The sequence below is a fragment of the Amblyomma mixtum genome, chromosome 8, assembly GCF_055824585.1.
Source record: "Amblyomma mixtum isolate Tamu chromosome 8, ASM5582458v1, whole genome shotgun sequence".
Taxonomy (NCBI): domain Eukaryota; kingdom Metazoa; phylum Arthropoda; class Arachnida; order Ixodida; family Ixodidae; genus Amblyomma; species Amblyomma mixtum.
In genome coordinates, this window is record NC_143019.1 from 21,090,224 (window position 1) to 21,160,124 (window position 69,901).

General features: G+C 50.0%; 6 protein-coding genes, 2 non-coding genes and 1 pseudogene across 8 annotated transcripts; 7 read left to right on the forward strand and 2 right to left on the reverse strand.

The window, feature by feature from the left end:
- Positions 1 to 810: 810 nt before the first annotated feature.
- On the forward strand, positions 811 to 3,295 carry LOC149331627 (uncharacterized). The gene is made up of 2 exons (XM_089555530.1): positions 811 to 1,095; positions 2,127 to 3,295. The coding sequence occupies exons 1-2, from the start codon at positions 811 to 813 to the stop codon at positions 3,285 to 3,287; spliced, it is 1,446 nt and encodes a 481-aa protein (XP_089411656.1). The 3' UTR covers positions 3,288 to 3,295.
- Positions 3,296 to 12,464: 9,169 nt separating this feature from the next.
- On the reverse strand, positions 12,465 to 18,118 carry LOC149331628 (uncharacterized). The gene is made up of 2 exons (XM_089557382.1): positions 17,185 to 18,118; positions 12,465 to 12,565 (listed from the first exon to the last, which is right to left on the reverse strand). The coding sequence occupies exons 1-2, from the start codon at positions 18,053 to 18,055 to the stop codon at positions 12,465 to 12,467; spliced, it is 972 nt and encodes a 323-aa protein (XP_089413508.1). The 5' UTR covers positions 18,056 to 18,118.
- Positions 18,119 to 21,944: 3,826 nt separating this feature from the next.
- Positions 21,945 to 23,254, forward strand: LOC149331629 (uncharacterized). Its single transcript, XM_089557384.1, has 2 exons — positions 21,945 to 21,948; positions 22,017 to 23,254. Exons 1-2 carry the CDS (start codon positions 21,945 to 21,947, stop codon positions 23,252 to 23,254), a joined length of 1,242 nt encoding a protein of 413 aa, XP_089413510.1.
- Positions 23,255 to 28,457: 5,203 nt separating this feature from the next.
- Positions 28,458 to 47,840, forward strand: LOC149331630 (uncharacterized). The gene is made up of 10 exons (XM_089557385.1): positions 28,458 to 28,533; positions 34,350 to 34,615; positions 36,620 to 36,839; positions 39,211 to 39,430; positions 39,971 to 40,124; positions 40,626 to 40,747; positions 42,454 to 42,571; positions 43,393 to 43,566; positions 44,669 to 44,779; positions 47,697 to 47,840. The coding sequence occupies exons 1-10, from the start codon at positions 28,458 to 28,460 to the stop codon at positions 47,838 to 47,840; spliced, it is 1,605 nt and encodes a 534-aa protein (XP_089413511.1).
- Positions 31,863 to 31,936, reverse strand: TRNAN-GUU (transfer RNA asparagine (anticodon GUU)). The gene has a single exon. It is a non-coding gene; the product is annotated as a tRNA-Asn (tRNA).
- Positions 32,239 to 32,452, forward strand: LOC149331632 (small nucleolar RNA U3). Its single transcript, XR_016285372.1, has one exon. It is a non-coding gene; the product is annotated as a small nucleolar RNA U3 (small nucleolar RNA).
- Positions 47,841 to 50,212: 2,372 nt separating the features above from the next.
- On the forward strand, positions 50,213 to 52,763 carry LOC149331633 (uncharacterized). The gene is made up of 2 exons (XM_089555531.1): positions 50,213 to 50,497; positions 51,600 to 52,763. Exons 1-2 carry the CDS (start codon positions 50,213 to 50,215, stop codon positions 52,758 to 52,760), a joined length of 1,446 nt encoding a protein of 481 aa, XP_089411657.1. The 3' UTR covers positions 52,761 to 52,763.
- An 8,823-nt stretch (positions 52,764 to 61,586) lies between these two features.
- LOC149331634 (uncharacterized) lies at positions 61,587 to 63,115 on the forward strand. The gene has a single exon (XM_089557386.1). It carries the CDS (start codon positions 61,598 to 61,600, stop codon positions 63,113 to 63,115), a length of 1,518 nt encoding a protein of 505 aa, XP_089413512.1. The 5' UTR covers positions 61,587 to 61,597.
- Positions 63,116 to 69,768: 6,653 nt separating this feature from the next.
- LOC149331635 (uncharacterized) overlaps positions 69,769 to 69,901 on the forward strand; it is a 2,006-nt pseudogene continuing 1,873 nt past the window's right edge.

A 69,901-nucleotide genomic window follows, 5' to 3' on the forward strand; every position in this document is an offset into this window, starting at 1 on the left:
GGCCAATTTGATTCCCCCTCCTCCGTTCTCTAGCGATTTCTCATGCTCCCGTGCCCTGTCAATGATGCAACGTCCCGTCTGGCCTATGTAGACCCTTCCACATGTCAGTGGGATTTCATTCACCACGCTGACAGCGCAGGAAACAACAGACTTGTCATGCCTCTTATCGCAGTCGGGTTTCTTCTTTTGCCCGATCTGTGACTACAACCAACACAGCTTTATGGGTGCGGAGAACACGACAGGTACAGTGTTTGTCAAAAGTATACAGCCCCAGGGGTTTGCTTCTGAGCTCCGAAGTGCGGCACCTCTTGCATACTCAGGGACTCTTTCACGAAGGCGGGAAGAACTTAAGTGCACATGCTTCCCAAGCTTAGGACTATCAAATGTGCTCAAAAGCTCCGCTGCACGATTTGAAAGCAAAGCCCTTGGGCTGTATATTGTTGACAAATTCTGTACGTCGTAGCGGCTTGCCACGTTTTTAAAGCTGTGAACCACTCGGTGTATGTGGGGGAGCAGTTGTGGTCGCCTTGTTTGCAGCTTGCTATCAGGGTTCTTCTTCCCTTTCATTTTTTGAAGGAGGGCATTACGAAGGCTGCATTACTGATAACTTTCGCCGCATGAACAGCGTCCGCGAGGCGACGAACAAGAGGCAGCTGGTATTGGGGGCGTTGTCGGCTTGACGACCGGCAAGAAAAAAAAAGGGGGGGGGGGGGGGGGAGAGCAAGCAAAAAGCGATAAGAGCGCGCATTCCGAGGGGCGGAAAAAGTCAGATCGTGCACACCACCGAGCTAAGACTGGACGCCTGGAGTGATGCCTCCTGAAATCTGGCAGTACACTGTGGTAGGCTTCTCCGTGGAGCTCGACTGGAAGCCCCTACGCTTCGTAAAACCCATTCCGCTCCACAGAGTATGCGGCGTCTGTGGACTGCTGCGGAAGAGGACCGCGTTTCTTCCGTGCGCACACACTCTGTGCGAGGCTTGCTACGAGCAGTGCGCCCAGGACGACGCCATTGTGTGTCCGCTGGACGGACATCGCTGTGACGAGGATGACGTCGAACTGAACGAGTTCCCCGTCGAGGAGCTGCTGAAAAGAAAGGCAAGTGCGAAAAAAGGAATGACTCTGTCTTTTGTGCAACTGTTCTGCGAATGTAGACCCTTGTTATAGAGGGCCTTTAATGAGCCCTGTGAGACGCTGGTGTCATTTTCTAGAGGCTTAGGGATATCATGCATGAAGTTTGAGTTTGAAGAAGGAAGCGACAAATTCCCGAAAGCTAGAGGTGCGCGTTCATGGAGAGCTTTAAACCTGATTAAAAGTGAGGCTACATGCAAAGCAGATGCGCTCGAACGTAAAAGGCGTAACTAACGCGGTAGGGTACCACAACGCTAAATGCAGAGGTCGTGGGTTCGGAATGCACTGGCGGCATTTGGTTGTCGATTCATTTCCGTTCTGTTGAATTATGTGATCTTTTATTGACCAACAGTGATCGACACCATTACTGAAAAAAATTCCCCTGATATTATGCGTTCTCAGTAATGCTTTGAACTGACGCAGCTGATGTTGGGAGAAATATCGAGCGTGAACGCCTCGCACAATGCGTCCTTAACCTCTCCGCCGGCATGTACGGTCGAAAAATTTAGCAAGTAACCATCGTTAAAATGTCTTTGTGGTAACTTAACTCTGAGCAATTTGAGGCCAGCCCTTGGCTTCAACGGAAGCTCGTACAGAACGGTCTTGCCTTCGTAGGTGGCGCGCTTGCGGCTAGGGGGCGCATCTTGCGGTGACATCTTGGCGCGCAGGTCGCGTGAGCTGCGCTGGTCACGTGATGGGCTTCAACTCCGACGCCAATCGCGCTAGAAGTGAACCGCTAAGAGTCGAGCTGTAAAATGTACCCCCTTCTGCTCATGCTGATTTCAAAGATTGTTTTGCATCTTTCGCATCAATTGTAATGCCGGTTCTTTTTCGACTGTCTAAATTGAAAATCACGAACGTTCTGATAATCCCTCGGCATTCGCCAAAGCGCTTGGTTTCCAAAAGCCTGAACGTAAGTTACAAAAATAGTGCAGCAGAATTTTGTGTTTGTCTCGATCTTAGCGTTGTAAAAGCGCTGTGCGCTTTGTCACTTGCAGGTCCAATGCTGGAATAAGGAAAGTAACTGCGGGGAAGTACTGCCTGCATCCAAGATCGTCCAGCACTTCCATCGAGAATGCGGATACCATTCCATCTGCTGCCCCAAATGCTCGGCCGTTGTTCTTTGCAGCGACGTCTGCAGGCATTTTAGATCGGACTGCTGCACCACTGCTACGCCTGCTGCACCCGAGTGCGGAGGGGAGGCCAGCTGCAGAAACGGTGCGGCGCTTCTGGCATCGTTCAATCAAAGCTTAGAAGGACGGGCAGACGAAATGAAAGCACTTCTTGAGCGTCTTCTCGTCGGAAGCGGCGCCAATAGTGATCGGCTCAGTGAAGTTGTTCACGGCGTGAACAACTGCCAAGAAGCACTGAGTGAACTGCGGAGCGGTATTAACGCTCTGAATGACACCATGGGACGAGAAGTGGTCCAAGGAAGGACAGAACAAAGGGAGACTCAGAAAAAATGCTTCGATGAAATAACAGGGTTTAGGAAGGATACGAGGGAACGTTGGGTTGCCAACAGCGAGGGTATGGTAATTCTTTTCAACCGCCTGGATAGACTGGAAAAAGCAGTGATAGGCGAGTCGAAAGAAGCGGCCGGGGAGATCCTTGAAAAGGCTTCCCAGATTTTAGGTGGAATAAAGGAGGTTAAGGAAGGCATGACCGAAAGAAAGAATGCAGGAGACTGCAGCGACGGAGTGTTGGGACACAGTGAAAGGCAGGTGAGGCGCTGCGAGTTTTTCGTGAAAAACTTCCAATCCCTCCGAGAAAAAGCTTTTAAGGATGGGTGGTCCCAGTACAAAGGAGATAAAGTATATCTATGCGGCTATTATATGTCACCTGGATTGCTACTCATTCAAAATGCAACGGGAAAAATGTCACTCCATGCTTGGTTCTGTTTGTACAGTGGTGCCATGGACGACGCTCTTCAGTGGCCGTTAAAGCCAACAATAAAACTGTCCGTTGTGCACCCAAATGGAGGGGCGGAACGTGAGCTCATATACTACTTTTCTGGTAATGATCCTGTTTGTCAAAAGCCGGTAGCATCAGACGATTCTGCGGGACTTCATACCACAATTGCGATTGACCTCGATGATATCATCAGTGACGGCTACGTGAAAGATGACCAGATCAGGGTGAGATTCGAGGTGCTGCCCTGATTATCCCCGGGCCGAGAACAGGGGGGGGGGGGGGGGGAAGACAGCTTAGACGCATTTATGCGCGTGCACCTGGCAGCAGTTTTTGTTAAGCTCCAGATTTCACACCGTGACCAATAAAGAACGCTGCTCGTTCATTGCTGCCTCTGACATGCCCCTGCTTGTGTTTATTGCCTAGAACTGAAATATTGTAATGAGACAACTCGCACAATTAGTGTGAACGGCCGGTCTTTGTTCAAGCGGTGCTGCTCAGCAGGCCAGCGTTCGCAAGCGCGCTCCCGATAATGATGATGTCCTCGGGCTGAATGGCACATACCCACGGCGGGGGATTGGCCGAGCTTCGTCAGCTTCGTCTTCTATCTTCTTCGTATCCTTCGTCGGCGCTAGCCGCTGGGGCAGAAAACCCCAACTCTCTTTATTACATATATATAAAAGATCACTGTTCTAGGCTCTCAGACGCGGAATTTTGAAATCTAAAAATTATGTTGTAGCAGGATTTCCGGGGAAAGGAACTTAGCGACAGATAGCCAAAATGCCGGTCCGAGCTTCGGTCATCCAGCCAGCGATCTCGCGCCGCGCGCTAGCGGAGCGGCGGCCGCCGCTGCTCATCTTCCTCTTGTGGGAATCTGGCTTTCCGCCGTCGCCTTTGCGCGGCTGTGCCGGCCGCCCGCGTTGTTTCTCCTCTTTCCCTTGCTCCCGCCTCAGGCGGTGGAGAGGCGGCTGGGTGACTAATCACTGTCATTTAGCCACAGCTCCGCCCCGGCTCCCCAAGGGCCTTTGCCATTGGCGCCTTTTGGCGGGAATCCGGGACCCGTTTTGGCGGCCGCGGATCCCGCGACCGTCCGAGCGGGGCCCCGAGAGAGAGATCCCTCCGAGACAGCGTAAGGTGCGTACGTTACTGTGTTTGTCCGTGCCGGCCTCTGCCGTTCGGACCAGTGCATACTCGAGCTCGCCCGCACGTGTCCTCTGACCTGCAGCGGCTCGAGCCTGTCCAGCGGGGTCCAGCGACCTCAGACAGGCGTACCTTGCGTTGAATGCCCACTCTCTCTCGCAACCGGCCCAACGGTCGACACGAGAGAGAGATCACAGCACTGCCGCGGGGACATTCTCCTGCAGCGGCGTGCTAGCGGTGCGCATTACTCAAGTCGCTTCGTGCGCGCAGCGGAGCCTTGCTCCTCGCGCGCCCCCGGGACGGGGTGACTATTGAGTGTGTGTGTATCAGCTGGAGGACGATGTGAATAAACATCTCCTTTGTGAACTTGGAGGCCTATTTCTTTGCGGCGAATCGCTCTCCTCCCAGCGGAGGTTGAGTGCGCTGCAGCGGTGTCCCAGTGTGTGTGTGGTGACGGCTGATCGGGGCCCTTGGCTCGCGCGAAGCTCGAACCCGCGGTGGGTGGTGGCCTGTGTCCACTTAGAAACCCACAACTGGCGCCCAACGTGCTAAGTCATTGGCGCTTACGCCTTTGATGGCACATCAGCCGAGCAGGTCGCCTTGCCGATCACGCTTGCGCACCATGTCTACCCCCAGCGGGGCACTCGGCAGCTACATGTCGGCTCCCTACGGAGTTGTAGCGTCGTTTGATCCGCTGGCTGCTGTTCCTTCGAATAGCTAGACACCGTGGTTGGCCGCGGCCCCCATTGGGGTTTACGGCGGCACAACCCAAAATGTCGACCACGCGGCTCCCATTGGAGCTGTATCGGGAGCACCCTGCGGTGCATCCGCTGGTCACATGCCTCAGCTGTGCATGCTTTCCGTCCAGTGCGAAAGCAGTTCGTGTCACGCTGCCGCAACCGGCAGTTTCGAACAGCAGCAGCCGTGCCCCGCGAGCAGTCAAGTCTGCTCTGGGAACGGCGAGGCGCTGGCCCGGTTCCCTGCGGAAACCGCGCCGCTCAACGAACTAGGAGCCTTGCCTCCCTCGTTCGTGCAGCCCGCCCAAGCCTCCACTGAGGCAGGGGTGCAGTGCGCTCAGTTGGCTGATGCGGCTCCGCGAGCCTGCGGGTCGGCTGGCGCGCTGGGCTCTCCTGATACAGCATTACGACTTTTCCGTGCAGTGTCGAAAGGGGAGCACAAACGTGGTAGCTGACGCGCTATCCCGTGCCCACTCGCCAGCGGCGCCTTGACGCCTGTAGGCGGAGGGGGCGAAACAGCGGACGAGCCGCCGGGCGGCAAGGAGGGGGAACCCGCAAACGGGTTAACCCATTCCGCTAACCAGGCGAGCAGCGCTTCGCAAAGCGGACGAGAGGCAAAGCTCTTCGTGAGCGCCTCGGAGGTGCCGACGCGAACGGAAATTTTGGCTGCAAACCTGAGTGGGGACGAGACCATGCTCCCCTCTGGGATGACTGGAATCGTTTTCAGCCGTAAGAGCTACTGAAAGCCCAGCAAAATGACCCCTTTTGTCGCGAGGTGAGCGACGGTCTCAGGGAGACGGAGCGCCGTGACGCTACTTGTATTGTAGCGGGCGCAGGGGGGCAGAAGCCAGCGTGTGTCGCGGCGAACCCCGGGGAGTCATATTTGCTGGACCATGACGGGCTCGTGCTGAAGTACATAGCCACCGATGACGAGTCCATCGACCCGTTCTAGGTGGTTATCCCCAAAAGTCTGAGAGGCGCACTTTTGCGATTCTCTCATGACGAACCACTGGCCGGTCATCTGAGTGGCTCCAAAGTTTTCGCGAAACTGAGTCATTCGGTGACGTAGCCCGGCATGAAGCGTGACATTTTCCGCTATTGCCGTTCCTGCCATGTCTGCCAAGCGGTGAAGTCACGAGGCGGCAAGCCGCCTGGAATGATGAAACCGATTGACAGTGTGCGTCCGTGGCAGATGGCCACCTGCGATTTGATGGGGCCTTTCCCCAGGAGCAAGGAGGGGTTCATAGACCTGAAGGCCTACGCGTCACGGTCTGACGAGCTTGCGCCGGTACCCATTGGTATCAAAGGCAAGCGCAAAGGCACAACTGGTGCTGCGGAACGCAAGCGTACGGAGCACCGGTACAATCTGAGGCAACGGTCACCGGTGTGATTTATGCCGGACGGCGGACTTTTCCGCAACCGAAGGCACGCAGCCTCAGCTAGCTGGCGAGCTTTCTCGTCAGGCCCTACCCAGGTGAAGCACGGTGTGTTATTTTTTGTTGTTTTGGCAGCATGCTCAGTTCCAGCCTTGTGTGTTTATCTATTTATTTATTTGTTTTGTTTTAGTCAGTTTCTAGCCACTTTCGTTTCCCCGCTTGTTCGTCTGTTTTCGTTCTAACGTACCAGACTTGTACATAGGCAAACTTCAGCCAGCTCGTGCTTGCTCTTATCTTCAAGAAGAAAACGATGGGTGTCGTTTGTACAGCGCGCCTTTTCTCATTTCCGGCCCGACTGTGGGTGGTTGGCTCGTTAAGGAGCCGTGTGTCGCGGTGCGAGTTTTGTGCGGCCCGTATGGACGGGAAGTTGGCGGGGCGTTTGGGGCGATGGGTTGCGATGGGGGGGCGGAAAGTGCACCCTTTGACCCTCGCCGCGGCGCCTCTGGGCGCTTCTGATGGGGGGGGTCGTTGTCGCCGACCAGCGTCCGCGCACTTGCCGGTGTATGCGTGGTTGCGGCTGTGACTGTGTGCGCGCGTAACCATGAGCCAAGGCGACGCCTGTGAGTTGTGCCGTTGTGTCCTTCTGCGTGAGCGCGAGGATGAGAAGGACCCCTCGCTGTGGCCAAGGTTACACATCTGGACGCCGCCGAACGTCCTCGCCGGTTTCAGCCGGCGTGAAAGGGGTGCACTAACTTTCTTGTGCCCGAACGTAATGTCGTGTCCAAGGGCGCGAGGTCAGTGCTCTGCCGCGGCCCCGTCGTCATCAACGCACCCTACATCAACGGAAAGAAGACCGCCATCAGTCGTCGGGCCTCCCAACCCGTTCAACTTGAAGTCTGCGAGCGGTGAGTCGCCGACAGGCCCACTGGGCCGCGCCACCGAACTTTGAGGCTGGCATCCACCTGTAACATAGTTGTACAGTTGTATTCACATCTTCTTGGGTACCGTGTATATTATCTGCAAGCTGTTTTGATTTACTGAAGCGTATGGCAGTGTTTGTTTGTTTGCCTTGTTTTTCCTTTGTTTTTTTACATTGTTCTGGCTGGAACTGAAGTGTAGCTGGTTTTTTTTTTGTGTATTCATTTCTTTATTTTGGAACTGAAGTGTAGTTTTTTTGTGTATTGATTTCTTTATTTTGGCCGCGTGCTTTGCCGATGGGTAGGAGGGCATTTAAGGAGAGGGGGATGTGGGAATCTGGCTTTCCGCCGTCGCCTTTGCGCGGCTGTGCCGGCCGCCCGCGTTGTTTCTCCTCTTTCCCTTGCTCCCGCCTCAGGCGGTGGAGAGGCGGCTGGGTGACTAATCACTGTCATTTAGCCACAGCTCCGCCCCGGCTCCCCAAGGGCCTTTGCCATTGGCGCCTTTTGGCGGGAATCCGGGACCCGTTTTGGCGGCCGCGGATCCCGCGACCGTCCGAGCGGGGCCCCGAGAGAGAGATCCCTCCGAGACAGCGTAAGGTGCGTACGTTACTGTGTTTGTCCGTGCCGGCCTCTGCCGTTCGGACCAGTGCATACTCGAGCTCGCCCGCACGTGTCCTCTGACCTGCAGCGGCTCGAGCCTGTCCAGCGGGGTCCAGCGACCTCAGACAGGCGTACCTTGCGTTGAATGCCCACTCTCTCTCGCAACCGGCCCAACGGTCGACACGAGAGAGAGATCACAGCACTGCCGCGGGGACATTCTCCTGCAGCGGCGTGCTAGCGGTGCGCATTACTCAAGTCGCTTCGTGCGCGCAGCGGAGCCTTGCTCCTCGCGCGCCCCCGGGACGGGGTGACTATTGAGTGTGTGTGTATCAGCTGGAGGACGATGTGAATAAACATCTCCTTTGTGAACTTGGAGGCCTATTTCTTTGCGGCGAATCGCTCTCCTCCCAGCGGAGGTTGAGTGCGCTGCAGCGGTGTCCCAGTGTGTGTGTGGTGACGGCTGATCGGGGCCCTTGGCTCGCGCGAAGCTCGAACCCGCGGTGGGTGGTGGCCTGTGTCCACTTAGAAACCCACACTCTTTACAATCACCCCCGGGCTGAAGGCGAAGCCATCCTGGCGAGTCAGGGAGACAACACACACGGGTCATAGTACGGCTTCAGGCGTGACACATGAACAGTCTCGCGGCTGCGTCGGCGTTGATCTGTGGAGGGTGTCACCGGGTCGACAATGTAGTTGACCGGGGAAGTGCGCTCTACGATGCGGTAAGGTCCGTGGTACTTGGGGAGAAGTTTGGACGAAAGGCCAGGTGAGGTAGACGGCACGTGAAGCCAGACGAGAGAGCCGGGTAGAAAACTGTCATCAGTGTGGCTTGTGTCGAAACGGAATTTTTGACGCCCCTGCTCGCCGGATGTTAACGACCGAGCGAGCTGACGGCACTCCTCGGCATGCTTGGACGCCTCCGAAAGAGTGGTGCACTCGGACACGTCGGGCCGGTAAGGAAGTACTGTGTCGAGTGGTGAGGAAGGTTCGCGCCCGCAGAGGAGAAAAAATGGCGAGAAGCCGGTGGTGGTCTGCGTGGCGGTGTTGTAGGCGTAGGTGATGAACGGCAGGATCCTGTCCCAGTCGGAGTGGTCGGAAGACACGTACATCGACAGCATATCGCCCAAGGTGCGGTTAAACCGTTCCGTCAAACCGTTAGTCTGAGGATGGTAGGCCGTGGCGGTATGGTGAGTGATCTTACACTGTTTGAGAAGAGATTCCACGACCTCGGACAGAAAAACGCGCCCACGGTCGCTCAGCAGTTCTCGAGGCGCTCCATGGCGAAGAATGAAGTGATGCAAGATGAAAGAGGCAACGTGTGGTGCCGTAGCAGCAGGAAGAGCCGCGGTTTCGGCGTAACGCGTGAGGTGGTCGACGGCTACAATAACCCAGCGGTTGCCAGCAGCAGTGTAAGGAAGGGGGCCGTAGAGGTCAATTCCAACTCTGTCAAAAGGACGGAAAAGGCAAGGGAGAGGCTGCATCTGGCCGACTGAGTGGTGAGGGGCCGGCTTGCGACGTTGACAGTCAGGGCACGAGCGGACGTATTTGCGGACGTAGGTGGACATACCGCGCCAATAATAGCGGAGACGGAGTCGCGTGTATGTTTTAAAGGCGCCGGAATGAGCAGACTGCGGGTCGTTGTGAAACAGGGCGCAGAATGTCGACCGCAGATGGGCAGGGACGACAAGCAACCACTTCCTGCCGGTAGGGACGTAGTTGCGGCGGTACAATAGACCATCACGAATGGCGAAGTGAGCAGCCTGGCGGCGGAGGGCACGAGGCACGGGTGCCGCCGAGGAATTTGAGAGAAAACGTACAAGCGAAGATATCCAGGGGTCCTTATTTTGCTCGCTGCCCATGGTATCTGTTGAAAACGACAGCGAAGCGCAACCGGTTGGCGAGTGGCAGACAACGTCTGGCGGCAGTGTAGAGCGGGACAATGCGTCGGCGTCGTTATGTTTTCGGCCGGAGCGATAGATGACACGGATATCATACTCCTGTAGGCGTAGGGCCCAGCGAGCGAGGCGGCCTGTAGGGTCTTTCAAGGAGGCCAGCCAGCACAGGGAATGATGGTCCGTGACGATATCGAAAGGGCGGCCATAAACGTAAGGGCGAAACTTTCCGATCGCCCAAACAATCGCCAAGCATTCCTTCTCGGTTACTGAGTAGTTGGATTCCGCTTTTGTTCGTGCACGGCTCGCGTAGGCAACGACATACTCGGGAAATCCGGGTTTACGTTGCGTAAGGACAGCGCCGAGGCCAACGCCACTGGCATCGGTGTGAATTTCAGTGGGAGCAGTGGGGTCGAAGTGGCGTAAAATGGGAGGCGCTGTGAGCAGCCGGCGTAAGGTGATGAAGGCGTCGTCGCAGTCAGGTGACCAATCGGACAGGTTGTTGGCGCCCCGAAGAAGTTTCGTAAGTGGTGCGATGATAGAGGCAAAATTTCGGACGAAACGTCGGAAATAAGAACACAGGCCGAGAAAGCTGCGAAGTTCCTTCTGAGTCGACGGCTTGGGGAACTCAGCGACGGCACGAAGTTTGGCTGGGTCAGGAAGCACGCCGTCCTTAGAGACGACGTGACCTAAAATTGTCAGTTGGCGGGCGCCAAAGCGACACTTTTTGAGATTAAGTTGGAGCCCCGCGGCAGTTAAACATGTCAACACGTGCTCGAAGCGGTAAAGGTGCGTCTCAAAATCAGGCGCGAAGACGACAATGTCATCTAAGTAGCACAGGCACGTGGTCCACTTCAGGCCGCGTAAAATGGAGTCAATCATTCGCTCGAAAGTCGCTGGGGCATTACAAAGGCCGAAAGGCATGACGGTAAATTCGTACAGGCCATCTGGTGTAACAAAAGCCGTCTTGGCACGGTCCTCTTCCTCCTCTTCCTCTTTACAATGTAAATAAATGACTGTTTTATGGACGTGGCGATTGTTTAGGTGTGTAAACCTAGGGATAAGACAAAGTTTTATCTCGGACTGCACAGGGGCACTCCCTCCCAGGTAAACAGTGCCCACGTCGCTTTCGGATTCGCACGTTGTCGTAACTAAACGCATACTTTGTACCTTGTGGGCGCAGCTTGGTTGGCATTGTCCGAATGGATGTAAGCTATAAGCAAGTAGTCTCGGTATTGCCACTTTCGATTTGTCTGCCACCGACAGTATGCTAATTTATGCGGGTGGAAAGAGAGGATCGGTTTAGTTTTAGGGAGTATAGCGTCCCAAAGCGATTCAGGCTATGAGGGGCACCGCAGTGAAGGGCTCCGGAAATTTCGACCACCTGGGGTTCTTTAACGTGCGCTGACATCGCACAGAACACGAGCCTCTAGAACTTCGCCTCCGTCGAAAGTCGCCTGCCGCGGTCGGGATCGAACCCGCGTCTTTCGAGTTAGCAGCCGAACCCTATAACCACTCAGCCACCGCGGCGGCTTGGAGAGGATTATTTTGTTGTATGCTGTTGCTGTCTTGTGATGACCTCGGCTGAAGGTGTGAATTCTAACAGTTTTGGAAAAGCATACGGGGTGTTTTTTTTTTTTTTTTACCGTTTACAGATTAAAAAATAGAAAGGCGCTGATAGTGCCATGAATGCCGCCTTCACAGAATGCATATTCGGCTCGGCGGACACAAGATAAGACAAAGCGGTCAAATATATTTAATTAGCCAAATTTCGCTAATTATCTTTATAACCCTTCACTTTACGTTGCATATTGCAATCTCAATATTGAAGGCTACAAAGATTCAAAGTGGAACAGATATTGATAATCGCGATTGAATTTTCAGCCTTTTCGTGTTCGATTCGGAAACTGAACGCTCAGAGTGCGTCGCAAATCCCGCCCATGATATCCCGCCCACGACAACCGGCAGCACAAAGGCTATAGATGCGACTGCGGCAGACAGGCGCTCGAGAAGAGCGAATAGTCACTGCCTCCGCGAGCAGCACGCGCTCTTTTTTCGTCATTGGCATTGAAGTGCCAATTGAAGTGCATTGAAGTGCCACGCTACCTATTCTCAGCGGCTTCGAAAAAGCAGCCTGATGATAATGTGCTAGATTTTCCTTTCCGCTCTGGCTCGCTGGCTTATCGGCTTGCGATTGATAATTTTTCACCGAAATCTTCACCGGTCCGCTGCCGGCTGTAGATTCTGTTAACAGAACGATCAAGGCAGCTGCAATAGCTGGGACACACTGTATATATGAACTCAATGCGCGTTGGAATGGCAGGGAGGTTGCAACCGTGATTCTCGTTGACCGAGAATGAGCAGATGGTTGTCGCCTGCGTAAAAACGAATGCCAACGCTCGCCTCGCCTCAAGACTCCACGCCTTCGAGAATCCTGGGCTCCCGGTTTCGTCCCATGCGATGTTCGCTAAAATGCACGAACTCTTCCGGACCACAGGATTTGTACTTCATTCACGGAAGGCAAAGGGAGTTATCCTGACTGAAGAATCCGGGAATAATGTTCTCACCTAGGATCGTGCATACCCCGAAGCCAGCATCCGTCAAATCGTCGAGGCCGTTGCTTCCAACCGCTGTTCAGTCAGTACAGCGCTCAAGAAGCATGGTTTTTATCCTTACCACGTTTGCTAACATAATGACGGACGCTCAAAACAGAAGCCGTAAACAGCGTACGGCCCTCCTGTGAAAGGTGGACAAGGTGAAGAAGCTTCAGCTTCGCAAGGACATCGCCTGGATGCTCTTCGACACGCACCTCTCTGACGTCACCTGCAACTGCACGGCGCCCGGCGAGCCAGAGAAGCGGCTCAGAACTGCACATGCGTTGGCAGCGAATAGCGTAGCAATCAGCACGCTCGGCTGTGGAACTGAAGGATCGTGGTTCGAATCCCATCGTGCACAAATATTTCTTCTGTGGTCTCACTAGAAAAATTTTGACACCTTCTGCTGGCAACCTTCTGTCCACAACGATGAGGCATTAAAGGCTTTCCCCTTAAAAGTTGGCTCCACTGCTTCCCGAACAGTTCGGAAAGCATACCTTTAATCATTGCGGTTCGGGCTCAAATCCCAGATTGAACAGTTGTGGGTTCGGATCGGATGCGCCCCTTCGACACGCACGTCTTTGACGTCACCTGGAACTACACGGCGCCCGAAGAGCGAGAGAAGCGGCCCAGGGAGTACGTGGCCACCTTCGTATGACGTCCTTCTTAGCCCTCCGCAGAAAAAGGGCGAATACTAATATATATTGTCACGGGTGGTACAGTACGTCCGGCTCGGTTGGACACTTCAAAGTAGGCGACTGCAGCGGACGTCAGTAGCGGTCCCAAAAGCGGAGCATTCGCAGCCAGACACTTCGGCTTCTTCCTAAGGCCAGCTCGCGCGCGCATTCCGCGCTCTCGTGGGTCTAGTAGAACGACGACGATGAATGGACGGTGTCATTACTCCCCGGCAAAAAGAAGCATCGTCCCGATGCTGGGAGTGAGTGGAGAGGTCGGAAGGAATGAACGGGACTAGTGGGCGAGGCTACCGCTCGTGATAAGGCTTCAGGCGGACCACGTGAACCACTTCAGGGCACGGAGACCGTCGGGACTTCCGAAATCCATCGGGAATGACCTCGTAGTTGAGGTCGCCCAATGACCTGACCACGCGGTATGGTCCGAAGTAGCGATGGAGGAGTTTTTCGCTCAGTCCTCGTCGCCGAATGGGGAACCACACCCACACACGGTCGCCGGGCGCATAATGGACGTCATGACGGCGCCGATTGTAGCGATCTGCATCTCGAAGTTGTTGGTCCTGAATTCGAACTTTGGCCAGTTGGCGAGCAGCTTCGGCGCGTTCCAGGAACGTGTAGGTATCAGTGTGAAGGCTAGAGTCGTCCAGATGTGGTAACATTGCGTCGAGCATCGTCGTCACTGCACGACCGTAGACGAGGTGGAATGGGGACATCTCCGTTGTTTCTTGCATGGCCGTATTGTAGGCGAAGGTGACATAAGGAAGCACTTCGTCCCACGTTTTGTGTTCAATATCGACGTACATGGAAATCATGTCAGAAAGGGTTCGGTTCAGTCTTTCAGTCAACCCGTTCGTTTGAGGGTGGTACGACGTTGTTCGGCGGTGGTCGGTATGACTGTAAACCAAGATCTCCTGCAGCAGCTCAGCCATGAACGCATGGCCTCTGTCAGTGATCAGCACTTCAGGTGCCCCATGGCGGAGTACGATCTGATGCACGAAGAACTTGGCGACTTCTAACGCGGTGCCGCTGGGTAGAGCTGACGTTTCTGCATAGCGGGTAAGGTAGTCCGTCGCGACAATTATCCATTTGTTGCCGGAGTTCGAACGTGGGAACGGACCCAGCATGTCCATTCCTATTTGTTGGAAGGGCCTTGTAGGTGGTCTAATGGGCATCAAGAACCCAGCTTGTTTGGTTGACGGTACCTTGCGACGCTGACAGGCTCGGCACGTTCTGACGTAGTGAGTGACATCAGCACGGAGGCGAGGCCAGTAGTAATTCTCTTGGATTCGGGCTAGCGTACGGGCTATGCCCAAATGTCCAGAAGTGGGTTCGTCATGGGAGGCCTGGAGGATTTCATTGCGCAGGCTAGCCGGTACGACGATTAGGTATTGCGTATTGTTTGGAGCGAAATTTTTCTTGACCAGAAGACCATTGCGGATGCATAAAGATGGCAACACGCGCCTGAAAGCGCGTGGTGCGGTCGTGTTGCTGCCGTTGAGAAATTCCATTACATCTCGAAGTTCGAGGTCGGCGCATTGTTGGTCAGCGAGGCAGGAGGCGCTGAGAGCACTCAGTAAGATTTCGTCATCATTACAGGCGTCGGTAGAAGGATCTACTGGGGCGCGGGACAGACAATCGGCGTCAGAGTGCTTGCGCCCGGATTTGTACACGACAGTCATGTCGTATTCCTGGAGCCGCAGACTCCATCGGACGAGGCGAGCGGACGGGTCTTTAAGGCTTGCGAGCCAGCATAAGGCATGATGATCGGTCACCACCTTAAAATTTTTGCCGTAAAGGTACGGTCGGAATTTCGAAGTGGCCCATACAATGGCAAGGCATTCTTTCTCGGTAGCGGAATAGTTTGATTCGGCTGGTGACAAACATCGACTTGCGTAAGCGATGACCCGTTCTTGACCCGCTTGGATCTGGACCAGGACAGCACCTAAGCCGATGTTGCTGGCATCAGTATGGAGCTCCGTGTCGGCGTTGACGTCGAAGTGAGCCAGAACGGGAGGCGCCTGCAGGAGGCTTTGAAGGCTGCGGAATGCATTTTCTTGCGCTGCTTCCCATCTGAAAGGTGTGTCCGACCTTGTTAGGCGCGTCAGCGGCTCGGCAATGCGAGCAAAATCTTTCACGAAGCGACGGTAATACGCGCACAATCCAAGAAAACGGCGGACAGCTTTCAGGTCTTGCGGCGGCGGAAAATGGGCAATAGCTGTTGTTTTTTCAGGATCAGGCTGAACACCGGCTTGATTCACAACGTGCCCTAAGAACTTCAGCTCTGTATACGCAAAGTGGCATTTCTCATTTTTGAGCGTGAGTCCAGAAGACCTTATTGCTTGTAGGACCAATTCGAGGCGGTGAAGATGCTCCTGGAAAGTCGGGGCGAAGACGACAACATCGTCAAGATAGACGAGACACGTCTGCCATTTTAAATCGGCAAGGACGGTATCCATAAGGCGTTGGAAAGTTGCCGGTGCAGAGCACAGTCCAAAGGGCATGGCCGTAAATTCGTACAGGCCATCTGGAGTAATAAAAGCTGTTTTTTCACGGTCCCGCTCATCGACCTCAATTTGCCAGTAACCTGACTTGAGGTCCATCGAAGAAAAGTATTTCGCGCTACAAAGGCGATCCAGAGCGTCGTCGATCCGGGGGAGAGGATAGACATCCTTTTTGGTGATTTTGTTTAAGCGACGGTAGTCTACACAGAACCGCAATGTTCCGTCTTTCTTCTTCACAAGGACGACTGGCGCTGCCCAGGGACTCCGGGAAGGACGAATTACGTCGTCGCGGAGCATTTCTTTCACTTGGCGGCCAATAGCGTCGCGTTCAGCGGGAGACACTCGGTAGGGGGACTGTCGGAGAGGGTGCACGTTATCGTCCGTAATAATGCGATGCTTCGTTAGGTGAGTTCGTCCAACACGCGATGATACCGAGAAGGTGTCGCCGTAGCGCAGAAGAAGATCTTTAACTTGTTGTTGCTGCGTCGGGGAGAGTGCTGGATTGACGTCGAACGTGAAACCAGTGACTGGGCTCTGCTGTTGCGACAACGACATTGTGGAAATACTGGGTGTGCTGCTGACATGGGCGATGGCATCAACGTGAGCCACAACGGTTCCCACGTTCAGATGTTGGTGTGCACCACCGAAATTGGTTATCAGCACTTCTGTTTCTCCGTCGACGAGATTAACGACTCCTCTGGCGACAGCAAGGCTCCTGGCAAAAAGCAAGGTCTGGTTGCCTTCCGCGACGCCTTCGAAATTCCGCACAGTCTTGGCGCCGACAGAAACCATAATACTCGAACGAGGTGGGATGGTGACGTGGTCATCCAGGATGCAAAGTGCGGTCGGATGGTCTGGATCTCTGTGTATTGCATTCTCTGTGGAGAAACACACGGCCTTTGACTGGAGGTCGATGACCGCTCCATTCTCGGTCAAGAAATCCATCCCGAGAATGACGTCACGTGAACAATGTTCAAGTATAACGAACGTTGCCGGGTAGGTTGCGCCTTGAACTGCTACTCTTGATGTGCAAGTCCCGGTCGGTGTAACTAAGTGACCCCCGGCTGTACGAATCTGTGGGCCCATCCACGGAGTGGTGACCTTTTTCAGAGTGGCGGCGAAAGTTCCACTGAGGATAGAGTAATCCGCCCCTGTGTCGACGAGTGCAGTGACGTCTGTTCCGTCGAGGGAAATGCTCAGGTTTGCTGTTGTAGACGTCGTGTGGGAGGTACGGCGCGGTGTTCGGTCACGGCTGCGGTGCGGTGCGGGTTCATTTCGATACGTCAGGTGGCATTCACGTAGAGTCGGCGATTCACGGTGTTGGACGGCATTCGGTCGTGGCATCGGGTGGCCACCTAGTTGCGGCGTAGGAGGGTCTGTTACATTTCGTCGGTGAGCAACCTCCCCCTCAAAGGTTGCTGCTTTTAGTTTTCCTGGCGGGGGCTTGGCGACCTTCCCCGAGGAAAGTCACCGTAAGACCGACGACGTGGAGATGGCGACCTGCGTCTCCCACCGGCAGAATCGGCCAGATAATCGTTGATCTCTCTGGGTCGCTGCCCAGGCTGCGGACGTGGTGCATCTGCAGGGAACCCCGGCAGGCCCATCTGACGATACCGGCAGTTGCGGTACAGGTGACCCGGCTCACCGCAGTGATAGCAGAGAGGACGGTAGTTGGGAGTGCGCCAGATGTCACTTTTACGGGGATACGATGGAGCAGGACGAGCAGGTGGTGGCGGCCGAAAAGAGGCCGGGGTTTCCTGAAGACGACTCGGCGGCAGTTGTGCGCGACGAGCAACAGCGGCGTATGTCATTCGCGGTGGGGCTGTGGACGGCTGGAAGGGAGCTGGTGTTGTAAGCGCCTGCTGCACCTCTTCCCGAATAACCTCGGATAGAGCAGAAACCGTTGGCGCAGGCGGCGTAGCCGGGAACAGCTTCTGGAGCTCCTCGCGAACGATAGCTCGTACGGTTTCGCGAAGCATGTGGGTGTTACTGATGTCCGTGGCTACCGCAGTCATGGCCAAAGGCTGACGCTCGTATTGCCGCAACCGCATATCGAGTGTCTTTTCCATGGTGGTTGCCTCCGACAGAAACTCTGCGACCGTGCTCGGTGGATTGCGAACCAGTCCGGCAAAGATTTGCTCCTTGACACCTCGCATAAGGTACCGGAGTTTCTTCTGCTCTGTCATGTCCGGGTCAGCTCGACGAAATAACTTTGCCATCTCTTCGAAGTATACCAGTATGCTTTCATTTGGTAACTGGGTTCGGGACTGAAGGAGCAGATCGGCCCGTTCTCTTCGAATCACCGTAGTGAAATCCTTCAGGAACTGGTTTTTAAATGCGTTCCATGTCGTTATGGACGACTCCCGGTTCTCGAACCACGTACGAGCTGCGCCCTCCAGCGAAAAGAACACGTGTTGAAGCTTCGAGTCTTCCGCCCATCTGTTGTACCGGGCTACGCGTTCAAATTTCTCCAGCCAGTCTTCCGGGTCTTCGCCTGGAGAACCTTGGAAGATCGGTGGCTCCCGAGGCTGCTGCAGCACAACAGAAGGTGAACTAATCGTCGTCTGCATGCCTATTTCGGGCTGGACGGTCGTCGACGATGGCGCTGAACGAACCGCTTGTGTTGAGCGAGACTCCAGAAGCCCAAACTCGGGTTGAAGGCCTTGGAGACGGCGGCTACCGTGGTGTACAGGCGTCACCTCGATGGCAGATGACCCTCGAGGACTTGAATCCCTGCTTGCTGGGGGAGTCCGAGGCATGGAATGCGTTACCCAGCACCTCCACCAGATGTCACGGGTGGTACAGTACGTCCGGCTCGGTTGGACACTTCAAAGTAGGCGACTGCAGCGGACGTCAGTAGCGGTCCCAAAAGCGGAGCATTCGCAGCCAGACACTTCGGCTTCTTCCTAAGGCCAGCTCGCGCGCGCATTCCGCGCTCTCGTGGGTCTAGTAGAACGACGACGATGAATGGACGGTGTCAATATAAATAAATAACTCTCGTACACTACGCGCGTATTTTTGGGCGCGCGGTGCAATCCCGTCGTGCAGCGCGCGCTAGCAGGCGACGCTGTTCACGCTCGTTGGTTGACGCAGCATCGACGAAGAGGAAAAACGGACGAAGCATTACAAGTAGGTACATTTTTAAAAAATGTTCAATATTACAGAAGCTGCAATGCATTTATTCGCGCTGCAGTCACGCAGCCACCGGCCGGCAAGCCATGTGCCTTCCGTTATGAGGAAATTAAAGGTTTGTCAATATTTTTAGTCTTGCAAGTTCTGCCTTGGCTCTTGCAGCTAACGGCATATGCTGCTCATCCGGCATGCCTGCACTTTATAACATCGAACTTTTTGCCAACGTATGCGCAGGTTAAAGGGGTGGAGACACCAAATTTGTGGTTCGCGCGTTCTTAGTTTCAAACGTTTCTTATGGCTCCAGGAAGCATGATACACACTCAAAGATTCATATATTCACAGTGAATAATTTATTATAGCATTTTTAGGTGAACGATTTTCGGTTTCGGTTTCGGAACGCCGAGTTGTACAGTGACGTCACAGAGGGGGAAGATCAACTGCTTCGCTTGGTCACGTAGGCCCACAAAAGTTGTGACGCACCTACTGCTGCATCGTCTGCTTTCCCACACACGTGCTGACCAGCGCATATGAAAACAAACTGCACGTCTAGTCCCAGCAGCTCGGATTCTGACAGATCTGATTCCAACGAGTGAGGACATCGGCTTTTTTTTTTGTTCGCACGCTAATATCGCCTTCGCGGGTTCGCGTGAGGATGCGAAACACTTTGCAAAATGCCAGTAAGCATCGCTGCGCCGCTCTACCCAAGCTGCGCCCACAACCGGTGTCACACTTCGCTGCCGTGCAGCAGTACCTGAGCGCTGCTTGGGATGGTGTACAAATATCACAAGAAAAAACAAGATCGCCTTGTTATCAGAACTGCCAGCTATACTCGAGCAGCGACAAAGCATGTCTGCTTATGTTGGGAGCTTTCGGCAACGGCACCGCTCGCGGGCGCTCCGTGCGACGAGCTCTGCTGCTGCCTGGCTGCCGTGGTCGTCGCTAGGCCTATAGCCTGTTTAGCAAGCGGCCGGCGCTTCGGAAGTCGCCTGCGCTATAATAAAAGGCCTACTTTTCACAAATAGCTGTAGTGTTAACAGAATCATCTCACAATCAAATAATAGTATGGTCAATCTCCTCGACGCGTTCGGCAGCGGAGCTAGCGGGCGCCAGGCGAGCCGGACCCCGACGTCGCGCCAGCGGCAGCTGCTAGGCGCGGTTGTGAGAAATTTGCTCATATCACAGTTGTTACCTCTACTAGCAGCTCAGTATTGGTCAGCGATCCTCAAAAATGACACTTTTTTCACATTTCTTGTCCCATGGTTTATTATTTACGTCAAGAACACTCTTTAGCTCGCTTTTATGACGTCGGCAGACGGTATCCAGGCTGACCTATACCGGCCGGCAGACTCGGCGTACTTCACGTCCGCACAAGAAAATACAAAACAGCCATGCTACCAGAAAGGATGCTTTCTAGATTCGAGATACGACAGCATGACTGTGCTAAAAGTGGATCTTTCGGCAGCGACACTGCCTGCGGCAACGCCGGCCGACGACCTGCGCGCTGGTCCCAGACTGCCCTAGTCGTCGCGAGGCCTAGCTGCTTTCGCATATCGACTCCGCAGCTGAGGGCGCTTCGGGACTGGCCAGCGCTCAGAAACGTGCTCCGCTCGGCACCCCTTTACTGTGAACTCGTCCCATAATAAAAGAAATGCTCGATTTCCACGACGTCTTCAGCAACATAGCTAGCAGACGGCAGGCGAACCGCACCAGGTAGCAGCAGCACAAAACCGGCTATGGGATGAAATTTGCTTGCATCGCAGTCATCACTTCTACCAGGAACTCGGTATTTGCCAACGATCGTCAGAAACGATGCATTTTTGATATTCATATATCCCAGGGTTTGCTATGAACGTGAACAAACAATACTATCGCGTTCTTCAGATGCCGGCGTTCGGCACGAAGACTGGCGCAGGCCGCCCGGCTCCAAGGAGTGCGCCCTATGTCATTATGACGCTGCCGCTCTCCGCGCTAGCATTGGCTGCCGCTTCCCGTCGTTGTTGCCGCGAGCGGCCCGCCGTTGACATCTAGCAGGGCGGACGCAGGCAACGAGCTGCAATCGGACGTTGCGACGCTGTTCGCAACGGCGCGCCGCAAACCGAGCGAGTGGCGGTTAGCAGCAAACGCGGCTCGCTGGTGCGTCGACTGCGCTCACGCGGCTGTGCCCCGCTCATCGTACGTCACTGTATTTTGGTATGACGTCACTAAAACTTTATTTTTCTACACCCCTTGTGACGTCATGGTTGGTGGCGCTAGCGATGGGTCTAGATCGTGAGAGTGAGCATTTAGGTAATCTTTGGAACCGAATTAAAATATTTTTTAAACGTTTGTTGCGTCCAACACCTGGCTGTGACTGCCCTTGCATACATAGGAATCCCATAGCAGGCTTTTTATAGCTTCAAAATTTGGTGTCTCCACCCCTTTAAAGGAAATCAATAAAGCGACAATGTGGGGCGCTTAGCGGATTGAGAATCACCTGCTGATATTTTTCGAAGCTATAAAGGCGTATGCATCGAAACCGGCAAGCATAACGCCTTCGGGTGGTGTCTTACAAAGCTGCGCCACCATAATTAATCGCAGTATCTCACGAGCAGGCTCCTCGTGGGTCCCGCGTTTCCCGCCGATTCTATCAACGCCTGTTTCAAGCCCGGTACTGCACTGTTCTGAAGAGGCTGTTGCTATTTGTACAAACTGTTGACTGCTCACGTTGGCGTCGGCCGCTCGTAGGAATAGCCTCTGAGATTATCGAGGGTCTCGGAGGCCTCAATTAACAGACGGCAGGAAGAGCAACGGTACTCTGCGAGTGTTTCGCACGTTCAGCTGATGTGCAAGGAGACGTGCCACTCGTGTAGTATTTGACATCACTTCCCGGGCACCGGCACGGAGGCAGTGCGTGTCAGCCGAAGACACCATAAGATTCGCAAACAATTGTGTACTTAATTATCATCTTAACCACACATCAGTGACACAAGCAGACAAACCGCGCCAAACGCTTTCGCCTCATCGCACTTTAGGTGAACAAAGTGCCCCCCTGAATTTTTGGCGAAACAAACCCGACATGTTTTTTCTTTGGGGGGGGGGGGGGGGGGGGGGGATGAGGGGGGGCAGGATTATAAGCAGTGTAATGCGTTCTCGAACCTGCAAACTAACACAAATTCGAACAGTGCGTTGTGATTAGGCACAGCGCATGTTCCCAGAGTGGGCACTAAGCAGCCCATTAACATATTTAGCGTGTAGGGGTATTTTAAGCGCAAACGGCAGTGAGAGACGAGGCCCTAGTTGGTTCATTAAGAAGCGAGGTACTTGAAGAAAGAGCATGTCGGCGACAGTATGGGTGAATAAATCTCTCGGTGTGGTCGTCGCTCTGCGGGTGATTGGCTGGGCTGGTCTGAATAATCAAAGGGCACGGCAGCTGGGCTTGCGCACAGATGGATAACCCGCTTGTCTTCCTCGTGCAGATCATTGCCAGCCTGCTGGTGATACCGTCGGGATGCCAACAACCACGTCAGCACTTCCAGTACGAACTTGTTCATGTGCTATGGAACGACAACGTTTCAACGCCCCTGATCCTACGATCTGCGGATGGATTTCGTCACCTACCATCGCCAACGACTAGCGGCAGCGACAGTGTGGTCTTCAAGCCATACTTAGCGGCGCTGCAAGCTTCCTGGGTTATAAAAGCCGTCAACGAAGGATTTCAGACCAAAGGGCACGGCAGCTGGGCTTGCGCACAGATGGATAACCCGCTTGTCTTCCTCGTGCAGGTAAGAAAGCCTTTTGGGAAATGTTTTAGATCCAGCGAGCGTTGCCTTGTTGTGCTGTCGTGCCCTGCGGTACTTCTTGATACAGTGTGCGATGTGGTGCATATATTGAAATTGTTACTACTTGCGGGTGACGTTGAGGCAAATCCTGGGCCTGATATGAAAGAACTTTCTCAACAGCTACGACAGATAGCCGATGACATAAAAACAATAAAAGAAGAAAGGTTAACATCTATAGACAACAAACTAGAACGCCTTACCCTACTTGAAGACAAGCTTTCGTCATGTACTGAGCATGTTGCAAATCTTCAGCAGCTCGTATTGTCTCTGGAATTAAAAGTAGACGATCTCGAAAACCGCTCCAGAAGATCGAATATTATAATTTATGGCATGCCTGAAGAGGAAGAAGAAAATAGCGACTCGCTGGAGCGAGCTGTGAATCAAAAAGTTGTTAAAGAATCCTTAAAACTGGAAGAAGTTGCAATAGAACGCATTCACAGACTAGGTAGACCAGCAGAAGACAAAACAAGGCCTATAATACTGAAGCTTCTAGATTTCAGGGACAAAACGAACATTTTACGTAACTGCCACAAATTAAAGGGCACCGAGTTTACCATAAGTGAAGATTTTTCGCCTCGTGTCCGCGAAATCAGAAAAAAGCTATGGAAATACGGGAAACCAAAAAAAGATTGCGGTGAAAAAGTGTCGCTGGTTTTCGACAAACTAAAGATAAACGGTGAATTGTACTTTTGGGACAACGAAAAATGTGAAGTGTCACCAATTGCAGCTCATCGGGTTACACCTTTACTAACCGAGGCAAAAAACCAAGACACAAGTACACGGGCTCTACGCACGCGCCGTCCACAACGTCCCAAATAACTTTCGTGAACATTAATGCGCGTAGTATTATCAATAAGCTCGGTCCCTTGGAATCTTCATTATTAGGTTTAAAGCCAGAATTCATGGCTATAACAGAAACTTGGCTGACAAGAGAAATCAAAGACTTTGAAGTAATTCCCCCCAACTACTCCATAGCACGCAAGGACAGGCTGACGCGAGGCGGAGGCGTGGCATTAGTGATAACAAAAGATATACATTTCGTTACGTTACCTGAAGTTGAGGGGGTTGAAGCAATTTTTTGCAAACTCTGCTTTTCTGATTCTTCAATTGTTGTGGGTTGCGTCTATCTTAGTCCTTGTTCTGATCCTATCATACTTCATTCATTGTATACTTATATGCAGCATCATGTTAAGGGGGCGAGACTAATACTTTTAGGGGATTTCAATCTTCCTGATATTAACTGGAATACACTGCACCATACCTCACCTTGCGCTGATGTTGTTTTTGATATAATGCTTTCTTTTAACCTCTCGCAAATTGTAACAGAACCCACACGTGTGCAAGGAACCAGCTCCAATGTTTTAGATTTAGTTTTCCTGAGTAGTCACTTCTCCTGTCCAGAAACAAAGGTTGAAATTTTAGATGGCCTGTCTGATCACAAACTTGTAATGTGTTCTGTCCCGCATCATCATAGTGCCCCTTGTTTTCCATCTACAATAACGTACCCAGACTACAACCGAGCTGACGACACTACCATACTTGATACTTTATCACATGAACTAACACCGTTTCAGCAACTCTCAGATGACATTAATACTGACATAGAAACATTGTGGCAGGGATTCAAAAACGTTGTGTCATATTGCGTTACTAATTATGTGCCTACCAAGACTAAGAGAATACGCAAACGTAATCCATGGATAACTCGAACCGTAATTCATGCCAAGCGAAAAGTTCGACGGCTGAAAAAAGTGCAGAAACGCCATCCATCACCAAAAAGAATTGAAAAAATAAACTCGGCCATCACTGATTTAAAAACCAAAATAAAAACAGCTAAAACATTTTACTTTACTAATACGCTGACTCGTTTCTTAAAAGATGCTCCCCAAAAGTTCTGGCGTCACCTGAACCCTAAATCACGAAAAGATAACCAAGCTTCTCCAGAGGAAAACAGAAATATTGCAACCACGCTAAATAACTACTTTACTTCTATTTTCACTACAGACAACGGAATTAAGCCTCGTATTAGTTTTTGCTCAGGAAATAATTTAGAACCCCTTACTGTAACAGAAGCAGGAGTGTTAAACCTCTTATTAAACTTGGACACAAAGAAAGGATCAGGACCTGATGGAATCTCTAATATTTTCTTGCGTAGATATGCCGAATGGGTAGCAAAATATTTAGTAATACTTTTTAACAAGTCATTGTCATCGCACACAATTCCTAAAGAATGGAAACTAGCTAAAGTGACACCTATACACAAAACAGGAAGCATATCAGATCCCTCAAATTTCAGACCAATTTCACTAACAAGCACTGTATGCAAGTTACTAGAGCACATTATCTTAAAGCACATAACAACCTACTTAGAGGAAAATCAAATTTTAACACCTTTTCAGCACGGCTTTCGGAAAGGAGTTTCTACAGTCACACAACTAATCGAACTTACACATGACATATCCTTCGCTATTGATCAGCAGAAACAAATCGATCTCATTTTCTTAGACTTTTCGAAAGCTTTCGACCGCGTTTCACATTCCAAACTTATTATGAAACTTAATGCAACCCTTGGAGCTGGCCCTATAGTAGATTGGATCGTTGATTACTTGACTGACCGTACTCAATTCGTCGAAATTAACAATGTTAAGTCCGAAACAACTAATGTTACATCCGGCGTGCCACAAGGTAGTGTTCTTGGCCCAGTATTATTTTTAATTTTTATAAACGACTTACCTACTAGTATTTCTCACAATATTAAACTTTTTGCTGATGACTGTGTACTTTACCAGGAAATTAACTGCGTCAATGACCATATAGCTTTAAATAACGCTTTAACAGCAGTGACCAAGTGGTGTGAAGAATGGCAGATGACTATTAATGTTAAAAAATCAGTTTCTTTATCCGTAACCAGAAAGATACACAAATCAAATTTTCAGTACACATTAAACAATATTCCTCTTGATTCGGTGTCCGAATATAAATATTTGGGCATAACACTAACCTCTGACCTCAGATGGGATTCTCATGTTAACAATGTCACATCAACCGCCTTAAAACAGTTATTTTTCATTAATAGACGCCTCAAACTAGTACCATCAGAAACAAAGCTTCTTGCATATAACACATATGTCAGACCAATTCTAGAGTATGCTAATGTTGTTTGGTTTCCTTTCACTAACAAGCTCACTAAACAAATAGAAGCAGTGCAGAGGAAGGCGGTCAGATGTATATTTAATAGACACAGGTTGACAGACTCACCAACAGAACTAATCAAACACGCAGGACTACTAACCCTTCAAAACAGAGCAAAACTAGCGCGCCTTAAAACCATGTACCAACTCGTACACAATCAATTAAAAGTCGCCACTTCAAGATACATATCACAATCACAAACGCGACAAACACGTAATAAACACATACACACTCTAAACGAGTTTTCATTCCGTACTGACACTTTCAAATATTCCTACTTCCCTCGTGCTATACGCGAATGGAACACCTTGAACACATCCATTGTTAGTAGTCCATCATTGAATTCCTTTAGCACACGTGTGGAAAATCAACTACTTATATCTTAGTATTTATTGAGTTCATATATGTCATTACCAAGTTATTCCTTCCGTTTGTGTTTTCACTTGTGGTATTATTGTCCGCCAAAATCATGTCACATGCTCCTCACTCTGGTTTGTTTGTTATTCGTATCTTCTAATGTATAATCTCGTGTTATATTTTTTATGTACTTTGATTAATTACCATTGCTATTTTTTTTGTGTGCCTCTGTACTTTGAATGCCCTCCCTGTTACGATCCCTGATGGGATTGACAGTATCGAATAAATAAATAAATAAAAAAATCTCTGCCTCTCCCGTAACCGAGAGTAGAGTAAGCATGAAATGTTTACGGGCCTAATGTCATCTCGGTGGACACCCGAACCGCACCGTACAGGAAGGGAGGAACGCCACCACCCGTTCAGCGCGATGCCTTGCCATTTGGTTTTTTGAGGAAAGGAAATGGCGCAGTAATTCTCTGCCATCTCGGTGGACACCCGAACCGCACCGTAAAGCAAGGGAGGAACGCCACCACCCGTTCGGCGCGATGCCTTGCCCTTTGAACGCAGCGCTTCTCCCCCGGGCCCCTGTGCACCTGCGCAGCTTTGCTTCGATGCGCGAAGCCCCTAAGAGATCACGTACGACAACGAAGTGTACGTGGCATTTATGTGCTTTTTGCAGGCGTTATTAGAAATCGGAAATTATAATTCCGTGCATTATCAAACGCACAGCGCGACTGATATCTTGATAAACATTGAGAAGGCACTGGCAGCAGTTATTTTTTGTGACTCGTTTGGAGACCAACCGTTGCTTGCATGCCGGTCGCGTAGGAGGGCTTAGAGAGTCTCGTTAAATCTCGTTAAGTCTCGTACGGTGCCCGGATGTTCTCGTTTCAGAGCCCGGATGACTCGATTTCAGTGCCCGGATGACTCGATTTCAGTGCCCGATTGACTCGATTTCAGTGCCCGGATGAGTGGATTTCAGTGCCCGGATGAGTGGATTTCAGTGCCCGGATGATGGCTCTCGGTCTCGGCGTGACGTCACCACACTGCCGACAACGGGGGCTAAAAGCATTTCATGCTTAATATGGCTTTGGAACATAACATGTGTGCATCACCAGACTGCGAGGGATGTGTCCATACTATGTCCATTTGCTGTACGTGAGTGCTGCAGACTAACACAGTCTCTTTCCCAGAGCCGCTCGAAGCTGCAAATCAAGCTCCGTCACATATCTTCCCTACTTAGACGAGGGAGAAAGCAATGCTGCTAGTGAACTATGCACGTTTGGTGTAGCGTTTGCAACACAACGAGTTTCTATCAATATTCCTGGCGGTAAATAATCAGTGGTCTGCTGAATATAATCCCGCACAAAACCCGGGCATTTGATACCAAGGAAGGATGCCCCCACAAAAAAATAGATCATTGTAAGTGTTAAATGTTCGTCGGGTTCGGGGAACCGCCTACGATGAGTATGGGGTAGCGGTAGTTCGGCAAGGAGCATTCGTCGTACCTACCTCATGCTGTGAAATGCTGCGTCACCCAGTCACATTAAATACTCGATTTTAAAATGGAATGGTTCCGTAAGGACACGCAAGTATACAGACGCAAGCACGTGTGCATATACATTCATGCACCTACATAAACCAATACGCTTCATTATACACGAACGTACCATCTTTGCAAAAGGTAACCCATAAAAAAAGTGTGCTTCTCGGTCAGGTAGTTCTCGCGGCACACCTAAAGATCAAAAGACCTCGAAAGGTGAAAAGAAGGATGTTCCTTACTTTAAAATGATTTAAAGCCTAAGGGCTGCCAAAAGTACATCACTATACTGCTGCGAACGCACCCGCTTGCTTAGTTACTTCTGGCAATGATGGCGAATACTACCGATACATTCGAAGTTGGTTTAAATTTTGTCCTTTGTGCTCTTTTCCAGAGCCGTTTGCAACAGAGTAAGTAGACTGAAGACTTCCTATGCCACTTTCACATCAGGCGTACTTGTTTAAAGATGGTCACATCCAATCAGGAGGGATTGGGAGCAGCCTTAATTTTGTATTCTATGTCGTCTGCTTTCATCATTCTGCTGTCGATGAGAGATGGCGATGCCAGTACAGCTACTGTGAAACTGTGTTTCCTAGCCTGCAATCGTCGCTTACTATGCGGAATTCCAGCCAATTTTGACCAAATCAGACGTGCAATTCTTTCAAGCGTAGTATAAAATGAGCCTGAATTCCCACGGCCACCTGAATTCCCAGGGCCACCTCTTGCGAAATTTCATCTTGAACAGGGCATTCACTTAGTCAAGTCAAGCGTTATACGGTTCTATCTGAGCGACGCAGTAGTCTGTACACGTCAGACAAGAATGTGAGTGGCCTCATTACGTAACTCTTTCCTTCCTAAGTCTTTGTGAAGCACCGAAGGGCTCAACCCGTCCTGGTTCGTATTTGCAGGGCGCCTGAGAAGCACACCAACCCCATGTGGCCGCTGACCGCAGTGCTCGTCATCACGATGCTCGTGGGGATAATCATTGTGCTGCTCTTCAGCCGTGGAGGTAAGTGCAGGCTGCGCTGAGTACAGCTGTGGCCAACATGCCAGAGACGCTAACAAGAGTTACGCTTTTCAGAAGAGAGAAAAAAAAGAACTGTCCCAGTTGCCCTGATAGATGCCTACCTGTTCATTCTTGAATCAGAATCCAATTACGTGAAAAATTCCTAATAACGAAATGCTTGGAAAGCGCAAAAAGATCACTCAGAGGCACTGGCCTTTGTGCTGTTGTGTAGATTGGTTTGATTTTATTTGGTTTATTGGGGTTCAACGTCCCCAAGCGAATCAGGCTATGAGGGGCGCCGTAGTGAAGGGCCCCGGAAATTTCGATGATATCGGGTTCTTTAACGTGCCGATGATTTCTGGCTGCGTCGCCCTCATTACAAGTGCTTTTTCCTCCATCAAATTCACATTGAACAATGCAAAGCAGAGGGTTCCAGGTATGCGTTTGAAGACAGAAGGCTTCAGGAGGTTAAATTCCTGGCGCAGAGGATTGCATGTCGGCGTCTTCTGAGTATAAAACGTGTAACAGTAAATGCAAGGTCTTTTATTTCGCTATTTGCACAGCGCTAGCTGTTTCAGGAAGGTCCTAGTGCATTCGCGTAGAGCGTCGATCTTGGTCGCCCGCACCCTCGCCCATCCGGACAGCGGCACCGGTGGTGGGGCACAGCGCGTTTGCGCCGCAGGAAGAAGCAGAAGAGTATTTCTTTTGAGGCGAAAAGGGCTGGGACAAAAGCAAAAAAAAAAAAATAATAGCTAAGGAAAGGAGGCACAGTATGTGCAAGGGGCATGGAGTGCGTATGCGGCGACAATTTCCGCCGGAACAGTGAGCGACGCAGCAGCGCAGATAGGAGGCGTCGATTGGCGCCACAGCGGTCGGAAGCGACGGAGCGGCACTTATACGGGGCAGCTCCGAGCTTAAATAAAACCTATGCGCTGACCTGACGGCCAGACCTGGAGTGCAGACGCTGTAGGTGAGTCGCGCTAAGAGCACTGCCACGCCTGAAGCTGAACGACAAAGTGAGAAGCTGGTGCTCGTGCGGCGGCGTGTAAGCGAGAGGCAAAACCACGGAAACATGAAGGCTGGTGTAGTAGTGGGCGCTCTCACAACGTATGACGCTTTCCCAAAGCAAGTAAGAAAAGAACTCAAAAGCAAATGGATGACCACGACACACAACCATCTAATGCTGGTCACTGGTATTAGCCCGAGTGTTATAACTCCTTAGGCTGGCTTTCGTTATTTGCAGTCAGGGCCCGATCCGCAGGAGCATAGAAATTTTCTAACCATCCTTCCTCTCTCATACGTGCCGCATGGTAAGAGTGCTGTTATGCATTCTGAACAGCACGAACTTGTAAACTTGGTCACTCAATCTGTACTGATATACTTTTGGACTGGGAAATTGCTTTTGTGCCCACCTTTCTTCTTGTCCGCCGTCTTTTGGCGCTGTTTTAGCAACGTTTAGTTTGGGAAACAGTTTGCTGCCATGTTTAATTGAATGCACCGTTAACTTCTCTGCATTCGGCTTGCGGAGTTGGTGCAATGCGTTCGCATTCCCTTGGCATAGGGCAGTGAACGATAACTGTTGCGCTCGCATCTGCGACTGCCGGCGTTCTCGTATACGCACAGTACGCGCTGCAGTGGTTTAATGACGACACGTTGCAGTTTCTGCACTTTGCGTATGGGGTGAAACGGTAATCGCTAGGGTTATAACCTTCAAATCGCGTTGAGCAACACGAAGCGACAAAGGCCCTAATGACAGCCTTTATAGAGTCGTAGTAACTTGCTGTCTATTTCATGTGTACGCGCGAAACTGTTTCTTGCAAATACAACGTCGTGTTATTTTAACTGTTACCACCTTAGTACTCTGTGTAAGGAAAAAAAAATCTGAAGATGTTGCTGGTCCCGACTACCTGAGATGCACGTTTGCTGCCCATGATTTCTCGTCGTCGCTTCATCAGACAGTACATAGCCATACGCCCATTTTTATGCGAAGCATACTACTTTAGCTACCACTTCAGCCCTTCACCGTGGTTATGCGCCTCCAAATCACGTGACACGATCATGCCACACCACGTGACACGATGACGTCACGGCAGTGGAGAAACGGGGGCTGAGTCTGCTCGGTTGACGTATCCTCGAGCTAACTCGTCTGCTGCCACGTTGCCCCTCATCCCCTCATGTCCCGGAACCCACACTATACTATGTTTAGTGTTTTTGTGTCTTCTCGTCGTGTTTAGAACATGATTGGCGATGCTGTCGATCCTGCCTCTTGTGTAGTTTCTACATGCTTGTTTGGAGTCCGTCACTATAGTGAGGTTGTGTCCTGTTGCGTTGCCGTGCGATATTGCCAGAGCAATGGCGGCTTCTTCAGCTGCTTCTATGTTTGGGTTGGTTATCGTTGCGCTGGTTATTTCTTGCCCTCCTTCGTCTGTTACAACGGCGATTGTTTTGCGTTGGTATCGGTACTTTGCTGCGTCCGTGTAGACTACGTTGGGATTGTCGCTGAGTTCCCTGGTGAGTGCTCGGACTCTGGCTTGTCGTCTTTCATGATGTAAATTCGGATCCATGTGTCGTGGTATTGGTCTTACCCAGATGTTGTTTCTGTCTTCATTATTAATCTGTTCCTTGTCTCTTTGTGTACCTAGAGGTAGCCGTAATTTCTCCAGACTCAGCACTTTGCACCACAGGCACCTTTGACCCAGTTACCCCCACGTACTCAGATATAGTCGATCATTACAGGGGTCAGCGGAAACGCTACCCAGCCCCACACAAAAGGCTCACCAAAGAGGAGGCGGTAGACTGGCGCAGACTACAAACCGGTACCTACCCACACCTTCACAAACTACACAAGATTTTCCCTACACAATATGCAGACGAATGTCCGTGGTGTCAGGGTAAACCTACACTAGAACATATCACATGGACCTGCCCTAAGGCAGACTTAGAGCCAAGAATAAACCCGAGTGTGATGCAGTGGGAGCACTTGCTGGCCAGCGAGGACGAGGAAGCGCAACGATTCCTTGTGCGCCGAGCCACGATGGCAGCAGTCAAGTGCGGCATCCTGGACCAAGGATCGAACACGGCGCCCAGTGACCCGTAAGGGTCAAGAACACCTTAAATTTATCAGCAATAAAGTTTTTTCCATCCATCCATCCACCCATCCACCCAAACTGGGGCCCGCCGTCGCTGTGCGCCTCCAAATCACGTGATACATGACGTCACACCACGTGACACGATGACGTCACGACAGTGGAGAAACGGGGACCCACCGCCCACCTCGCGCCGTCGCTGTGGTTGTGCGCCTCCAAATTTCAATGCCAAAAAAAAAAATTCGCCGCCCCCGGGAGGGCTCGAACCTCCAACCTTTCGGTTAACAGCCGAACGCGCTAGCCGATTGCGCCACGGAGGCGGGGATGGGATGAGTCGTCTAAAAAATGGTTCTGTATCATGATCACTTGCAATTGTGTCATGCTCGCGAGTGCGTTATGGTGATTGTATTGGCCATTGTTTTGATTAATCTTTCAATTACTTTAGCTAATATTACTTAACTCAGATAGTAGTTCATTGCCTAAATGCCTCCTAAATGTACCGCTGTAAAGAAAAAAGGTTTAGTAGTAGTCTTCAACAGTCGATTATTGATTTCTTTCGCATGCTAAACCGGTCTTAAGTGTACGGCCGAAGGAGGTTGCTCAGGATCGCGAGCGGTAGGGCAAGATCATTCTTCGTAGGATCATTTCTATAGGATGACGTCGAGTCGCAAGTCGCGATTGCGGAACACACTCATCCACGATGAGGAGTCGAGGGTCTCTGCCTGAGCGCGAAGCTTGCTACGGGACTATGGGTTCCGACCCGGGTCCCTGCCATTGAGGACCGTTCCCCTAGGCTTAATTATCTAGTGGGAGGGCGGAGACTCAGTCTGAGTGGTTGAGTGTGCATTTTTTAATCGAACCGAAAATAAGAACTCATGCCATTATAATTAGCGAGGGCAATAATGCAAAGCTCTTATGCCGTCGCGACTTCCGGTGGATGTGATGTCATAGCGTTCTCTTTGCTATATCGATATTTTAGAGCGCAGCTCTTTGGCGTCCGTTCCTGGGTTTCGCGTCGTCGTCGGCGTTGTCGTCGGCCTCGTAACCAGCTCCGCCCCCCTTTCATCCGCAGCTGGGGTTGACTCACTATCGGCGTCAGCGGCATCAGTCAGTCGCTGCTATCTCTTCCCTCCTCCCTTTATCGTGTTGTCCGCTTGCTGCGCGCGCTTCTGCCCCCATCGTTTGCCGCTGGGTGTACACGCCGCCCCCCTCCCCCCTCTTCCTGCGAGTCTCCGGTTGTCAAAGCGCCGGCTCGAACTTAATTCCTTTCTTCGCTCCTCCTCCAATGCAACCCCTGTGCGGTGGCAATCAGAGAGCCAGATCGGTGGCGGCGGATCTGTATATGTGCACCGCCCGAGCCGAAATTGCCGCTGCCGTTCGCCACTGCGAAATTATCTGCCAGTTCTTTCTGAGCCATGAGCGAGACGACCGATGGAAGTCCTCCGTCTGCTAAAAAAAAATTCTGTGATAGCGCATACATGTGTTGCTCGATTTCTTTGCCTCAGTCTATCGAAAAGGTGAAACAGCTTATCTGCTGCGCTCAAATTTCGCATTAGGAAGTAACGTAATCGTCGGTAATTTTTTTGCCTATAATTAATTACTCTGAAGTCTCCGAACTTTGCTTCTAGGTTCATTTTTTTCCTCTATCAGAAGTAACCATTGGATTTCTTTTATGCGAAGCATACTACTTTAGCTACCACTTCAGCCCTTCACCGTGGTTATGCGCCTCCAAATCACGTGACACAATGATGCCACACCACGTGACACGATGACGTCACGGCAGTGGAGAAACGGGGGCCCACCTCGCGCCGTCGATGTGGTTGTGCGCCTCCAAATCACGTGATACATGACGTCACACCACGTGACACGATGACGTCACGACAGTGGAGAAACGGGGGCCCACCTCGCGCCGTCGCTGTGGTTGTGCGCCTCCAAATTACGCGACACGATGATGCTTCGCATTCTCCAGGCTTAACCAAGTTAAGCCTCAGCCATTTTTTCTTTCGATGGACGCAAGCCGTCTTCATCCTAATTTGGTAGGCACCAGAACTAAACTGTGCGTTACGCAGTTTTCCGACGGCGCGCAGCAAATGACCGCCACCAGTGAGGGTCACAAAAAAAAATTTAAGGGCACACTTAAGCTAGCTTTAAGGGTATGGCACGATAGAGTATTGAGTTAACTGCCAAATATGCAGACGGTTATTCGCTACTTTGCATTCATAGATCCCTGCGAACCGTCATTATATCAACTTCTAACGAGGGGCCTTGTCTGGTCCAGGTTGCTCTTCCCGAGCGATCAATCAATAATTGCACTGCCACCTTTCATGGAGGGCAGTTTGATCCCTATCTTATGGCCAGGTTGTGATGACGCTGCATGGTCACGTGACCTAGGTCGCCCACCTGCTTCCTAGGTTACTCTCTGGGCCCCACCTGCAAGAATCATGCTAGTGGTTTTCGCTCACAACGCCGACAACACCGACACCGAATTTTCGGGACACCGGTGCCTTTAACGCTGTCGCGTTGCTACGCAAGATCACGATTTCATCTCGCTATAATCGCTTAATTGTATGCAGCGTTTGCTGCAGTTTTTCAAAACAGCTTCAGTATCCCTTTACGCGGCTTCCAGCTCAGCTGCTCTTTTACATTTTTTGTGTACTTCTAACGAGTCAGAAACAATAAGTACGGCCGGAACTGAAATAAATTCCTACCCGGCGTGCATTGGTTGCCTTTCAGGGGGCACCGACACCGCGTCGTGGGGCCACAAGAAGAAGCACTGCCCAGACGCGACCGGTGAACACCAGTTGGTGCCCTCCACGACCCAAGCCACGGAGGCACATCGTGCAGCGAAGAAGCACACAAAGCGCACCCCGGAGCCCTGGTGCGACGAGGACGGAGAAGAGCCACCCTGCCGCACCAGACCCGGAGGCGAAGGGACTACGACCCCCGCTGCCGAGACAGAGGCCAGCGACGCGGTGCCAGAGTCGGCGACCGTCACCACGGTACGATGCGGACCGGTCGACGTCTCTTTGGCAAATACATCAGTGTAGTGCACTCCAAGTACCTTTAACGGTGTGTGTGTCTCGATCACTAGAGGGATTTGAAATCAATTTTAATTATTAGCGTGAAGGCATTATACTGCTCTTTCACGTCAGCAAAAAGTGTCCGCAAAAGTTGTCCGCACGATTACGTCGTTCTCTGAAGATAAATGTGTGAAAGTGTGATTGTGACAGGTTGTGCGCGATAAAATGTTGCAGTGGGATAATTTGGTTGATGAGTTGTAATTATTGATATAAATAAACGTGAAAAACGCGAAAAATACACTTATACGTCAAAATAGGCAAGGACGTCGATATTGCACGTGGACGTCAGAACAGCCACAGACGTCGATATAGTATGAGGACGCTTAGCTTTCGCATTGCTCCAATGCGGGTCGCTGCAGTGACCTCAAAGTTTTTTAGATGGTACGGTAACAGGAAGATGATACAGATTAGGCGGACAAAGAGGCCGGGTATATGTCGGGACATCCTATGCTATAGGGTGCATTGGTGTAATACACTGAAACCAAAAGCACTCGCGTTCACATACTCATTCTGTGTGAACGTAACACATCTGAGCTCAGGTGAGGTCTATGCATTGCATGTGTCCTCTGTGGTCAATAGTACAGGAGGGCCTTGCATGGACACTGTCATTCAAATCAGTCCTGGAGGGAAAAGTTTCATCCTTTAACCCAGCGCCCTCTAGAATCAGCCGTTATCCCTTATTTATAAGCACCTGCGTTAGAAGGAGGTGGCAGTTCGTGCATTATGCTGTAAGTACAAAGAGGAAGCAACCGTTGGGACTTTACTGCAAAGTAATATGAAATATTTTGTGACAATCAGCACGAGCCTTGCGTGGCATGTTGGTTATAACGGCCCATGCGCTTTTAACGAATTTACACTGAGTAATGCTGGCAGTCGAGCTATTTAGGCTCTGGTTTTGCAATCAGCCTACTAAAACGCGTTGCGGAAGAGTACTCTTCCTTTTGCTTCTCATTAAAGCCAACAACATGTAGTCTGTTCATTTCATGTGCACAGCCCAGTATTCTGACATCCGCTGCTTATTCCATTATTCTAGTGCTTTCTGGGACCAAGAAGCAACTGCTACGGCATCAATATCGCACTCGCCTCTAATACTAGGGAATGTAGTCAGTTTGTAACGCACCTGAGCTCTATTACCTGTGCGGGTGGTACAGCTATTGTCAGAATACTTCCCCAAGAAGTCTTCTTCTATGGCCTCTAGTGTAGGCGGCTTGTTGCAACCCTGCAATTCCTTAGCTCCGGATGGGGGAGGACGGGAGTTCCTCTCTCCGTTTAGTAGATTTGAACGTTGCCAGTGCAAAACGAGCCACGCTACCTGGCCCTGAACAGAACCTCGTGAGCTGTGTACTTTTAGGTAAGGTAACCAGGACGTCTAGCAGGTAGGAGAGAGGCCGAATAGATCAGAGTTAACCCATAACGATGGTATGGTTTGGTTTATGGGGTTTAACGTTCCAAATCGACTCAGGCTATGAGTGACGCCGAAGTGAAGGGGGCTCCGGAAATTTCGATCACCTGGGGCTCTTTAACGTGCACTCACACCGCGCAGTACACGGGCCTCTAGGTTTTCGCCTCCATCGAAATTCGACCGCCGCGGCCGGGATCGAACCCGCGTCTTTCGGGTCAGCAGTTGAGCGCCATAACCACTGAGCCATCGCGGCGGCCCATAACGAAGCAGGTTCGGCGTCAGCCGTAAGGAGTAAAGACTCAACTTCGGAAATTCTCCCAGTAACATAGAGTTACTGATCTATACTATCTCATCACTCAACTTAAAGGTTAGCTATCCCACGCTAAGCCTTACCGTCATATAATTTACACAAGTGTAGCCAGCATATGACAGCTAATGAGGCAGAAAGCAAGGATTGGAGACTGTGAAGTATGACAGAGAGACTGTTTGCCATCGGACCCACCGTGGCTTTACCATTGCAGGGGAAGGCGCCAGAGAAAAAGTCGACGGAGATACAGGCAGTGGGATCAACTCCAGGAAGCGGCACGGCGGCCACCACCCCAACCACGGTCTCGACGACGACGCTCAAGCCTGGCTTCCCTGCCGTGGAGGACGAGCCCCTCCCTCCCGTGGTCGAACCCAAGACTCGGAAGCCGCTGCCGACCAGGAAGAGCACCCGGCAGAGCACCACCACTACAACCAGTGAGGCAGGCCAAGAGCAGCACATGACGTTTGTAATGAGATCAAGTGGTTGCGTGCGGGGTTTCATATCGCGGAGCTGCACTTCCCCTACGAGGGACGTGGTGGTGGAGGACCCTGGATTCACAGTGGCCACATGGAGTGGCATCGCACAGCGCATGGAGTTTTTGCACCTCATCTCCGTTTAAATCGGGGGTATCTAAATCCGAGGGCCGGATTGCAGGTTTGTAAAGGCGATGAGGGCAGAAAAAGAAATGAAGAATGAACAAAAAATGTATGCAGCAATAATGAATAATGACAGGCTTGAGGTATAAATGTCTATGTTTGTTTTACTTTTAACACTTGTATTCAACTTGGCATGCCATTAGGAAACAATCGCATCTTGTAACAATAAAAACAATATATGCAACAAAGCACTGGATTCGACAATTGTATTTATCGTCAGGCGACGTTGAATGCTTTTTTTTTCAAGAAATAAGTTACTAATATCTGTTTGGTAGAAAGTGGTGTTTTGTGGAAACAAGTACGTTAAATGCTGAAGTTTACGGGGTACCAAAGTTGAGTTATCACTAAAGTCACGATATTCCACCACCACATATTTCAGGCACGTTGCAATTTTTGAGAAGAGCCAGGAAGGAAAGAATGCTACTAAAAGAGGCAATGAACGCAGCATGCTTTTCAAGACCTCCCGGCGCAAAGTAGCTCATATTCCTTCCTGTTGTGTTCAAACTTCTGCCGCTCGGATGTAAACCGTCGAAGGGCTGCATCGCCGAGGGGAATGGTCCGTCATCAAATAATACAGTACCTATCCCCTTTTTGGACACTGCTCTGTGCGTGCCTTTTGAGCCTGTCACGGAAAATGTAGTAACAGACTTCTCAAATTGTGATTATAAAATTGCGGAAAGTGAAATATCATTTGTTCACAGACGGCTGCAACTCCCGCCTTTAAGCATGCCTGAAGTTTCTCCGAAAAACTGCCTTTACACGTTGCCAATCCCCTTATGCTTGTGGGCATTAAAATTTACGGTTGGTTTATGGTTTATGGGGTTTAACGTCCCAAAGCGACTAAGGCTATGAGAGACGCCGTAGTGGAGGGCTCCGGAAATTTCGACCACCTGGGGTTCTTTAACGTGCACTGACATCGCACAGTACACGGGCCTCGAATTTCTCCTCCAAAGAAATTCAACCGCCGCTGCCGGGATCGAACCCGCGTCTTTCGGGACAGCAGCCGAGTACCATAGCCACTGAGCCACCGCGGCGGCTCCATTAAAATTTACGTTTTCTGATATCAAACAGTAAGTGCCAGGCCAGCGGTAAGGGAAATTCTAGGACGAATACTTTATATTTGCTGTTTGACTAATAATTGTTATGAGCCCCGCCGCGGTGGCTCAGTGGTTATGGTGCTCGGCTACCGAGCCGAGAGACGAGGATTCAGTCTCGGCCGCTGCGGTCGAATTTCGATGGAGGCGAAATTCTAGAGGCCCGTGCACTGTGCGATGTCAGTGCACGGTAAAGAACCCCAGTTGGTCGAAATTTCCGGAGCCCTCCACTACGGCGTTTCTCATAGCCTGAGTCAAATTGGGAAGTTAAACCCCATAAACCTAACCTAATAATGTGATGAATATTATGTTGATGATAAAAGTGGTGGTGCTTTTTGGCGGTGCTGTTGGTGGCGGTGTACACCAACGGACTTTTTTAGAAGTTCGGCACAGTGTATGTTGTATTCCGTGCGATTCATTGGGACCGGCAGAGATGACCTTGCGCGAAGTCCTAAGCAATATCTCTGCACTTTATTTTTACAACATTGGTATCCTATTCTTTAAGATTCTTCATCATCATCTCCCGCTAAGCATATTTTCTCCCGGCACGATCATGAGCAACATCGTCACACGTTTTGCGCTGCGTAATAACTTTTTACTACCTAAGGTCAGAACTAACTACGGGAAACAACGCCTTCATTTTTCATCGATATCATTTTGGAACTCTTTGAACGTAGACATCAAACAAACTATGCGCTTTCTTTGTTCAAGGTCAAATTAAAGCTTTTCCTTCTTAATGTGTGATTTTTTTTATTGATTCTATGTATCGCGGCACCTGTGAGTGTTTTATTGTACATTCTCCTGCATTACATTGTTTGTATTTAAATATTTCAGTAACTCATATTACACTATGTACTTATATTTATTCTCTGCATTGCTAATTAATGTGTTGTCCATTTTGTATTTTGTTGCTTATTGAAATTTATTTTCATGGGAGGTACCGCCCGCGGTCTTTTACCATGGGGCATCTCGCTGTATACGCTTGTAACTTTGTTTGAATTCCTCAATGAACTTTCAACTTCAACTCATTCTCTTGTTCGATGACCTCGGTGCAGCCCCCCGAACGCCCCTGGTGTGCACAATGGGCGGCAGCGCCACAGTCTTCACCTCGTACCCGGCGCCTGGCGTGTGCAGCTACGTGTTCTTCACGCACGTTCTCGTCTCCAACGGGAAGCTGCGAGGTTCCGAAGGTGGCGGCGCCTGGCGGAACTTTGTGCGCATGCTCAGGGGCGAAGAGTTCTCCGACTACCACGGCGGCGTGTCCTTCGACGCGCGGTCAGTGCGCAGAGGACGTCTGTGCCAATCATTCACTTGGCTATAACCACTAACTTTGTTGCTATCTCTATTATTACCTTTTACTATTTGTTACTATATGTAGCTGGATGTAATCTAATTAGTGTTTCGTTATCGGCTGTAATACGTACAGTCTTTCTCAGAAGTAACCTGGCTGCACGTTTTTCTTCTCAGTTTTATATTAAAGCTATTATGCCAGCCCTCAAGCTCTAAATTTCTGTGCGGTAAGAACCCCTGGTCTCACCTCCAAAGAACTTTTTGATCTTCAGGGAAGACGTAAGGGGTCTACTATACGAATGAGAAGCAAACTATGCAGCCTGGTTACTTTTGACAAAGACTGTACGTCTTTATGAACTAAAATTTGCATTGACGTTTTCAATCTTCTGACGGATCCCAATCAAGTTGTGCTCGAGCTGTACTTCAGTGCGTTGGGACCTCTTTCTTAGTGCGCAGGAGCTTCTTGCCTAAGTTGCCCTATGACGATTCGGGCAATTACTAAACTTTATATTTTATGCCATGCAGGTACGTGGCCCCCGCATCCTTGGACGACGATATGGTCAAGCAGGAACTGGGAGACCTGGCCTGCAACAATATCAAGCACTACGGCATTCTCAACGTTGTCACTCGCGCCAGCCACATAGCGCTCTTGGTGGCCAACGTTGGTCCGGTGCTCGCGGTGAGGACGGCGGGAAAAAAAAGCACGAAGCACTCATTCCTTGCCTCTTGAGGAGTTCTGTGAGGTTTAGTGAGTGGATGTAAATTCTGGTGAATGGTGGTCGGGTTCCTGGTTTCAGTTCGATGTAAAATAGCTTTAGCCGAAGGTACCTTCCCTTAGGACAGACGCGTCTCTGTCTTTGACAACTAACCCAGTTTTGAAGAACAGCAGGTAGCATTGTAACGTATTGCCGTAAAGGCCTTCTGAGTGACAGGTGCGTCCTTGTACAAAGGAAAGAACGCTAGAACACGTTTGGGTGTGTTTCGGGCTGACCACCGCGATCTCTAGTGAAAACATTTGGTTTAAAACGGTCTGGATGTAAGCATATGTACAGTTAAACTAATAGGATTTCATCGTCATTTTTTGCCTTCCTGGTCGCAGCTGCTTTGGGAGCTGCGAAGTACAGAATTCCGTCGTTCTAGACATGCGTTTTGCTATTTGTACCTTTCGGCTGCATTGCAGACACTGAGGAAGCTTCAGGAAGGCGACCGTTCCAGGCACATTGTGGTGGCGGCGGGACTTTGGAACTACAATGACACCGCAGCATGGACCATCTACCAGGCGCAGTTCCGGCTCCTCGCCAGGTATGCGAGTGGACGAAAAATGCGCGGGAACACACGTTGTCAGCTTGTATGTCCTAATACTGTTCCCATTTTTAACAGAAACATAAACTACGCGACAGTGGTAGCTCTACTTGAGAAAACAGACGCATCACGAAGAGCGCAGACGAGCCGGAAAAGGCATACGCTATTCAAGAATTGCACTACAAGCTTGCAGTATAGACTGCCATGTATCTACCGCGGCGACTTAGTGGCCATGGCGGTAATCTCTTAAGTCTAAGGTTTCAAGATCGGTCACGGCCCTGGTGCCTACATATTGGCGGAGGCGAAATTATAAAACGATGGGCCTCCACTACAGTGGGCGACAAGATGGCTTTGTATTAACTGCTTGTATCGCACTTCGTAGGTTCAAAATTTATCTACACCAACAGATCTGTAGGGTAGTTCATTCAAGAACTTAATATTTTTTGTCCATAAAACTTGTGGCCAATGCGCATACTTAAGTTTCATCTGTTTTTACACAACTGCTTCTTATGCATCTTATCTGCTAAATATGTTTGGTTTGGTTTTGGGGGGTTTAACGTCCCAAAGCGACTAAGGCTATGAGAGACGCCGTAGTGGAGGGCTCCGGAAATTTCGACCACCTGGGGTTCTTTAACGTGCACTGACATCGCACAGTACACGGGCCTCTAGAATTTCTCCTCCAAAGAAATTCTAGCCGCCGCAGCCGGGATCGAACCCACGTCTTTTTGGTCAGCAGCCGTGCACCATAACCGCTGAGCCACCGCGGCGGCTAGATAGATATGTTTATGTGCTTGCTAAGACTTTATGCGAAGCAACAGTGTGCTGTTGTTTCTTCGGTGCGATGAACTTACACATTTATCGATAAGATCTGGTACAGTATGCATTTGTTCTTCCTGACCCACAAACTGACGCTACCATGTGCTACCATGGAAAAAGAGTTTTTTTTTCCTTAAACGTCATTTTTCATGGCAACTGGCTTTTACGCAGTTCTTTTTAGGGGTTATTAAAAGTAAACATTAGTCTTTTCATTAACTCTCCCGAATAGACATTTTTGACTAGAAGGAACTGCAGTACATTTTAACGGCACATTCCAGGAGGATAAGAAATCGCTGGGTGGTCGGTTCTTCTAGTGAAGTGCAGCTGAACGAATGGGAGTAAGGGATGAACAGTACTGCGCACTTTGGACGCTGCCCTAATACGAGAGATTTATTTGAAGGCGAAAGCCTTTAATGCCTCATCGTTGTCGACAGAAGGTTGCCAGCAGAGGTGTCACGCTTTTCGGTGGGTCGAAAATGTTATGACGTCAGTGTGCGGATTCGAAGTAATGAGGTCACCCACGGATGCCTGACGACCCCTTTTGGAGCACACGACAACTAATAAAATAGCTGTCGTCCGCTCCGACAGGGGGCGTAAAGCGTCCGTGGGTGACCACATTACATACCTCATTACTGCGAACAGAGCCATGGATACAACCGAACTCATCGAAGCAGAGAGAGAGTCGTGCTAAAGAAGCAGTCAGAGTTTGCAGTCAAAGTGTAGTTGTAATGTGTAATCAAAGTGTGTAGTCAAATAAAGCACTAGTACAGCACAAACAGTCTCGCAGTCAATGCCAAACAGTGTGCCAGGAAAGGCTTTCGCCTTGCAGCACTTTAGAGAGCCAAAGTGCCCCCTGATTTTTTTTGTTCTGCTTTGCAACAATTGCGCAGCTTCGACATCGACGTATTGATCTCCATCAGCAGCGTGCAGACCATGGAGACAGACAAGCAGTGCGTAGCCGCTCCGCCCACCGTCTGGAATACAACCAGCGCCGCCTACCTGGGCTTCGTGAGTGGGAATAAGAGGCGCAATGCGTACGGCGCGAGACCCAAATATCAAGCAGGGTTAGGAGCATGATTTGGGTCAGCGCGGTGCAGTCTTCGATTATTCACGCATTGGCATTTAGACCTTTATGGTGTCGTATGTTTATAAACATCCGAAGACTGTGGTAATATCGTCAAGCATTCTAGAAGCATGCATTTAATTATTCCTTGTCCAGTTCCCTATGTTCTGTACTTCTACTATTGCACACCTTGTTCTGTAATACCTTGACACTGCTTAGTTTCGTGGTGCAATGACTTCAGCACGTCTGCAGTGCTGCTGAAGCAGCCAACCGCACCATCCGACAACGGTTACATCTACAAGGTAGTGAGCCTAGCTTGTTGTGGAATGCGCTGCGTGTCGTCGTGGCCACTACGTTTCTGCGCTAAAAAATCGACAGAAAAAATGACAGTGCAACGACACCTGTGTTTGCGTTTTCGGCAGACTACATCCCAAGCATTATGTGACGTGCGCCTGTTTTTGGGTGTAGGAACTACGCCATATAGATTAGAGGGCACAAAGCATTTGCCTTATGACATAGCTAGTCCTGCTCGTGGTCTAACTATAACACAAACCGGCCTTTCGCTGTGGTTTTAGACTGGCTGCGCCTGTAGGCACCTCGCCACGCAGGCTGTAGTTGTCAGCTGCGTTTTAGGTGCTGCAGCACAACGTGAATGGTAATGGCATGCATCGACAGCAACGCACGTGTCAATACAAATCTCCTTTCTTGTTTTCGAATTGAGCCTGTAACTCAAGCTAAGCCTTGGACACATTCCTTTTGCTTGCAGGACAAGCACGCGACCCTACTCCAGGCGTCGGAACCGTACCCGCGCCAGGATCTCTACGTGGGCCTGTCGTTCGAGATGGGCGTCTTGCTGTACCGGCTGCAAGATCCCTCGACGCCACCTGAAAGCACGGCCTACGCTCCGTGCTCCCAGTTCACGCTGGTCGGGTACGAACAGGTGCGTGGGCAAATGTTACATCCGGCCGCGATGCGCTGAGCAGGACACCCCATTTCCACCCCTATGCTTGAAATCCAGAACAACTTAAACCATGCGTAACAGAAATGTGAAACGATGAACAAAGAGGTACAAATGTGCTGGCGCATAGTTCCTCACGAATGCGTCATTTCAGCCCACGTGCACTTGCACAGTGCAAGGCTGGCCGCAAGGAAGAGCAAGAGTGTAATAGTTCCCTTGTGTCCCTGAATGCCCCTCATAAAGATCCCCTTGTGAGCACAGCTTCCTGATGGTCAAATGTTTTAGGGGAACATTTGACCAACACTGTTCCCACTTCGAGTTATTAATCAATTCGCTCTCGCCTTAACATGAGCTTGCCTTCCCGGTTAACTCAGTTGGTAGAGCGACTGCTCCGGTAAAGCGGTGGTCCAGGGTTCGAACCCCGAACCAGGACGAATTTTTCTTTAACTACGAAGTTTCTGAGAAAGCTGTACAGCTTTCCTTTGTAGCCGTATGGCTGCGCTCGGGTGGATGCCAATAAGTAATTACTCCCTTATTACAGCTTCCTGATGCGCTTAATTTGCTAAGAATTCTGAGGGCCGTACATAGCATGATTCCAAGGCGTCATCTATTTTTTTTCCCCAACATCCTTCGCGGCTATGCTTGGAAAATGCCGCGTGCCGTTCAGCGTCATGTCACTGAATAAATTTAGCACAGCGGAAAAATGACAGCGTAGACGTACACCGGAGAACTTGTGCCTGATGTACAGTTGCACAGTATGAAGCAAGGTAGGGCGCACAGCTGCTAGTGAGCGTGCTCAGAAGGCATAGGTGAATTAGGAACACGACTACGCTAGTACATCTCAACTATGCTAAAACCCTATATTGTTTTACAGCTCGACGGAAGATTGGGCCCTCAGTTCTTGTTAGTGGTGTGCACGTCCTTGTTAACGAAACTTGACGATTTAAAGTAGTAAATTCGCGACAAGTATAAACTACCACCACATGCACCTGTGAACTGCACAGAATTGACTCGAATGGAATGTTGTAGCGATATGGCTGTGTACCTTGTCTTCCACAAAAGAGAGCTCTTTTTTTGCGTGCAGGTCTGTGACCCGAACGTGACCCTGAGGCGAATGGACCGTCTTGATGTGGAGTACGGAGCGACATCGACATCTGTTTTATTCTACGACAGCTGGGAGACTATCAAGCGAAAGGTAGAGGACGCGCTTGACATGTCGAGCGTTCTTGACGGTATTTTTATTTGTTTTTAGTTACTTATTTTTTTCCTTGGCTACAACGTCACCACAATGTTTCTGAGGTAAAAAATCGACTGCAAAATGCCAGTGTAATGACAACTGCGTTTGCGTTTCAGCCAATTGCATCTAAGTCTTATGCGACGTGCACTAGTTCCTGGCGTGAGGAAGTACGCTTTAGAGATTGCAGGGGACAAAGCATTTGTCTCATGACATTGCTAGTCCTGCGTCCTTGCATGTGAGAAAATAATACGCTGTAAGCCATGATGGTTTATGGTTCAGGGGGTTTAACGTCCCAAAGCGAGTCAGGCTATGAGGGACGCTGCAGTGAAGGGCTCCGGAAATTTCGGCCACCTGGGGTTCTTTAACGTGCACTGACATCGCACAGAACACGGGTCGTGAGAGGACTAAATATGTCAAGGGGGTTAGTCACTTTTATTATAAAATACGTCGCCGACTCTATACTGTTGGTCCATAAAACCGCGGCCACTACTCTCTGAGGTTCTGAATAACTAGCTGCAGTCCCTTTGAAAATTCATCCGAATACTGCGGTTCTTGTGGTCCTATGTTATTTATCCATTTTCGGCATGATGTGAACAAGAGCTGGAAAACAAGGAGCTTCACTCCTCTCATCGCTTTTTTTTTTTTGGGGGGGGGGGGAGGGTTCTCTACGTCCGTATAGTCGCACATCGAGCAGAAACTCAAGGATGACACCAACGACGCCTACTAGGGTGTGGGATACGCTTTCCTGATAAACTCAAGAGAAAAGCGACTCTCAATCGCGGTTCGTGACATGCAGAGCAGAAGTTTTCGTGGACGACGTCCCGAAAACGTTTGTGCAACAAAAATGACAGCTTGGATCATTGAAGTTCTGAAAAGGTAACCTTTCGCAACGAAAAAAAAAAAACTAATTGTGAATACCCACAGTATTCCACTGCACAGACGGAATTTACCTCGAGTCCGGCGCAGGAATTGAGCTTTCAGCTAACACGCACCGAAGTTGAGTTCGCAGTCTCTATACCCATATATAAGAATACAGCGAGTCGTATGGAATAAAACGCGGTCTATGCGCTACATGTCTACGTACGCGCTACAATGTTACTTGTTTAAAATACCATCGTTATTACTGCTAATTGTACCTCTCTGTGATGCTGCTTGTTTTTTAATCAAGTTAGTATTAATCTACCGGGGGACCCGTGACAGTCGCTTGAGTTTGGGACGCTCGCCTGTATACTGAATTTATGTAACCAATTTGGTTTGGTGTATGGGGTTTAACGTCCCAAAGCGACTCAGGCTATGAGAGACGCCGTAACCAATTTGTACACAATAAATTCTTATCTTATCTTAAACATGGGAGAGGCGACACTGACGATTACAACGAACAAGTCCCCCTTGCATCAGACTTTCGAGTTCCTTTCAGTCTCGTGTTTCGGAAGTCCTGGCTTCTGCCCGTAGGTGACGTTCTTAACTGGCTCTGTTAGGCTGCCTCGATGTTCACTTCGTTGTTTTGAGTGATAGAAACTGCGCCATTTTGGGTCACCGGCTCAAATTTGCGCAGCCTGAACTTCATTTACTTCTAAATGTCCTCTTTGGGTCGTGTGGCTTTAAAATTGTCTGATACGTCTGCCGCGTACTCGTATAAGACTATCTTTAGGCAGGCATCTAAAGGCTTCCTTTTTATGCAAGAGCTGCACGCAATCGTTAATAAATCAAATGGTGTCTGCTAAGTAAACAATGCTTGTTACCACCTTAATTGCATGGAAGAAGGCTATAATTATATGATACATTTGTGTCTGACAATATAATCTTGGAGACAGGGACATACGATTTCGCCAATGCTATTAACCGCCTGTTTACAGGGGGTATTTCGAGGCCTGAATTGGGAACAGCTGGGGATCAGTTAACAGAGAATACCTAAGTAATCTGCGATTCGCTGATGACATTGTCTTCCTAAGTCACTCAGGAGATCAGCAGCAAAGCATGATCAGTGAGTTAGGAAGGCAGAGCTGGACGGTGGGTCTAAGAATTAACATGCAGAAAACCAAAGTAATGCTCAACCGTCTAGCAATAGAAATACAATTCAGAAATGGTAGCGACGTGCTGAAGTGGTATGGGAATAGGTTTACTTAGGTCAGGTTGTGACCGTTTGTCCGGATTATGAGAGGCAAATAACTAGAAGAATAAGAATGGTATGGAGCGCATATGACAGGCTCTGTCAGATTATGAATGACCATTCACCAGTAACCCTCAAGTAAAATGTATACAACAGCTGTATGTTACCGGTACTCACATTTATGGGGAAGAAACATGGAGGCTAACGAAAGGGGTTCGGCGAGCTATGGAAAGAAAAATGATAGGAGTAAGGTTAAGAGACCGGAAGCGGGCAGAGTCAGTGAGGGAACAAACACGGGTTAATTACATCCTAGTCGAAATCAAGAGGAAGAAATGGGCTTGGGGCAGAGCATGTAATGCGAAGGCAATATAGCCGCTGGTCCTTAAGGGTAACGGAGTGGATTCCAAGAGAAGGCAAGTGTAGCAGGGGGCGGCAGAAAGTTAGGCGGGCGGATGAGATTAAGAAGTTTGAGGGGATACGGTACCCGCAGCTGGCAAAGGCCACAGGGTTAATTGCAGAGACATGAGAGAGGCCGTTGCCCTGCAGTGGGTGTAGTAAGGCTGATGATGATGATGATGGTTCACCTAAATAAAAACTTGACGCAGTAGTTTTATTCCGCCTCTTTGTTTGCGGAACCGAAATGCGACCTTTCACAATGGCAGCCAAAAGTTGCAAAGCTCTGTCTCCAAGTAGAGATAGTCGCGTATTTGCTAGATGGACGCTGAAAACAGAAGCCGTAAACAGAGCGCGGCCCTCTTGTGGCAGGTGGACAAGGTGAAGAGGCTCCAGCTGCGCAAGAACATCGCCTGGATGCTCTTCGACACGCACCTCTCTGACGTCACCTGGAACTGCACGGCGCCCGACGAGCGAGAGAAGCGGCTCAGGGAGTACGTGGCCACCTCCGGATGACGTCTTCCGTAGCACTCCGCAGAAAAAAGGGCGAATACTAATATATATATATATATATAAATAAATACCTCTCGTACGCTACGCGCGTATTTTTGGGCGCATCCGAACCGAATCCACAATTGTTTCATCTTGGATTTGAGCCCGAACTTTCTGAACTGTTCGGGAAACGGTGCAGTCCACATTTAAGGCGAAAGCCTTTAAGGCCTAACCGTTGTCGACAGAAGGTTGTCAGCAGAGGTGTCCTGATTTTTCCAGTAAGGCCACAAAAGAAATCTTTGTGCACGTTTGGATTCGAACCGCCATCCTTCCGTTCCGCAGCCGAGCGTGCTAATGGTATACGATACTTCCTGCCAACGCATATGTAGTTCTCCTTGTCTAGGACGCTGGAGAGTGTTTGCAGAAAGGCGTCGAACCAGACGGATGCCTTCCAAACGCCCTCCAGTGTCTCCAGCATTTAAGATTCACAAACAATTGTGTGCCTAATTATCATCTTTACCACACATCAGTGACACAAGCAGACACACCGCACTAAAGGCTTCCGCCTCATTGACCTTTAGGTCAACAAAGTGCCCCCCAGAATTTCTGGCGACCCACCCGACATGTGTTTTTTGTGTGTGTGTGTGTGTGGGGGGGGGGGATGAGGGGCTAGGATGATAAGCAGTGTGATGCGTTGTCGGAGCTGCAAACACAATTTTGAGCCATTTGAGAAAGTTGGAATTAAGCACTACGCATGTTCCCAGAGTGTGCACTAAGCAACCCATTAACATATCTAGTGTGTAGCGGTATTTTAAGCGTAAGCGGGATTGGGAGAGAGAGAGAGAAAATTTTTATTTTTCAGCAGAAGTCCGAGCCTTCTCGGCAGGGAGAGAAGAGGCCCCAGTTGGTTCAGTAAGAAGCGAGGCACTGGAAGACAGAGCATGTCGGCGACAGTGTGGGTGAATAACTAGCGGTACGGGTCTTATTTTTTTATTATTATTTATTTATTATTTATTTTGTTTATCAAATACTGCCAACTGCCTCTTGGCAGTCAAAGCAGGAGTGGATACATTGTTCTTGAACAATTGCTAAGGTGAGTTTAACAGCGGCAAAGAAAACATGCTATTGACAATGAGCCACGAAGGAATGTGCACAATCAAAAAATAGAAAAAAAAGAAAGAAGGAATACACTTTGAAAGGCGGACGGCAAAGCAAGAAGCGCTGTAAAGAAATACTTGCTGCATGATAGATAAGGTGACACAGCCGTAACAAAAGATTCAACTGAGGGCATGTCAGCTACCTCATAGGGTAAGGTGTTCCACTCGGCTGTGGTTCGAGGAAAGAATGATGAACGGTAGGCGTTAGTTTTAACCTGCGGCATTGCAATTGTTTTGCTGTGCTTGCCTCTCGTTTTCCAGATAGCAAATTTGATTTCTTCGAAGAGCTACAGAGCTGTCACTAACACACGTGCGGCCATTCTTTTTAATCCTAAAGGCTGCAAGAATTTCACGTGCGACCTGATCGCGAGTTCTGCTTAGAATACTGCTAAGCACTGTCTCACACTCCCAATCTTTACAGCGGGGAGGCCAATTTGATTCCCCTCCTCCGTTCTCTAGCGATTTCTCATGCTCCCGCGCCCTGTCAATGATGCAACGTCCCGTCTGGCCTATGTATAGACCCTTCCACATGTCAGTGGGATTTCATTCACCACGCTGACGGCGCAGGAAACAACAGACTTGGCATGCCTCTTATCGCACTCGGGTTTCTTCTTTTGCCCGATCTGTGAGTACAACCCACACAGCTTTATGGGTGCGGAGAACACGGCAGGTGCAGTGTTATACAGCCCCAGGGGTCTGCTTCTGAGCTCCGAAGTGCGGCACCTCTTGCATACTTAGGGACTCTAATTTCACGAAGGCGGGAAGAACTTAAGTCCACATGCTTCCCAAGCTTAGGACTATCAAATGTGCTCAAAAGCTCCGCTGCACGATTTGAAAGCAAAGCCCTTGGGCTGTATATTGTTGACAAATTCTGTACGTCGTAGCGGCTTGCCACGTTTTTAAAGCTGTGAACCACTCGGTGTATATAGGGGAGCAGTTGTGGTCGCCTAGTTTGCAGCTTGCTATCAGGGTTCTTCTTTCCTTTCTTTTCATTTTTTGAAGGAGGGCATTACGAAGGCTGTATTACTGATAACTTTCGCCGCATGAACAGTGTCCGTGAAGCGAGGAACGAGAGGCAGCTGGTATTGGGGGCATTGTCGCCTTGACGACCGGCAAGAAAAAAAAAGGGGGGGGGGGGGGGGGGGGAGAGCAAGCAAAAAGCGATAAGAGCGCGCATTCCGAGGGGCGGAAAAAGTCAGATCGTGCACACCGCCGAGCTAAGAGTGGACGCCTGGAGTGATGCCTCTTGAAATCTGGCAGTACACTGTGGTAGGCTTCTCCGTGGAGCTCGACTGGAAGCCCCTACGCTTCGTGAAACCCATTCCGTCGCACAGAGTATGCAGCGTCTGTGGACTGCTGCGGAAGAGGACCGCGTTTCTTCCGTGCGCACACACTCTGTGCGAGGCTTGCTACGAGCAGTGCGCCCAGGACGACGCCATTGTGTGTCCGCTGGACGGCCGTCGCTGTGACGAGGATGACGTCGAACTGAACGAGTTCCCCGTCGAGGAGCTGCTCAAAAGAAAGGCAAGTGCGAAAAAAGGAATGACTCTGTCTTTTGTGCAACTGTTCTGCGAATGTAGACCCTTGTTATAGAGGGCCTTTAATGAGCCCTGTGAGACGCTGGTGTCATTTTCTAGAGGCTTAAGCATATCATGCATGAAGTTTGATTTTTATCGTGGTTTCTTCTTCACGGCTCGAAAGGTACACATTCCTTAGAAGGACAAGGTAAGCTGTTGGGCGAGGAGGAAGGAAGCGACAAATTCCCGAAAGCTAGAGGTGCGCGTTCATGGAGCGCTTTAAACCTGATTAAAAGTGAGGCTACATGCAAAGCAGATGCGCTCGAACGTAAAAGGCGTAACTAACGCGGTAGGGTACCACAACGCTAAATGCAGAGGTCGTGGGTTCGGAATGCACTGGCGGCATGTGGTTGTCGATTCATTTCCGTTCTGTTGAATTATGTGATCTTTTATTGACCAACAGTGATCGACACCATTACTGAAAAAAATTCCCCTGATATTATGCGTTCTCAGTAATGCTTTTAACTGACGCAGCTGATGTTGGGAGAAATATCGAGCGTGAACGCCTCGCACAATGCGTCCTTAACCTCTCCGCCGGCATGTACGGTCGAAAAATTTAGCAAGTAACCATCGTTAAAATGTCTTTGTGGTAACTTAACTCTCAGCAATGAGAGGCCAGCCCTTGGCTTCAACGGAAGCTCGTACAGAACGGTCTTGCCTTCGTAGGTGGCGCGCTTGCGGCTAGGGGGCGCATCTTGCAGTGACATCTTGGCGCGCAGGTCGCGTGAGCTGCGCTGGTCACGTGATGGGCTTCAACTCCGACGCCAATCGCGCTAGAAGTGAACCGCTAAGAGTCGAGCTGTAAAATGTACCCCCTTCTGCTCATGCTGATTTCAAAGATTATTTTGCATCTTTCGCATCAATTGTAATGCCGGTTCTTTTTCGACTGTGTAAATTGAAAATCACGAACGTTCTTATAATCCCTCGGCATTCGCCAAAGCGCTTGGTTTCCAAAAGCCTGAACGTAAGTTACAAAAATAGTGCAGCAGAATTTTGTGTTTGTCTCGATCTTAGCGTTGTAAAAGCGCTGTGCGCTTTATCACTTGCAGGTCCAATGCTGGAATAAGGAAAGTAACTGCGGGGAAGTACTGCCTGCATCCAAGATCGTCCAACACTTCCATCGAGAATGCGGATACCATTCCATCTGCTGCCCCAAATGCTCGGCCGTTGTTCTTTGCAGCGACGTCTGCAGGCATTTTAGATCGGACTGCTGCACCACTGCTACGCCTGCTGCACCCGAGTGCGGAGGGGAGGCCAGCTGCAGAAACGGTGCGGCGCTTCTGGCATCGTTCAATCAAAGCTTAGAAGGACGGGCAGACGAAATGAAAGCACTTCTTGAGCGTCTTCTCGTCGGAAGCGGCGCCAATAGTGACCGGCTCAGTGAAGTTGTTCACGGCGTGAACAACTGCCAAGAAGCACTGAGTGAACTGCGGAGCGGTATTAACGCTCTGAATGACACCATGGGACGAGAAGTGGTCCAAGGAAGGACAGAACAAAGGGAGACTCAGAAAAAATGCTTCAATGAAATAACAGGGTTTAGGAAGGATACGAGGGAACGTTGGGTTGCCAACAGCGAGGGTATGGTAATTCTTTTCAACCGCCTGGATAGACTGGAAAAAGCAGTGATAGGCGAGTCGAAAGAAGCGGCCGGGGAGATCCTTGAAAAGGCTTCCCAGATTTTAGGTGGAATAAAGGAGGTTAAGGAAGGCATGACCGAAAGAAAGAATGCAGGAGACTGCAGCGACGGAGTGTTGGGACACTGTGAAAGGCAGGTGAGGCGCTGCGAGTTTTTCGTGAAAAACTTCCAATCCCTCCGAGAAAAAGCTTTTAAGGATGGGTGGTCCCAGTACAAAGGAGATAAAGTATATCTATGCGGCTATTATATGTCACCTGGATTGCTACTCATTCAAAATGCAACGCGAAAAATGTCACTCCATGCTTGGTTCTGTTTGTACAGTGGTGCCATGGACGACGCTCTTCAGTGGCCGTTAAAGCCAACAATAAAACTGTCCGTTGTGCACCCAAATGGAGGGGCGGAACGTGAGCTCATATACTACTTTTCTGGTAATGATCCTGTTTGTCAAAAGCCGGTAGCATCAGACGATTCTGCGGGACTTCATACCACAATTGCGATTGACCTCGATGATATCATCAGTGACGGCTACGTGAAAGATGACCAGATCAGGGTGAGATTCGAGGTGCTGCCCTGATTATCCCCGGGCCGAGAACGGGGGGGGGGGGGGGGGGGGAAGACAGCTTAGACGCATTTATGCGCGTGCACCTGGCAGCAGTTTTTGTTAAGCTCCAGATTTCACACCGTGACCAATAAAGAACGCTGCTCGTTCATTGCTGCCTCTGACATGCCCCTGCCTGTGTTTATTGCCTAGAACTGAAATATTGTAATGAGACAACTCGCACAATTAGTGTGAACGGCCGGTCTTTGTTCAAGCGGTGCTGCTCAGCAGGCCAGCGTTCGCAAGCGCGCTCCCGATAATGATGATGTCCTCGGGCTGAATGGCACATACCCACGGCGGGGGATTGGCCGAGCTTCGTCAGCTTCGTCTTCTATCTTCTTCGTATCCTTCGTCGGCGCTAGCCGCTGGGGCAGCAAACCCCAACTCTCTTTATTACATATATATAAAAGATCACTGTTCTAGGCTCTCAGACGCGGAATTTTGAAATCTAAAAATGATGTTGTAGCAGGATTTCCGGGGAAAGGAACTTAGCGACAGATAGCCAAAATGCCGGTCCGAGCTTCGGTCATCCAGCCAGCGATCTCGCGCCGCGCGCTAGCGGAGCGGCGGCCGCCGCTGCTCATCTTCCTCTTTACAATCACCCCCGGGCTGAAGGCGAAGCCATCCTGGCGAGTCAGGGAGACAACACACACGGGTCATAGTACGGCTTCAGGCGTGACACATGAACAGTCTCGCGGCTGCGTCGGCGTTGATCTGTGGAGGGTGTCACCGGGTCGACAATGTAGTTGACCGGGGAAGTGCGCTCTACGATGCGGTAAGGTCCGTGGTACTTGGGGAGAAGTTTGGGCGAAAGGCCAGGTGAGGTAGACGGCACGTGAAGCCAGACGAGAGAGCCGGGTAGAAAACTGTCATCAGTGTGGCTTGTGTCGAAACGGAATTTTTGACGCCCCTGCTCGCCGGATGTTAACGACCGAGCGAGCTGACGGCACTCCTCGGCATGCTTGGACGCCTCCGAAAGAGTGGTGCACTCGGACACGTCGGGCCGGTAAGGAAGTACTGTGTCGAGTGGTGAGGAAGGTTCGCGCCCGCAGAGGAGAAAAAATGGCGAGAAGCCGGTGGTGGTCTGCGTGGCGGTGTTGTAGGCGTAGGTGATGAACGGCAGGATCCTGTCCCAGTCGGAGTGGTCGGAAGAGACGTACATCGACAGCATATCGCCCAAGGTGCGGTTAAACCGTTCCGTCAAACCGTTAGTCTGAGGATGGTAGGCCGTGGCGTTATGGTGAGTGATCTTACACTGTTTGAGAAGAGATTCCACGACCTCGGACAGAAAAACGCGCCCACGGTCGCTCAGCAGTTCTCGAGGCGCTCCATGGCGAAGAATGAAGTGATGCAAGATGAAAGAGGCAACGTGTGGTGCCGTAGCAGCAGGAAGAGCCGCGGTTTCGGCGTAACGCGTGAGGTGGTCGACGGCTACAATAACCCAGCGGTTGCCAGCAGCAGTGTAAGGAAGGGGGCCGTAGAGGTCAATTCCAACTCTGCCAAAAGGACGGAAAAGGCAAGGGAGAGGCTGCATCTGGCCGACTGAGTGGTGAGGAGCCGGCTTGCGACGTTGACAGTCAGGGCACGAGCGGACGTATTTGCGGACGTAGGTGGACATACCGCGCCAATAATAGCGGAGACGGAGTCGCGTGTATGTTTTAAAGGCGCCGGAATGAGCAGACTGCGGGTCGTTGTGAAACAGGGCGCAGAATGTCGACCGCAGATGGGCAGGGACGACAAGCAACCACTTCCTGCCGGTAGGGACGTAGTTGCGGCGGTACAATAGACCATCACGAATGGCGAAGTGAGCAGCCTGGCGGCGGAGGGCACGAGGCACGGGTGCCGCCGAAGAATTTGAGAGAAAACGTACAAGCGAAGATATCCAGGGGTCCTTATTTTGCTCGCTGCCCATGGTATCTGTTGAAAACGACAGCGAAGCGCAACCGGTTGGCGAGTGGCAGACAACGTCTGGCGGCAGTGTAGAGCGGGACAATGCGTCGGCGTCGTTATGTTTTCGGCCGGAGCGATAGATGACACGGATATCATACTCCTGTAGGCGCAGGGCCCAGCGAGCGAGGCGGCCTGTAGGGTCTTTCAAGGAGGCCAGCCAGCACAGGGAATGATGGTCCGTGACGATATCGAAAGGGCGGCCATAAACGTAAGGGCGAAACTTTCCGATCGCCCAAACAATCGCCAAGCATTCCTTCTCGGTTACTGAGTAGTTGGATTCCGCTTTTGTTAGTGCACGGCTCGCGTAGGCAACGACATACTCGGGAAATCCGGGTTTACGTTGCGTAAGGACAGCGCCGAGGCCAACGCCACTGGCATCGGTGTGAATTTCAGTGGGAGCAGTGGGGTCGAAGTGGCGTAAAATGGGAGGCGCTGTGAGCAGCCGGCGTAAGGTGATGAAGGCGTCGTCGCAGTCAGGTGACCAATCGGACAGGTTGTTGGCGCCCCGAAGAAGTTTCGTAAGTGGTGCGATGATAGAGGCAAAATTTCGGACGAAACGTCGGAAATAAGAACACAGGCCGAGAAAGCTGCGAAGTTCCTTCTGAGTCGACGGCTTGGGGAACTCAGCGACGGCACGAAGTTTGGCTGGGTCAGGAAGCACGCCGTCCTTAGAGACGACGTGACCTAAAATTGTCAGTTGGCGGGCGCCAAAGCGACACTTTTTGAGATTAAGTTGGAGCCCCGCGGCAGTTAAACATGTCAACACGTGCTCCAAGCGGTGAAGGTGCGTCTCAAAATCAGGCGCGAAGACGACAATGTCATCTAAGTAGCACAGGCACGTGGTCCACTTCAGGCCGCGTAAAACGGAGTCCATCATTCGCTCGAAAGTCGCTGGGGCATTACAAAGGCCGAAAGGCATGACGGTAAATTCGTACAGGCCATCTGGTGTAACAAAAGCCGTCTTGGCACGGTCCTCTTCCTCCTCTTCCTCTTTACAATGTAAATAAATGACTGTTTTATGGACGTGGCGATTGTTTACGTGTGTAAACCTAGGGATAAGACAAAGTTTTATCTCGGACTGCACAGGGGCACTCCCTCCCAGGTAAACAGTGCCCACGTCGCTTTCGGATTCGCACGTTGTCGTAACTAAACGCATACTTTGTACCTTGTGGGCGCAGCTTGGTTGGCATTGTCCGAATGGATGTAAGCTATAAGCAAGTAGTCTCGGTATTGCCACTTTCGATTTGTCTGCCACCGACAGTATGCTAATTTATGCGGGTGGAAAGAGAGGATCGGTTTAGTTTTAGGGAGTTTAGCGTCCCAAAGCGATTCAGGCTATGAGGGGCACCGCAGTGAAAGGCTCCGGAAATTTCGACCACCTGGGGTTCTTTAACGTGCGCTGACATCGCACAGAACACGAGCCTCTAGAACTTCGCCTCCGTCGAAAGTCGCCTGCCGCGGTCGGGATCGAACCCGCGTCTTTCGAGTTAGCAGCCGAACCCTATAACCACTCAGCCACCGCGGCGGCTTGGAGAGGATTATTTTGTTGTATGCTGTTGCTGTCTTGTGATGACCTCGGCTGAAGGTGTGAATTCTAACAGTTTTGGAAAAGCATACGGGGTGTTTTTTTTTTTTTTACCGTTTACAGATTAAAAAATAGAAAGGCGCTGATAGTGCCATGAATGCCGCCTTCACAGAATGCATATTCGGCTCGGCGGACACAAGATAAGACAAAGCGGTCAAATATATTTAATTAGCCAAATTTCGCTAATTATCTTTTTAACCCTTCACTTTACGTTGCATATTGCAATCTCAATATTGAAGGCTGCAAAGATTCAAAGTGGAACAGATATTGATAATCGCGATTGAATTTTCAGCCTTTTCGTGTTCGATTCGGAAACTGAACGCTCAGAGTGCGTCGCAAATCCCGCCCATGATATCCCGCCCACGACAACCGGCAGCACAAAGGCTATAGATGCGACTGCGGCAGACAGGCGCTCGAGAAGAGCGCATAGTCACTGCCTCCGTGAGCAGCACGCGCTCTTTTTTCGTCATTGGCATTGAAGTGCCAATTGAAGTGCATTGAAGTGCCACGCTACCTATTCTCAGCGGCTTCGAAAAAGCAGCCTGATGATAATGTGCTAGATTTTCCTTTCCGCTCTGGCTCGCTGGCTTATCGGCTTGCGATTGATAATTTTTCACCGAAATCTTCACCGGTCCGCTGCCGGCTGTAGATTCTGTTAACAGAACGATCAAGGCAGCTGCAATAGCTGGGACACACTGTATATATGAACTCAATGCGCGTTGGAATGGCAGGGAGGTTGCAACCGTGATTCTCGTTGACCGAGAATGAGCAGATGGTTGTCGCCTGCGTAAAAACGAATGCCAACGCTCGCCTCGCCTCAAGACTCCACGCCTTCGAGAATCCTGGGCTCCCGGTTTCGTCCCATGCGATGTTCGCTAAAATGCACGAACTCTTCCGGACCACAGGATTTGTACTTCATTCACGGAAGGCAAAGGGAGTTATCCTGACTGAAGAATCCGGGAATAATGTTCTCACCTAGGATCGTGCATACCCCGAAGCCAGCATCCGTCAAATCGTCGAGGCCGTTGCTTCCAACCGCTGTTCAGTCAGTACAGCGCTCAAGAAGCATGGTTTTTATCCTTACCACGTTTGCTAACATAATGACGGACGCTCAAAACAGAAGCCGTAAACAGCGTACGGCCCTCCTGTGAAAGGTGGACAAGGTGAAGAAGCTTCAGCTTCGCAAGGACATCGCCTGGATGCTCTTCGACACGCACCTCTCTGACGTCACCTGCAACTGCACGGCGCCCGGCGAGCCAGAGAAGCGGCTCAGAAGGAGAACTGCACATGCGTTGGCAGCGAATAGCGTAGCAATCAGCACGCTCGGCTGTGGAACTGAAGGATCGTGGTTCGAATCCCATCGTGCACAAAGATTTCTTCTGTGGTCTCACTAGAAAAATTTTGACACCTTCTGCTGGCAACCTTCTGTCCACAACGATGAGGCATTAAAGGCTTTCCCCTTAAAAGTTGGCTCCACTGCTTCCCGAACAGTTCGGAAAGCATACCTTTAATCATTGCGGTTCGGGCTCAAATCCCAGATTGAACAGTTGTGGGTTCGGATCGGATGCGCCCCTTCGACACGCACGTCTTTGACGTCACCTGGAACTACACGGCGCCCGAAGAGCGAGAGAAGCGGCCCAGGGAGTACGTGGCCACCTTCGGATGACGTCCTTCTTAGCCCTCCGCAGAAAAAGGGCGAATACTAATATATATAAATAAATAACTCTCGTACACTACGCGCGTATTTTTGGGCGCGCGGTGCAATCCCGTCGTGCAGCGCGCGCTAGCAGGCGACGCTGTTCACGCTCGTTGGTTGACGCAGCATCGACGAAGAGGAAAAACGGACAAAGCATTACAAGTAGGTACATTTTTAAAAAATGTTCAATATTACAGAAGCTGCAATGCATTTATTCGCGCTGCAGTCACGCAGCCACCGGCCGGCAAGCCATGTGCCTTCCGTTATGAGGAAATTAAAGGTTTGTCAATATTTTTAGTCTTGCAAGTTCTGCCTTGGCTCTTGCAGCTAACGGCATATGCTGCTCATCCGGCATGCCTGCACTTTATAACATCGAACTTTTTGCCAACGTATGCGCAGGTTAAAGGGGTGGAGACACCAAATTTGTGGTTCGCGCGTTCTTAGTTTCAAACGTTTCTTATGGCTCCAGGAAGCATGATACACACTCAAAGATTCATATATTCACAGTGAATAATTTATTATAGCATTTTTAGGTGAACGATTTTCGGTTTCGGTTTCGGAACTCCGAGTTGTACAGTGACGTCAAAGAGGGGGAAGATCAACTGCTTCGCTTGGTCACGTAGGCCCACAAAAGTTGTGACGCACCTACTGCTGCATCGTCTGCTTTCCCACACACGTGCTGACCAGCGCATATGAAAACAAACTGCACGTCTAGTCCCAGCAGCTCGGATTCTGACAGATGTGATTCCAACGAGTGAGGACATCGACTTTTTTTTTTGTTCGCACGCTAATATCGCCTTCGCGGGTTCGCGTGAGGATGCGAAACACTTTGCAAAATGCCAGTAAGCATCGCTGCGCTGCTCTACCCAAGCTGCGCCCACAACCGGTGTCACACTTCGCTGCCGTGCAGCAGTACCTGAGCGCTGCTTGGGATGGTGTACAAATATCACAAGAAAAAACAAGATCGCCTTGTTATCAGAACTGCCAGCTATACTCGAGCAGCGACAAAGCATGTCTGCTTATGTTGGGAGCTTTCGGCAACGGCACCGCTCGCGGGCGCTCCGTGCGACGAGCTCTGCTGCTGCCTGGCTGCCGTGGTCGTCGCTAGGCCTATAGCCTGTTTAGCAAGCGGCCGGCGCTTCGGAAGTCGCCTGCGCTATAATAAAAGGCCTACTTTTCACAAATAGCTGTAGTGTTAACAGAATCATCTCACAATCAAATAATAGTATGGTCAATCTCCTCGACGCGTTCGGCAGCGGAGCTAGCGGGCGCCAGGCGAGCCGGACCCCGACGTCCGCCAGCGGCAGCTGCTGGGCGCGGTTGTGAGAAATTTGCTCATATCACAGTTGTTACCTCTACTAGCAGCTCAGTATTGGTCAGCGATCCTCAAAAATGACACTTTTTTCACATTTCTTGTCCCATGGTTTATTATTTACGTCAAGAACACTCTTTAGCTCGCTTTTATGACGTCGGCAGACGGTATCCAGGCTGACCTATACCGGCCGGCAGACTCGGCGTACTTCACGTCCGCACAAGAAAATACAAAACAGCCATGCTACCAGAAAGGATGCTTTCTAGATTCGAGATACGACAGCATGACTGTGCTAAAAGTGGATCTTTCGGCAGCGACACTGCCTGCGGCAACGCCGGCCGACGACCTGCGCGCTGGTCCCAGACTGCCCTAGTCGTCGCGAGGCCTAGCTGCTTTCGCATATCGACTCCGCAGCTGAGGGCGCTTCGGGACTGGCCAGCGCTCAGAAACGTGCTCCGCTCGGCACCCCTTTACTGTGAACTCGTCCCATAATAAAAGAAATGCTCGATTTCCACGACGTCTTCAGCAACAGAGCTAGCAGACGGCAGGCGAACCGCACCAGGTAGCAGCAGCACAAAACCGGCTATGGGATGAAATTTGCTTGCATCGCAGTCATCACTTCTACCAGGAACTCGGTATTTGCCAACGATCGTCAGAAACGATGCATTTTTGATATTCATATATCCCAGGGTTTGCTATGAACGTGAACAAACAATACTATCGCGTTCTTCAGATGCCGGCGTTCGGCACGAAGACTGGCGCAGGCCGCCCGGCTCCAAGGAGTGCGCCCTATGTCATTATGACGCTGCCGCTCTCCGCGCTCGCATTGGCTGCCGCTTCCCGTTGTTGCCGCGAGCGGCCCGCCGTTGACATCTAGCAGGCCGGACGCAGGCAACGAGCTGCAATCGGACGTTGCGACGCTGTTCGCAACGGCGCGCCGCAAACCGAGCGAGTGGCGGTTAGCAGCAAACGCGGCTCGCTGGTGCGTCGACTGCGCTCACGCGGCTGTGCCCCGCTCATCGTACGTCACTGTATTTTGGTATGACGTCACTAAAACTTTATTTTTCTACACCCCTTGTGACGTCATGGTTGATGGCGCTAGCGATGGGTCTAGATCGTGAGAGTGAGCATTTAGGTAATCTTTGGAACCGAATTAAAATATTTTTTAAACGTTTGTTGCGTCCAACACCTGGCTGTGACTGCCCTTGCATACATAGGAATCCCATAGCAGGCTTTTTATAGCTTCAAAATTTGGTGTCTCCACCCCTTTAAAGGAAATCAATAAAGCGACAATGTGGGGCGCTTAGCGGATTGAGAATCACCTGCTGATATTTTTCGAAGCTATAAAGGCCTATGCATCGAAACCGGCAAGCATAACGCCTTCGGGTGGTGTCTTACAAACCTGCGCCCCCATAATTAATCGCAGTATCTCACGAGCAGGCTCCTCGTGGGTCCCGCGTTTCCCGCCGATTCTATCAACGCCTGTTTCAAGCCCGGTACTGCACTGTTCTGAAGAGGCTGTTGCTATTTGTACAAACTGTTGACTGCTCTCGTTGGCGTCGGCCGCTCGTAGGAATAGCCTCTGAGATTATCGAGGGTCTCGGAGGCCTCAATTAACAGACGGCAGGAAGAGCAACGGTACTCTGCGAGTGTTTCGCACGTTCAGCTGATGTGCAAGGAGACGTGCCACTCGTGTAGTATTTGACATCACTTCCCAGGCACCGGCACGGAGGCAGTGCGTGTCAGCCGAAGACACCATAAGATTCGCAAACAATTGTGTACTTAATTATCATCTTAACCACACATCAGTGACACAAGCAGACAAACCGCGCCAAACGCTTTCGCCTCATCGCACTTTAGGTGAACAAAGTGCCCCCTGAATTTTTGGCGAAACAAACCCGACATGTTTTTTCTTTGGGGGGGGGGGGGGGGGGGGATGAGGGGGGGTAGGATTATAAGCAGTGTGATGCGTTCTCGAACCTGCAAACTAACACAAATTAGAACAGTGCGTTGTGATTAGGCACAGCGCATGTTTCCAGAGTGGGCACTAAGCAGCCCATTAACATATTTAGCGTGTAGGGGTATTTTAAGCGCAAACGGCAGTGAGAGACGAGGCCCTAGTTGGTTCATTAAGAAGCGAGGTACTTGAAGAAAGAGCATGTCGGCGACAGTATGGGTGAATAAATCTCTCGGTGTGGTCGTCGCTCTGCGGGTGATTGGCTGGGCTGGTCTGATTAATCAAAGGGCACGGCAGCTGGGCTTGCGCACAGATGGATAACCCGCTTGTCTTCCTCGTGCAGATCATTGCCAGCCTGCTGGTGATACCGTCGGGATGCCAACAACCACGTCAGCACTTCCAGTACGAACTTGTTCATGTGCTATGGAACGACAACGTTTCAACGCCCCTGATCCTACGATCTGCGGATGGATTTCGTCACCTACCATCGCCAACGACTAGCGGCAGCGACAGTGTGGTCTTCAAGCCATGCTTAGCGGCGCTGCAAGCTTCCTGGGCTATAAAAGCCGTCAACGAAGGATTTCAGACCAAAGGGCACGGCAGCTGGGCTTGCGCACAGATGGATAACCCGCTTGTCTTCCTCGTGCAGATCATTGCCAGCCTGCTGGTGATACCGTCGGGATGCCAACAACCACGTCAGCACTTCCAGTACGAACTTGTTCATGTGCTATGGAACGACTACGTTTCAACGCCCCTGATCCTACGATCTGCGGATGGATTTCGTCACCTACCATCGCCAACGACTAGCGGCAGCGACAGTGTGGTCTTCAAGCCATGCTTAGCGGCGCTGCAAGCTTCCTGGGCTATAAAAGCCGTCAACGAAGGATTTCAGACCAAAGGGCACGGCAGCTGGGCTTGCGCACAGATGGATAACCCGCTTGTCTTCCTCGTGCAGGTAAGAAAGCCTTTTGGGAAATGTTTTAGATCCAGCGAGCGTTGCCTTGTTGTGCTGCCGTGCCCTGCGGTACTTCTTGATACAGTGTGCGATGTGGTGCATATATTGAAATTGTTACTACTTGCGGGTGACGTTGAGGCAAATCCTGGGCCTGATATGAAAGAACTTTCTCAACAGCTACGACAGATAGCCGATGACATAAAAACAATAAAAGAAGAAAGGTTAACATCTATATACAACAAACTAGAACGCCTTACCCTACTTGAAGACAAGCTTTCGTCATGTACTGAGCATGTTGCAAATCTTCAGCAGCTCGTATTGTCTCTGGAATTAAAAGTAGACGATCTCGAAAACCGCTCCAGAAGATCGAATATTATAATTTATGGCATGCCTGAAGAGGAAGAAGAAAATAGCGACTCGCTGGAGCGAGCTGTGAATCAAAAAGTTGTTAAAGAATCCTTAAAACTGGAAGAAGTTGCAATAGAACGCATTCACAGACTAGGTAGACCAGCAGAAGACAAAACAAGGCCTATAATACTGAAGCTTCTAGATTTCAGGGACAAAACGAACATTTTACGTAACTGCCACAAATTAAAGGGCACCGAGTTTACCATAAGTGAAGATTTTTCGCCTCGTGTCCGCGAAATCAGAAAAAAGCTATGGAAATACGGGAAACCAAAAAAAGATTGCGGTGAAAAAGTGTCGCTGGTTTTCGACAAACTGAAGATAAACGGTGAATTGTACTTTTGGGACATCGAAAAATGTGAAGTGTCACCAATTGCAGCTCATCGGGTTACACCTTTAATAACCGAGGCAAAAAACCAAGACACAAGTACACGGGCTCTACGCACGCGCCGTCCACAACGTCCCAAATAACTTTCGTGAACATTAATGCGCGTAGTATTATCAATAAGCTCGGTCCCTTGGAATCTGTATTATTAGGTTTAAAGCCAGAATTCATGGCTTTAACAGAAACTTGGCTGACAAGAGAAATCAAAGACTTTGAAGTAATTCCCCCCAACTACTCCATAGCACGCAAGGACAGGCTGACGCGAGGCGGAGGCGTGGCATTAGTGATAAGAAAAGATATACATTTCGTTACGTTACCTGAAGTTGAGGGGGTTGAAGCAATTTTTTGCAAACTCTGCTTTTCTGATTCTTCAATTGTTGTGGGTTGCGTCTATCTTAGTCCTTGTTCTGATCCTATCATACTTCATTCATTGTATACTCAAATGCAGCATCATGTTAAGGGGGCGAGACTAATACTTTTAGGGGATTTCAATCTTCCTGATATTAACTGGAATACACTGCACCATACCTCACCTTGCGCTGATGTTGTTTTTGATATAATGCTTTCTTTTAACCTCTCGCAAATTGTAACAGAACCCACACGTGTGCAAGGAACCAGCTCCAATGTTTTAGATTTAATTTTCCTGAGTAGTCACTTCTCCTGTCCAGAAACAAAGGTTGAAATTTTAGATGGCCTGTCTGATCACAAACTTGTAATGTGTTCTGTCCCGCATCATCTTAGTGCCCCTTGTTTTCCATCTACAATAACGTACCCAGACTATAACCGAGCTGACGACACTACCATACTTGATACTTTATCACATGAACTAACACCGTTTCAGCAACTCTCAGATGACATTAATACTGACATAGAAACATTGTGGCAGGGATTCAAAAACGTTGTGTCATATTGCATTACTAATTATGTGCCTACCAAGACTAAGAGAATACGCAAACGTAATCCATGGATAACTAGAACCGTAATTCATGCCAAGCGAAAAGTTCGACGGCTGAAAAAAGTGCAGAAACGCCATCCATTACCAAAAAGAATTGAAAAAATAAACTCGGCCATCACTGATTTAAAAACCAAAATAAAAACAGCTAAAACATTTTACTTTACTAATACGCTGACTCGTTTCTTAAAAGATGCTCCCCAAAAGTTCTGGCGTCACCTGAACCCTAAATCACGAAAAGATAACCAAGCTTCTCCAGAGGAAAACAGAAATATTGCAACCACGCTGAATAACTACTTTACTTCTATTTTCACTACAGACAACGGAATTAAGCCTCGTATTAGTTTTTTTTCAGGAAATAATTTAGAACCCCTTACTGTAACAGAAGCAGGAGTGTTAAACCTCTTATTAAACTTGGACACAAAGAAAGGATCAGGACCTGATGGAATCTCTAATATTTTCTTGCGTAGATATGCCGAATGGGTAGCAAAATATTTAGTAATACTTTTTAACAAGTCATTGTCATCGCACACCATTCCTAAAGAATGGAAACTAGCTAAAGTGACACCTATACAGAAAACAGGAAGCATATCAGATCCCTCAAATTTCAGACCAATTTCACTAACAAGCACTGTATGCAAGTTACTAGAGCACATTATCTTAAAGCACATAACAACCTACTTAGAGGAAAATCAAATTTTAACACCTTTTCAGCACGGCTTTCGGAAAGGAGTTTCTACAGTCACACAACTAATCGAACTTACACATGACATATCCTTCGCTATTGATCAGCAGAAACAAATCGATCTCATTTTCTTAGACTTTTCGAAAGCTTTCGACCGCGTTTCACATTCCAAACTTATTATGAAACTTAATGCAACCCTTGGAGCTGGCCCTATAGTAGATTGGATCGTTGATTACTTGACTGACCGTACTCAATTCGTCGAAATTAACAATGTTAAGTCCGAAACAACTAATGTTACATCCGGCGTGCCACAAGGTAGTGTTCTTGGCCCAGTATTATTTTTAATTTTTATAAACGACTTACCTACTAGTATTTCTCACAATATTAAACTTTTTGCTGATGACTGTGTACTTTACCAGGAAATTAACTGCGTCAATGACCATATATCTTTAAATAACGCTTTAACAGCAGTGACCAAGTGGTGTGAAGAATGGCAGATGACTATTAATGTTAAAAAATCAGTTGCTTTATCCGTAACCAGAAAGATACACAAATCAAATTTTCAGTACACATTAAACAATATTCCTCTTGATTCGGTGTCCGAATATAAATATTTGGGCATAACACTAATTTCTGACCTCAGATGGGATTCTCATGTTAACAATGTCACATCAACCGCCTTAAAACAGTTATTTTTCATTAATAGACGCCTCAAACTAGCACCATCAGAAACAAAGCTTCTTGCATATAACACATAAGTCAGACCAATTCTAGAGTATGCTAATGTTGTTTGGTTTCCTTTCACTAACAAGCTCACTAAACAAATAGAAGCAGTGCAGAGGAAGGCGGTCAGATGTATATTTAATAGACACAGGTTGACAGACTCACCAACAGAACTAATCAAACACGCAGGACTACTAACCCTTCAAAACAGAGCAAAACTAGCGCGCCTTAAAACCATGTACCAACTCGTACACAATCAATTAAAAGTCGCCACTTCAAGATACATATCACAATCACAAACGCGACAAACACGTAATAAACACATACACACTCTAAACGAGTTTTCATTCCGTACTGACACTTTCAAATATTCATACTTCCCTCGTGCTATACGCGAATGGAACACCTTGAACACATCCATTGTTAGTAGTCCATCATTGAATTCCTTTAGCACACGTGTGGAAAATCAACTACTTTTATCTTAGTATTTATTGAGTTCATATATGTCATTACCAAGTTATTCCTTCCGTTTGTGTTTTCACTTGTGGTATTATTGTCCGCCAAAATCACGTCACATGCTCCTCACTCTGGTTTATTTGTTATTCGTATCTTCTAATGTATAATCTCGTGTTATATTTTTTATGTACTTTGATTAATTACCATTGCTATTTTTTTGTGTGTGTGCCTCTGTACTTTGAATGCCCTCCCTGTTACGATCCCTGATGGGATTGACAGTATCGAATAAATAATATTTTATTACATGTCTCCTTGCACTGAGCAGCTAGCAATGTGCACCATGAAGTTGCACGAAATGCCGCTAAATGAAGGACGCCACGTCTTCCGCAGCACAAGCCGGGATCAGATTGGAAAACGTTTATTGCCAGCACTGAGCCCTAGCGGGCGTTATACTAGGTGGCTTCGAGCCCATGGCTCTCGGCATCCTTGCGAGCCCACTGAGTGTCCCAGACGTGCGTCAGCGGGTCTGAGCTGGCCAGTATAGCCTCTGTTGTGACTTTGGGCATCCCACCGCTGCCACCAATGTTGTGCCATAGAGGTGGTCCCGTTGCGCTCGCCACCCGTTTCGTGACTGAGCGTTGCCAGCTCTCTTAGCGGTAGCGAAGACTCCGAGTCAGGCGTCGGTGAGACTAAGAAAATGGTTTATACATTATGTACAGGGCATAATATAGTTCAACATCGGCACGGGGGCCGAGAGCTACACAACGCGACTGTTCTCGCACAGCGACGATCAGCGAGACACCAGCACGTCACACCACCCGACTCCACTCGTGAGCAGCACTCGACTCACGGTGGGCCGGTCACTCGGTCACTCACTTCCCAAGCTGCAGCTGTTGCTGCTGCCCAAGCGGCAGCGGTGGGGCTTATATATCCTGAGGAACGGCGGCCCCTCAGAACTGGCCAATCCAACGGCAGCACTCGACGGCAGTCCGAAAGGACCAACCAGCGACCGCGCCGGCCACCCGCTTCAAATTTTACCGCGCGCGGTGACGCCCCGGGGAAAGGGAAACCGGCGCCTCGTAGTCTGGCACCCAGCGACGTGTCCAGGCACGCTGCTCGCCGATGCTTCTCCTTGAGACCCCGCTGACTTACGGCGCAGCATCATGGCTTGTCAAGGGAGCGTTAGGGCGCGTTGCCTTGCGGCGCAGCACCAGGGCTTGTCAAAGGGACGTTCGCAGCAGAAAGTTTGCGGCCTGCAGATTTGGAATCTGGGCGGGTTTCCCGGCATAACACCTCCCACCGCTCTACAGAAGGGATTGGTGGTAGGTCCGCTGGCGGCGGCGTCTTTTTGCAGCTCCATCATATCCGGCTATCTCGCCGCATTGCTTGCAAGTCGGATTGTATTGTGTTGGATACATGTGTGCTAGTCTCGACGGGCTAAAGAAGGCTCGCGTCTGGCGGCCGACGCCACATTACCTCCTGGCTTTTGTCGAGCTCTTTGTCTGGTGGCGGATAGATCCTCCTTTCCAGTTTAAACTGACTGGTTTATTCGTGAAATGATACGAATGCATCTCTCGTGAAATATGGGGGCTCAACCCGGCTCACTGCTCGGCTGATATAACCTGGAGCTATACTGTGAGCGAACTCGTTTCCCCTGTTCCCCGAGTGTGCCGGCCCACATAGTAGTTCCACCTCTCTTTGGTCCCAGTCTTTATGTCTTAATATTCGTTCTGCCTCCTGGGAGACCATCCGGGAGAGCTGAGGTTTCAGAGTACCTGTTCAAGTGACAAACACCGGCAATTCCCTGACGGCACACGGTGGCAGTGTACGGAAGTGGACTGTGTAAATGAACGCTGAGGCGGTGAAGTGGTCGAAGCGGGGAGGTAGCGGGTGCAACTCTCCAGGAGATGGATAGGAGAGCGTCTTTCGACGTTGACAGTTAAGGTTTGGGCGAATTTACTTGAGAACGATATTATACATACATGCGATGCTAGTGTATCGCAGCTGAGTTCTTGCGCCCGTCTTGAACACTCTATACTTGGCAGGGGAGATCTCCCCCTTAGCCGCTTGTATTCTAAGGCGGACTGCCACTGATCCAACACCGAACAGAATCACTTGGGCTCCTGGCTACCGGGGCTTGCGAGGTAATGAGGCCACTACGCGGCTGCTCATCCCAGCTCTTGTGGCTCGGAGACTGCTGTTCGGGGAAATCATAACACATTATAACGACAGCCACTCTACTCTGTCCTGCAATCATAAAACATTATGATCCTAACACGCATCGATGATGCCTGCAATGTGGAGAGGCCTGTAATATCTTCCACATGGTCAGCTGTGATATATTCCACATGGTGTGGGGATATACTCAAAATTCCCACCTCCCTCCTTCTCCTATCCCTTCCCGATAGGCATGGGAGACTGCCCTCCTCAACTGCTCCTCGCTCGTGTCCCAAAGGGCTCTGGTGAAATGGGCGCGAGACGGGGCCTCTTCATGCGGTGTCCCGGACTAGGGACGCCGACCATGTAGCGGGGCCACTGTGTGGCTCCCAAACTCTATTCCACCAAATAAAAGTTTTCACCACCACCACCTGGCAAGACGGCCAGATGGGTCTTTTGGCGCGAAAAGCTAGGAAAACACACGGTAGTTTGTCACAACGTCAAAAGGACGGCCATAAAAATATAGCCTGTATTTGATAAGGGCCCAGGCGATTTCCGAAAACTTCTTTTTTCTGTCTCGGAGAAATTCGATTTGGCTTTCGTAAGTGCTACTTGTCTAGGGAAAAACTCATTAATTGATTCCAGATTTGTGGTGGACGCTGCGACAACCACCCATCGTCTTTTTTGCAGTATAACGTTTTCTGCCAAACGAAACAAAATTGCTCCAAACTGCGGTTCAGCAAACTTCGTGTGTACAGTGAGCATTGTGGACATTTCTCTCTTTCTTCTTTCACTCCCACCTTCCTCCCTCCCCTTACGGCACGGTCGGTGTGTCACCGATATGTGCGACAATTACTGCGCCATTTCCTTCCTTCAAAAATCAATTTTCCATTTCCAAAGTGCCAGTCGGGGAATAGCAGAGAGCGAATCGAACTTAAAGCGCAGCAGAGATTAGATAAAAAAGAAAGCTTTTATTGCAGCGTAGAATCGTGCAAGGTATAAGCATGGTTAAACGCTGAAAAAGCGGCAGCAATGGAAGTGGAAAAGGGGACGGTAAAAAACATTTTTTAATACAGACGTGAGTGGGTGCTAACAAGAAAGAGTAAGTTGAACGAACTAGCTCGGCCTAACTAACCGATCGCGGTACGTCACCAGGAAGAAAGAAAAAAGTTTGAACCTGGCGCATGAAGAAACATAGGCATACAATTATATGTGCTTGAAACGCGGAGACTATATCATGAACTTAAGCACATTTTCATACTGCACAGAACACACGCTAAATTAGAATACTAAGTTCAATACCGAAATTATTCAATCGCAATGAGAATTCCTATTGCTTAATAGGGAGTTTTAGAATAGGGGGCCCCAACGCTTGGGGGCCCCAAGGAAATAGCGGGCCCCAGCGCTACGTACGAGTGCGCCGGTGAGCTTTAGAATAGAGGTCTCCCCTACGCAGCGGAGCCAGGCTTGCGTTTATCGATCGCAGCGCCACTACGGCAAACAAAAAAGATACTCTTGAAAGAGATTTTAAAATATGCGTTTGTTTTGTCATAAGAAACTGGTATTATCGCAGACACACAATTTAAGAGTAAAAAACTGTAGCAAGTGTGTGTTTTTAAACAGCTCTTTTTTTGGTTTTAAAGTCGATGCAAAATCGGTCACTCTTAGCCAACTCAAGTCTAGCGTAGCTCGGCGGTATCTCATGCCTGGATCTTTTCGTTCTGCGAGCCGTCGGTTGTGGTTTGGGCTAGTTCTCCAACGACATCATGCCGAAATTACACCGAAGCCGCGCCAGTGTGCTCTGTGACCAACTTTTGTATTTGGATTTAAGCTGGGCGGAGCTCGAAGACCTTTTTCTTGGACATCGGCTGCGGTCCGCACGAGCGCCGCGACGATACA

Coding starts and splice junctions, on each gene's coding strand:
- LOC149331630 (XM_089557385.1), top strand. CDS start 28,458: ATGTGGCCGCTGACCGCAGTGCTCGTCATCACGATGCTCGTGGGGATA. Junction 34,616..36,619: donor AGTCGGCGACCGTCACCACG/GTACGATGCGGA, acceptor TTACCATTGCAG/GGGAAGGCGCCAGAGAAAAA. Junction 44,780..47,696: donor GGGAGACTATCAAGCGAAAG/GTAGAGGACGCG, acceptor CTCTTGTGGCAG/GTGGACAAGGTGAAGAGGCT.
- LOC149331627 (XM_089555530.1), top strand. CDS start 811: ATGCCTCCTGAAATCTGGCAGTACACTGTGGTAGGCTTCTCCGTGGAG. Junction 1,096..2,126: donor AGGAGCTGCTGAAAAGAAAG/GCAAGTGCGAAA, acceptor TGTCACTTGCAG/GTCCAATGCTGGAATAAGGA.
- LOC149331628 (XM_089557382.1), bottom strand. CDS start 18,055: ATGCAGACGACGATTAGTTCACCTTCTGTTGTGCTGCAGCAGCCTCGG. Junction 12,566..17,184: donor TCCTGCTCCATCGTATCCCC/GTAAAAGTGACA, acceptor ACGCATGTGCAG/TTCTGAGCCGCTTCTCTGGC.
- LOC149331634 (XM_089557386.1), top strand. CDS start 61,598: ATGGATAACCCGCTTGTCTTCCTCGTGCAGATCATTGCCAGCCTGCTG.
- LOC149331633 (XM_089555531.1), top strand. CDS start 50,213: ATGCCTCTTGAAATCTGGCAGTACACTGTGGTAGGCTTCTCCGTGGAG. Junction 50,498..51,599: donor AGGAGCTGCTCAAAAGAAAG/GCAAGTGCGAAA, acceptor TATCACTTGCAG/GTCCAATGCTGGAATAAGGA.